The sequence below is a fragment of the Lolium perenne genome, chromosome 3, assembly GCF_019359855.2.
Source record: "Lolium perenne isolate Kyuss_39 chromosome 3, Kyuss_2.0, whole genome shotgun sequence".
Taxonomy (NCBI): domain Eukaryota; kingdom Viridiplantae; phylum Streptophyta; class Magnoliopsida; order Poales; family Poaceae; genus Lolium; species Lolium perenne.
The window spans coordinates 28,044,487-28,110,482 of record NC_067246.2 but is presented as its reverse complement, the minus strand read 5'-3'; the positions used below and the strand labels follow the sequence as shown (position 1 = coordinate 28,110,482).

Genomic DNA, 65,996 nt, shown 5'->3' with positions numbered 1-65,996 from the left:
GGCGGACCTCCGCAACCTGCTGGCGGCCACGGCAGAGGCCAACAAGGCCACTGTGGAGGCGGGACAAATCAACGCTGAGCGCATCTCCGAGATCAACTCCTCTATGGAGAAGTTGATGCTCGCGCAGCAGGAAGGCATGAGGACGACGTCTCGGATGGGGACGTGTTATCACCAGAATTTGACCGAGTTAGAGGTGGGCCGCGATCAAGATGGGCTTGAAGAATATACATGGAAGAAATACGTGAATCGGCCTGTTATGCAAAGTTTGGGCTAGTTTGCCCGTGTATCTGTAATATAGTAGGATACGTGTCGGTTAGTTAGAGTTTGTCTCGTGCACGGTGGGGATTATTCCCACGTTAGAAAGTCTACGGACTATAAATATGTATCTAGGGTTTATGAAATAAACAACAATCACGTTCACCACAAACCAATCTAGGCGCATCGCCAACTCCCTTGTCTCGAGGGTTTCTTCCGGGTAAGCATCATGCTGCCTAGATCGCATCTTGCGATCTAGGCGCACTGGCTTATTCGTCGTTCATGCGTTGCTCGTACTGAAGCCTTTTTGATGACGAGCAACGTAGTTATCTTAGATGTGTTAGGGTTAGCATTGTTCTTCGTATCATATGCTATCGTCGTGCAACTCTTAGACATCTAGCCGCCCTTACGCCTATCTTAGGCGTAGGGGCGGCACCCCGCTTGATCATTATTTAGTAAATCCGATCCGTTATGGTTGCTCCTTGTTCTTCAAGGATTAGTTTAATATCTGCATAGTTAGGCCTTACAAAGGGTTGGAGGATCCAGCGGCGCGTAGGGTGTAGTTTGCTAGCCCTAGACAGGATGTTCCGGGGATCAACCTCGTGTTGGTTTTTAGGCCCTGTCTAGGATCGGCTTACGATCACCGTGCGCGGCCGCGAGGCCCAATCACGAGTAGGACGTTCCGATTATGCGGTGAAAACCCTAAATCGTCGTAGATCGTTTTAGCTTTATCTTGATTAAGCAGGACCACCATATATTCGTACACCTCGTGCGAATCATGGGTGGATCGGCTCTTTGAGCCGATTCACAGGACAACCTGAGAGCCGATCGAGGCTCGTATTTAATGTTTACGTGTATGCCATGCAGGAAACTAAGCGAGGCATCTCCATCACCTTCCTGACCAGGTATAGGTCAGGTGGCACGCCCTTGCACCAGCATCGGACGTGCGTGCCGGAGTCTTTGCGGGCCGTCGCTCGGAGGGACCAGGGCCAGCCGCAGCCCTAAGTTGCTCCCGGCTCTCCTGTGTTGCCCGTTGCTGCTCGCCGGTGGGTTTCTGACCGCAACACATTCTGGCACGCCCGGTGGGACAATCTTCATCAACCGCATCGCCATCTACATCTGAGATGGCGGACGGCACCCCAATCACGTACGAGGATCTGACCGAGGAGCTCAAGAAGAAGTATGACGAGGTCAAAGCGATCCTCGAAGCCGACCTCATCGGCTCCTTTCACAGAACCCGCTCACATGGCATCAGGTGGAAAGGGTTCTCGCCTGAAGGTGCGCTCGATGGAATAGACCTATCCGCCCCGTCAGAAGAACGCACCAGGTCCCTGCGTCAGGAGATTAACTACATGGTGGCTCACTCGCTGCACCGCCATTCTGAGAACCTGCTGAACACTTTGGAGCGTGTTGCTCTTCGGGTGATCCAGGAAATCATGAGGCACCAGTACTCTCCGTCAGGACCAGCTCTCGGGACGTACCAAGGAGAGATGCCACTCCAGTCCTGTCCACCGCTGCCATTCGCGTTGGCAGCACCAGAAGTGCCGAATTCACCGGCATTCGTCGTCTACAAGATCGGTGGTGACCCTAGTGACTACCAGTTCTTGCACGAGGCGCCTAAGGAGATCCCTCACGGGTACACGTGCACATACGTGCCAGACTGCGGTAATCGGGCGCTCACAAACCAAAGCCGCAGCAGCAGGACTTCGGAAAAGCAGGAGGAACTTCAGCAACAGATCTTGAGAAGCAGACGTGGCTAGCTAAGTATGCCACTCCGACAAACCTCCAGAGCTCAGCTCCTGCAGTTGGCTCAGAGCTGGAAAAGCAAGCATGGCTGGCTAAGTATGCCACTCCGGCGAATCTTCAGAATTCGACTCCTGCAGCTAGCACCGCGGATCAAATCAGTACCATACTGAGAGACCAGTTCGGCATGGTGCCGAAAAGGAGGACAATCGTCTATTCCAAGCCGTACCCCAACGAGTACGAGTTGATCCCGCTACCACCCAAATATCGGCTCCCTGATTTCTCCAAGTTCAATGGATCAGATGGTTCCAGCTCCATCGAGCATGTGAGCCGATATTTGGCACAGCTGGGCACGATCTCAAAGAAGAGATGAGCTACGTGTGAGGTTCTTCGCACAGTCCCTCACAGGATCGGCTTTCGGGTGGTACACTTCGTTGCCACCAGACTCGATCCGGACTTGGAAGCGGTTGGAAGAACAGTTCCACATGCAGTATCACTCAGAGGCTTCCGAGTCTGGCCTTGCCGATCTAGCACAAATACGTCAGAAGCGTGGAGAAACTGTGGCAGAATACGTCCAGCGCTTCAGAAATCTTAGGAACCGATGTTATTCGGCTCGTGTGACTGAAAAAGAAGCAGTCGAGTTGGCAGTGGTGGGCCTTGCATCACAAATCAAGGATATGGCCTCCCAAGCAGACTACCCTTCACTGGCGCACATGGTTCAGAAACTGTCGTTATATGAACAGCGCCACCCGGACTTGTACCAGGACAAATTCAAGCGTGCGGTAGTCCTGGTTGAGGCAGATGAAGACGAAGGCTCTGCGGGAGATCAAGAAGTAGCAGTGGCTGAATGGACTCGGGGGGCAACCCCCGTGTCCTGCAAATGGGTTAAGCCACCAGGTCCGCCCAGAGGTTTCGATTTTGACGTGACTAAAACTGAGCAAATCTTCGACCTCCTACTCAAGGAGAAGCAGTTGAAGTTACCCGAAGGTCTCAAAATCCCCACGGTACAGGAGCTGAACGGAAAGCCATACTGCAAATGGCATAACTCGTTCTCCCATGCCACCAACGACTGCAGGGTGTGGCGTCAGCAGATCCAAATGGCGATAGAACAAGGACGTCTGATTTTTAACCAGTACGCCATGAAGGTCGACACCCACCCCTTCCCCGCCGTTAACATGGTGGAGTGCACTTACCCTGAAGGTTGCCAGCCAGGATTCTCGTTCAACATCAACATGGTAGGACCTGGGCACCACTCTGGCAAGGACGGAGACGAGGGCAGCTGCTCTCGTAGCAAGGACACAGAGGAGGCCGCTCCACGCGATCGGCTCCGTCACGATGGCAAGCGCTACATCACAGAGGGAGAAGTAAGGAATGTGAGATATCAGCGACCTCTCTCTGATCACCTCCTCAATAAGTATGTGAGTCAATATAGCCAACGCCGACGATCCAGCGACGATGATGATAGAGATCGTCTGGCTAGGGACGCCAGGAGACATCGTCGGCACGATCGCGATGAGGAGGAGTACGAGCGCCGTGCCAAGGAAAAATCGAGGGAGCAAGACGACGAGGATAGGCACTGGGACTGCCCCTTCTTCAGACACTGCTGGGATTCAGGAATGAGCCGATTGCCCACAATCGGCAACTGCCCAGAATGTAAACGAAAGAGGAAGGATGCAGCTAACGTGTCCGTGTTCAAACGTCTAGGGCCTCTCCCACCTCGGAGCAAGCACGCTGAGTCCCCTCGGGTGGAAGATCTCGAGGATTTGGAAGACGATGATGAAGAAGAAGAAGACAGGTACCACCGGCCAAGGTGGTGCCCTGATGGACTCAGCCGTTCCCAAAAGCGTAGGGTTCAGCCGACCGCGCGGCTTGGAGGAAGCCGAAAGGTTATACCGCACACGCTAAGAAAGGCGCGGCCTGATCTGCCGCGAAGATCCAGCGAACCCTGGATGAAGAGGGTCGACCACAAAAAATGGAGTGGCGCCCAAGCAAAGAAAGCCGATGATGAGACATCGGCCGGCACAAACATGGTGTTCATCCTTCCTACGGAGTTCAAAGTGCTCCAGGATTAGACGAGGCACCCGTGGCACAACTTGATCGTGCCCACGGCCGGTTATCTTTGAGAAGCCACGAGAAAGAAGCTACAGACATCTGAATGCCCTGTACTTGCGAGGTTATATCGATGGGAGGCCTGTCAACAAGATGCTGGTGGACACCGGAGCGGCAGTCAACATTATGCCATACTCTATGCTACGTCGGTTGGGACGCTCTAGCTCGGATCTGATCAAGACCAATGTGACATTGAGCGATTTCAACGGCCAAGCGTCTGACGCACAAGGTGTTCTGAACGTGGATCTGACCGTAGGAAGGAAAACCATCCCTACGACGTTCTTCATCGTCGATAGCAAGAGCACCTATGCTGTTCTGCTAGGAAGAGATTGGATCCACGCCAACTATTGCATTCCCTCCACGATGCACCAATGCGTAATACAGTGGGATGGGGATGAGGTAGAGGTCGTCCAGGCCGATGACTCAGCCGAGATTTCAACGGCTGGCATGAACGCTTGGGAAACAGCAGGCCAAGAGCCACTCTCAGGTATCAATTTGGACGACTGCGAGCGCATCGACGTGACGAAGAACGGGGTTAGGCTGGTCCTATCCACCGGCCTGACCGTGTAGCAAGAACCAACCTACGGACAAACGTGGCGAGGCCGATCCTTGGGATCGGCCCCAAAGATATATGGAGGGACATTGCAAAACCTTCATTGAGCGCTTCGATCAATATGGAGGCCGATTCCAGCAATCGGCCAAAATTATCCTCACCACATTTTCTGCTTGTGTTCAACATCGATCTACTGGACAGCGGTTTTACGTCGGCTGATGAGTTAGGAAAAATCAACACTGGTCCTACCGGAGCCGACGTGCAAATACAGTGCCTTGGCTAACTACAGAGCCGATATCTGCAGTTACCTGACAGATTCGGCTCGGGGGACACCTAATCAGATGAACATGTGTGCAGTGAAATGTTGGGGGCCGATAGTAAAAAATCGGCCAGTAAAAAAAAAATCAGCATCACGATATATAGCCGATGCGCGGACATCGGCTTTAGAACTAAGAAACAAAGCCGATGCACAGCCATCGACTCTAGTACAATTACACAGGATCTTCCTGCGGCGTGTTCAAGACGCGGATTTTCACCAAGTCCGGTTCATCTGTGAGGCCCTCTACTTCCTCGAGGGGGCAAACAATGAGAGCTTCCTCAGCTGCAATGAGCCGATTGCAGCGGTACTGTCAGAAGTCAGTTTTGGCGTGCAAGGTGGCCTTTTGCTCGTTAAGCCGTTGGTGTTTCGTCTACAATATCGGCTTTCAACGGAGGAAGAGGCAATCGATGGGGGCAAGTTCGGCTGGTTCGGCATGGTGGCTGTCTTAGAGTTACCTGAGTTCAAAGCCCGTGGTCTGATCTGTGCATCCTCACCAATATTCTCGCCATGACTGAGGCTCGGGGGGGCAGCTAGCCTGGTAGATGCTCTGCTTTTTAGAAGCCGATTGGAGTGTCATCGGCTGATCCTTCGTCGCAACCTTCTTCACAAAATGATGAGTGCTCGCAGAAGAGGATCGCTGGAGCTGGTGGGAGAAATTTAAGGGCTCTCTTGAAAACTCTACATCATCCACCAGATCTCAAGGACATCAGCTGAAGAATTGAAGGATGGTTTGTGAAGGACCGATGCGTTGCTATCGGCTCATTAAGCATTAGCTAAGTGGACAAATCGGCAAAATCAGTATGAGGGGAAATCGGCTAAATTGGCTCAAGGGAAATCGGCAAAATCAAATTGGGGAAATTCTTCATTGATAAGCAAGATTTCTTACATAAAGAGCTGATTGCTCTCAAAAGGAAGTACTAGGGGATACATTGCCCCGTCTACTACTACTGATCCTATGCTAATGGTCCTATCTATGGGCCGTCGCTGCCCTCGTCGTCGCCGCTGTCGGCGCTACTCCCGGCGGGCTCGTCGTCGCTGCTCCAGCGGCCGCCGATCGGGCCTTCATTGTCCTCATCCTCCTCGTCAGCGTCGTCGTCGTCGCTGTCGAAGTCGCTGAGGTTCCCCGGCCAGGGACAGAAGCGCTTGGCCGGCGGCTCGTCGGAGGAGGTGTCATCCTCCTCCTCCTCCTTCTCCTCCTCCTCCTCCTCGGGGGAGGTGAAGTCATCGCAGGAGAAGCGATCGTCATCGCTCTCCTCCTCCGTTTCCCCGTCGGCGAGGAAGCGGAGGTCACTTTCCCCGTCGGTCGAGGACTTGTCGTCCTCAGACCAGACGGAGAAGTCGTGACTAGACTCCTCCCCGGCTTCGATGGCGCGGCGGATGTTGGCCGCGTGGACCTCCTCCGGGTTCGGCTCCGGCACCGGCTCGCGGGAAGAGGAGGACTGGGTGGAAAGATCCGATGAAGCAGAGGAGGAAGAAGACAAGGTGGCGCAGGAGGGCTTTTGGAGTGCTAATGCGAAGGGGATGCGGAAGCGAACTGTTTGGAGCGGTTAAATAAAAGGGGATATAGTGGAAATTCAATGCCACAGCAGTTTCCGAGGAAGTGATGCTTAACCAAAAAAAAAACTGCCAGGTCACGCGGAGAAGTTGAGAAGGCAAGGCATCATGATGAAGGATACTGCGACGGCTCTGCCACGACATGACCCGACGAAGAAAAGCAGAGTGATTTTGGAATTATCAATTCCAAAACCAGGGGGGCATGTGTTATCACCAGAATTTGACCGAGTCAGAGGTGGGCCGCGATCAAGATGGGCTTGAAGAATATACATGGAAGAAATACGTGAATCGGCCTGTTATGCAAAGTTTGGGCTAGTTTGCCCGTGTATCTGTAATATAGTAGGATACGTGTCGGTTAGTTAGAGTTTGTCTCGTGCACGGTGGGGATTATTCCCACGTTAGAAAGTCTACGGACTATAAATATGTATCTAGGGTTTATGAAATAAACAACAATCACGTTCACCACAAACCAATCTAGGCGCATCGCCAACTCCCTTGTCTCGAGGGTTTCTTCCGGGTAAGCATCATGCTGCCTAGATCGCATCTTGCGATCTAGGCAGTACCAGTTTATTCGTCGTTCATGCGTTGCTCGTACTGAAGCCTTTTTGATGGCGAGCAACGTAGTTATCTTAGATGTGTTAGGGTTAGCATTGTTCTTCGTATCATATGCTATCGTCGTGCAACCCTTAGACATCTAGCCGCCCTTACGCCTATCTTAGGCGTAGGGGCGGCACCCCGCTTGATCATTATTTAGTAGATCCGATCCGTTATGGTTGCTCCTTGTTCTTCAAGGATTAGTTTAATATCTGCATAGTTAGGCCTTACAAAGGGTTGGAGGATCCAGCGGCGCGTAGGGTGTAGTTTGCTAGCCCTAGACAGGATGTTCCGGGGATCAACCTCGTGTTGGTTTTTAGGCCCTGTCTAGGATCGGCTTACGATCACCGTGCGCGGCCGCGAGGCCCAATCACGAGTAGGACGTTCCGATTATGCGGTGAAAACCCTAAATCGTCGTAGATCGTTTTAGCTTTATCTTGATTAAGCAGGACCACCATATATTCGTACACCTCGTGTGAATCATGGGTGGATCGGCTCTTTGAGCCGATTCACAGGACAACCTGAGAGCCGATCGAGGCTCGTATTTAATGTTTACGTGTATGCCATGCAGGAAACTAAGCGAGGCATCTCCATCACCTTCCCGACTGTGTATAGGTCAGGTGGCACGCCCTTGCACCAGCATCGGACGTGCGTGCCGGAGTCTTTGCGGGCCGTCGCTCGGAGGGACCAGGGCCAGCCGCAGCCCTAAGTTGCTCCCGGCTCTCCTGTGTTGCCCGTTTCTGCTCGCTGGTGAGTTTCTGACCGCAACAGGACGACGCTAGATCGAGTGGTCTCCGCCAACACGGCGCTAGATCGTTCGGTGGCCGACCTCCGGCAGTCGATGGAGCGGGTGGCGACGCGGTTGACATCAGTGGAAGCAATCGCGGCCAAGCTCTCGACGAATGAACAGCCCAGCGGGCGCTGCGCTTCACATCGAACCCAGGGTGTTGGTACTGGAGAGGATCAAACCTCCGGTGGCACCCTGGTAAGGGGTGAGCAATCTGCAGCCTATGATCATGAAATTTTTGATACTGATGTTGATGAAGATGACTTGTCTAATCCTGAACATACTAAAGACACCCCATACCATAATCATAACAATTTTGGTTCGCGGTTACCCAAATCAGATTTCCCTAAGTTTGATGGTGAAAATCCCAAGTGGTGGAAGAAAAATTGTGAAAAATACTTCACTCTGTATAGGATAGAGTCTAAGTTGTGGGTAGATTTTGCTACTATGCATTTCAAAGGAAATGCAGCATTATGGCTACAAACATATGAGGCATTGCATAGCATAGACAATTGGGCTGCTCTTTGTGTAGGAGTTTTCACTAAGTTCAATAGGGATAAATATGGCAAAACTATAGACATCTTCTTCGCTCTTAGGCAGACTGGTAGTGTAGATGAATATGCACACAAATTTGAGGAACTCATGCACAAAGTCCTGCTGCACAACCATGCTTATGACGAGACATTTTTTGTAAGAAGATTTGTAGCAGGTTTGAAGCGTGAGATTCGCTCAGCTATCAAACTGCATAATCAAAGTACAGTTGATCTTGCTTTTTCCATGGCTCAAACACAGGAGGCTCTCTTGGTCGAGGACTCTCCAACTCCACCAAACAAATATGTGCAGAGAAATGCATTGCGCTTGAAATATAAGCAACACTCACAATTGCCGGGGTTTTTGGGAGCACCGCCAGAGCAGAAGAAAGCAGATGACAAACCAGTGGCTGTAGTAAGCAAATTTGATTCACTGAGGGCGCAAAGAAGAGCAAAGGGTGAATGTTTTAAGTGTGGAGAAAAGTATAGTCCAACCCACAAATGCCCGGATAAAGTCCAGCTTCATGTCTTAGAAGAAATTCTGGAATCATTACAAATCGAAGAACCACAACCCGAACAGTTCAAGCAATGTCAGGAACAACTAGCAAACGAAGTATGCGCTTACAGGGACAAGTGGGCAAGTTCACAGCACTTATACTGATAGATTCAGGCAGCTCAAGCACTTTCATCAGTAAAGCATTGGCTGATCGTCTGGAACACCCAATTTCTTCATTACCTCTTGCCAAAGTCAAAGTTGCAGGGGGCGGCACTATTGACTGCAGTGAATACTTGCCTGCAGTAACATGGTTTACACAAGGGCACAAATTCACTACTGACCTCAAAGTATTGCCATTGACTTCATATGACGTAATATTGGGCATGGATTGGCTAGAAAGTCAGAACAATGGGAAGATGTGGATCAACTGGAAAAAGAAAACAATGCGTTTCGAACATGAAGGGGGCAGGATTACACTAAGAGGTGTACAAGCCAATCTAGACTCTTGTTCTACCATATCTGCTGCAAAATTCAGAGGCCTAGTGAATAGTGGGGAGGTGTGCCAAGTTATTGAGTTGTTTCCTCTGGAAGAACACAACAGCGACACAACTGATATAGAGACACAAGTGCCTACACCCGTTCAACAGCTCTTGCACCAATATAAAGTGTTGTTTCAAGAACCACAAACCCTACCTCCTCACAGAACATTTGACCACAGCATTCCACTAATACCAGGCACAAAGCCCGTCAATGTGAAGCCATATAGATATGCCCCTCATCAAAAGACAGAAATCGAACGGCAGATAAAAGAAATGCTGGACAAGGGACTGATCCAATTCAGCCATAGTCCTTTCGCTTCTCCAGTCTTACTGGTCAGAAAAAAGGACGGCACCTAGAGGTTTTGTGTTGACTATAGAGGACTGAATAGCATCACAATAAAAAAACAAATACCCAATGCCAGTGGTCGATGAACTACTAGATGAGTTATCTGGTTCTCAATGGTTCACCAAAATTGATTTGCGAGCAGGATACCACCAGATTAGGTTCGTGCCGACAGAGGAGCACAAGACAGCTTTCAAGACACATATGGGACTATATGAGTTCAAGGTCATGCCTTTTGGCCTACCGAATGCCCCAGCTACATTTCAGTCAGCCATGAACTCTATTTTCTCTCATTTGATAAGGAAATGGGTATTGGTTTTCATGGATGATATTCTTGTATACAGCCCTAGCTTAGAGGACCATGTATCTCACTTGAAGCAAGTGTTCAGCCTACTGCAACATCATCAATTGTCCATAAAGCGCAGTAAATGCTCATTTGCTCAGCAAAGCCTTGAGTACCTTGGCCATATAATTAGCAACAAAGGTGTCGCCACTGACCCAGGGAAAATCCAGGCAGTACAAGCATGGCCTACACCGGTGAATGTGAAGCAAGTCAGGGGATTTCTAGGTCTGACAGGGTATTACAAAAAATTTATACGCAATTACAGCCTGATCAGTATAACACTATCTGACCTACTCAAGAAGAATGTGGTATTCCAGTGGACACCCACACATCAGGCCGCTTTTGACCACCTCAAGCAGCTTATGCTGGAAGCACCTGTCCTTGCCATACCCAATTTTCAAATTCCATTTGCAGTTGAAACTGATGCCTGCAAACGTGGAGTGGGAGCAGTGTTATCCCAGAATGGACACCCGGTAGCCTACCTGAGTAAGGCATTGGGTCCAGTGGCACAGACCATGTCGACTTATGAGAAAGAATGTCTTGCAATATTGCTGGCTGTGGAAAAATGGAGATCCTATGTGCAGCATGCCCCCTTCACCATAATAACGGATCACAGAAGCTTAGTGCATTTATCTGATCAAAAATTGACTAGTGACATGTAGCAAAAAGCATTTGTCAAACTAATGGGGCTTCAGTATAAATTGCAGTACCGTAAGGGCATGGATAACTCAGCAGCAGATGCAGTATCTAGACTGCCGATGAACAACAAACTTTATGCAATATCTGTCAGTCACCCACGATGGTTTGAGTCAATTGCTGAAGGCTATGAAAAAGATGAACAAGCTAAGAAACTACCTCAAGAGCTCAGCATACACAGCCCAAATAAACAAGGATACTCACTTCAGCAAGGACTGATCCGCTTCAAGGACAGGGTGTGGTTAGGGAATAACAGTGAAGCACATCAAGCAATTCTCCTATCCGTGCATGACAGCGGTATAGGAGGCCACTCGGGATTTCTGGGCACTTACCAGCGCATCAAAGCCTTGTTCTCATGGCCACATATGAAAGAACATGTCAAGAAATATGTACAACAATGTACTACTTGTCAACAAGCCAAGTCTGAGCACATAAAAATTCCAGGTCTGTTAAGCCCACTACCTATTCCTACAGAGGCATGGAACACTATCAGTATGGATTTTGTCACAGGACTACCAAAATCTGGGAAATTTGACTGCATTTTGGTCGTCATTGACAAATTAACAAAGTTTGGTCATTTCATACCATTGGCACACCCATTCTCCGCATTCACGGTCGCTCAGACATTCATTGACAATGTATATCGACTGCATGTACTTCCTTCAGTGGTCATCTCAGATAGAGACCCGCTTTACCAAGAACTCGGCAAGAGCTATTCAGACTGGCCGATATCAAGATGAACATGAGTTCATCAAACCACCCGCAGACGGATGGTCAAACAGAGAAGCTTAACCAGTGTCTAGAGACATACTTGAGATGTGCAGTTCATGCCTCACCAAAGAAATGGTCCAAATGGCTCCCTCTGGCTGAGTAATGGTATAATACAAATTTTCATTCAACATTGAGCAAGACACCATTTGAAATCTTGTATGGATATAAGCCACGACATTTGGGGGTTAGCAACTTACAGTCTAATACAGCCACTGACATTTCTAGATGGTTGCAGCAGAGACAAGAAACAGCCATTCTTCTCCAACAGCATCTGTTGAGAGCCCAGCAAAGAATGAAGCACCAGGAAGACAAGAAAAGATCTGAGCGAGTCTTTTCAAGTGGGTGACAAGGTGTTCATGAAACTGCAGCCTTACACCCAAACATCTGTTGCTCGAAGGTCTAATCACAAACTATCCTTCAAGTACTTTGGTCCCTATGAGATACTGGAACGCATTGGCAAAGTGGCATACCGGCTGAAGCTACCAGCAGGGAGTCAAATTCACCCAGTTCTTCACGTATCTCAGCTGAAGAAAATGGTTCCCCCAGCTCAGGTCCATGACTCAAACCTCTCCTTCAATTTCATTACTGATGAGTTGTGTGTTGTGCAACCTGAAGAAGTGCACCAACGGCGTTTCATCAAGCATGGGCGTGGTTATGTTCCTCAAGTTCTGGTGTCATGGACGTTGCTGCCTTCATCACTAAAAACTTGGGAATCGGAGGCTGCGCTGCTCCACCGTTTCCCCGACGCACCTGCTTGGGGTCAAGCAGCTTCTCAAGGAGGGGGGAATGCTACGGGCCCAGGCCGTACCCACCACAGGAAGCGCGATGCAAGGCGAGCCCAGGAGAGGAAGATGGCCCAAGTGGCCCAAGAAGAGGTCATGACGGAGACTAAAGGCACCGTTCCATAATAGGGAGGCATGGATGATAATTGTAACGAGCTGCTGCTCTCCTTTCTCCTCTCTCCCTGGATCTCACTCCCTCTATGTAAGCAAATCCGAGACTATGATCCAGCTACCTGTGCATGACGCGAGGGCAGAGATCTAGTACCTAGGTCGATAATGCTTGCCAAGGCAATAACGATGATACAGATCAAGGTCAACATATAACTGTTGTTCAACTCGAATCGCCCCGGAAGGGATTCCAAGTACACTTTTCAAAAGAGGCCTTACTGGAATCGATATGCCACTCTCAAACTCAAGAGACTCCGTGTCACAGTTAAACTGATGAAGCAACCATATGGTAAGATCATAATCTATCTCAAAATCTGCCATGGACAAGAAGCTCCCAAACCCGATTTTTCTGACATAATCTTTCTGCTGAGGACTAAGGCTCTTCAAATATTTCCGAACAAGTCCTGGTGAGCATGTAAACGAGATTTTCTGAGGCTGAGTTGTAATGTCCCAGGTTTAGAGGCGATCGAGGGGTAGATTTTAGAAAGGGATGTGCATTGCATTGTAAATTCCGGGGAAATTTCGCGCTTTTAAAACAAAACTGCATAAAAGGGGGACAGGTTTCTCTCTCGACATCCTACAGGGTTTGGGTTTCGAGAGTGCGATGAACTTGTTCCTACTTGTCTAAATTAGGGTTTTGTGAAGAGAGAAGTGAAATTGCATTGAAATCATAAGTTGCATGATTGAATTCTAAATTAAGTTGTATGATTGAATTCAAACCAAATTTGAATTTGAATTTCAAATTCAAATATCAAATGGATATCACATAATTCAAACTTGAGATAATTTAATAAATAATTATCATTAACCAAGATTATAAATAATACAACAATTATGTAAAGCTCATTAAGGAAAATGGGAGCTTTATTGATAATCACACAAGATACAATGTCAATTACAATATCCAGAAATGAAATATGAATTTACAACACATTACATGAATTGAAGAAATAGAAAAAGAAAGAGGAAAATTACAAATAAATGAAATATCCTAAACTACAAGATAATCTTGAGCTTGATGATCTTCATGTCCATTTGATCATCAATTTTGACCCTGCACACAAACACAAAGAAAATAAAACAAGTGTTATGCCACTTGGCAGGTTAGAAAGAAAGGAAATTGAGCAGATATGATCAACTCTGCCGAAGCTGATCTTCCCACAGCACAAGTCCCAAGCTGGATTCACATACACACAACCAGGCAGCACACAATGCTGGTGTGCATGCTCAACAGCACACCAGGGTTGCTGCATGCTCTCCACACACATAGTGACCATGGGAGGAGTACAAAGATGGTCAGCCGACCATAAAGGAAAGGGAGAGGGCAAGTATAAAGGGTTTTCTGAAGCAAACCCTAACCATTGCATCAACAGCAGCCTCACAGGGTAAGTCACAAGAACACAAGAACACAAGAACAGCTTGAACAGCCACTGATGTTCAACACATCTTCACCACCACAGCAAATAACCAAGAAGCATCAAGCTCACAAGGAGGAGCAGGGCAAGCCAAACAAACCACCAGAAGCAAAACCTCTACATCAACTGAAATTCTTGGAGCTGGAGTGAGGTATACAAATCATCATGAACAAACCCGATGGTTTTGTTCATAAATAAGCATATGCACCAATCACACACAAGCAAAAGGGTGTGATACCCTATTTGTGTCATCATCTGGCTACTAAGCCATATGGTGCAAGCCAAGGTAGTAAGGCCACTAGGAAATCATCTAATGGGAACATCAGCTATGAAAATCAATGCATAACTGAAGAGATCCAGCAAGAGATGAAAGCACAGCTAGCCTAGCTACACACTTAGCACCTACAAACTAGTCAAAGCCATCGTAACATAGACAAATCATTGTCTATTTGATTTCAACATCAAAAGCTACTGGCAATCCAACAAAAGGATCACCCAGAAAGCATCTAGTGAGCCACAGCAAGCCAACAAGAGGGGAGCTACCCTAGGGCAGCATATGATTATTGCCAGGGTCACCTCAACCACTAAAATAGCCAAACCACCAGGCCAAGCAATTGTATCATTACCCAGATTGGGTTCAAAGAGGAGCTAGGGTTCCCAACCACTGTTGGCATCCCTCTAGCTCAATCAAGCTAATTACAAGAATCATCACTTCAAGCAGTTCATCTCATTTATCTAATAAACAAGGACAAGTTATACAGATAAATGAAGTTCACAAATCACCAGTAACTTGAACACTTACACATGATCCAAGGGATCACTGCAAGCAACAGCAATTGCTTGAGCCAACCACTACACACACCAGTACTAGTCTGTAATCACACACAGCTCAAATTGAGCATTGGTAAGGCACAAGATGGAGCACCATGCCTTTTACTAGCAGCTGATGATCATATGATCATCAGAGCCTGCTATAGCATGCCAGTGCATGTTAGAGCATCACTGAGCAACAGAGCATGGACCAGATAATTAAATGGCCACAGTTAATCAACAATTGCTTCACAGATAAACAAATGTATGAACTGTAATTGTATCCAGAAGCACATCAAATACATGATGTACCACTGGATCAAGCTAGACATGGATGGCACACACATATAATTAAGCCATCACCACAACCAGAGCCACTAAGCAATCAAATTGTTTTAATTGTAGCATGACAGTAGCCATTAAGCAGTCCCTGAGCATTACAAGATGCTCATGAGCAAGCCTATAGGAACACACTTGAGTATCTGGCGAGCTTAGTAACAAGAACAGAGCCACAGAGGGGAAATTAAGCAAGGAATAGATAGCATATCAGGGCTGCACACAGCAGTAACGCAAGCTCTGGCATGGTCATGGCGACCATGGCCAAAGCCAGAAAGCAGAGAGCCAGCAATATGCACACAGCAAGCAAGCAAGCGCAGCAACCATGGCCAGCAGAGCAGCAGCAACGGCACGGCAGGCCTCTCCACGAGGAGGGAAGCCATGGCCAGAGCTAGTGGAGGAGGAAGAAGATCAAGCACAGGAGAAAGAGGAAGGTGGCGCGCGTACCTGGGGCGAGCAGACGTCTGGCGCAGCCATGGCGGCCACGGCGGCACACGCCGAGAGCACGGCAGCACCTGGCCAGGCCAGGCCAGGCTCCGACTAGCGCCACAGCGCCCCGCACCACGGCGGCGAAGGCCACGGCGGCGCCATCACACCAGAAGCGCCGGTGAGCACCGCATCACCGAGCGGGCGGACGCGATGGGGGCCAACGAAGGGGGCGACGAGGACCAGATCGACGCTGTTGATCTGGTGCGCCGTCACGTGGCGGTGCAGATGCGCCCCATCTCACCGCCTGCGATGGCCGGAAGCGGCCGGAAAATATCGACGAAGACGGCGGCGACCACGGCGTCGCCAGAGCTCGTTAGGGTTAGGGTTCGGACACGCGCGAGAGAGAGAGGGAGAGAGTGAGTGGGTTGGGCCGGACCAGGTGGGTCGGCCAAACCTAAACCGTTGGGCCACCCTGACAGGTGGGCCCAAGGGGCAAAACAGTCTTTTCATAAATCCATTAAAAACCAGAAACTTTGAAATTAAATAGAAAATTGATAAGAGCTCTAAAAAAATAATTAAAAATATGGAAATTGATCAGCATAAAATTCTCTATTTAAATAAAATATCAAACAGAATTTTTGAAGACAAATAAGAATAAGTCTTAATTTGATGATTTAAATAAGGATTTAAATCACACATATTATTTTCAATAAAGAAAATAAGTCCATTAATGCATTTGGACTTTAAAAACACCTTGACAATATTTCAAGGTTGTATTTACCCTAAATCAAGTATCTACAAGTTGTTCTTAGTATTAACCTCTCACATGAAATAACAACGACATCGGAAGGGGGGAACAAACCCTAAAACTCGAATCATGCATAATTGCTTCTTTAACCATTGCCCTTATCGGACAATGATGCTATTTTTTAGAGACAGAGGACAAGGGTCAGTCCACACCTTCCAACTGCAAAACTTTGCAGTGTTCAGGCAAGTTCATCACTTGCTCATGTCATTTGAGTATTTCTATCAAATTACTTGCAAAGTACTATGGTTATCACTATTGCATAAAAACCAAAACCACTACTTTCATAACTATGAATATGACTATGTGGTGGGCAATGGAACCATGGATTGTGTTGATATGGTGGAGGTTCCATTGCAAGGGTTTATATCCATCTAGGATTAAACAAAAAATGTCGCCAGTGATTCTTGTGCCGTAATACCCGTGTTAACCATAAGATCTGGAGTGGGACGGAATAGTCAATTGTATTTCCACCTCTTGTGCATCAACGGATGCGCTTACCGTAGCAGTTGTATCTGGCGGAACAACCGGAGGTTGGGGATCCCATTCTAATTCCCCACGGTAATGCAATGCTTACCGCAGCAGTTGTGTCTTGCGGAACAACCGGAGGGTGGGGAGCCCATTCTAATTCCCCACGGTAATGCGGTCTATGATGGGTTGCAGCTGCCGGCGAAGGAGTTTATGGTAGAGCCCAGAACTGTTGTCGTGGTCGGGGTCCACCCTGAAATTACGAGAATAATGGGACCGGCGAGGACCCAGGGTCGGGGTTTGCAACAAAGGGTGGTTGTGCGAGGTAGCGGAGGAATATGATTGACTATGACCTTATACCGGGCCTCACACCGAAGGAAGTGTGGACGGGAAAGCTGCCCGGTTGGCACCAAGGTTAAGATCTCTTATGGGTAAAGCAACACACCTCTGCAGAGTGTAAAGAACCGTGACCTGTCACTCCCTGTTCCGGGATATGGAACTGCGAACGCGGCCGGAAAGGAGCTCCATGAAGTTCTAGTAAACCGGTGAAGGCTGACGGACATAGCTCTTGGAAATAAAAGCAATCTCTTGAAGAAATGTTTATCAAAACTTGCATTGGTATTAGACTTTTTGGTCTAATATCGTAGCTAGTGCATTAAACACCTCTTATCTATAATGAACTTGTTGAGTACGCTCGTACTCATCCCAATCTTAAATCCCTTGCTTAGATTGTCTGAATTGTCTGGAGGAGGATTACGACCACACTGAAGGAGCCGAGATCATCGGCTATGAAGAACCAGACCTCTCTGGAGGTGTTGAAGGCGTAGACTATCTCATAGTCTACGGAACCGGGGAGGCTTCCGGAGGAGATCAAGCCTAGAAACATCAAGTAGTAGTAGTAGCCGAGCAGCCCGAACTCTTAGTATTCAGCTGCTCGAGAGAATAAATGTACAACTTAATGAGACATCTATATTGTAAGCTAAGTTGGGTTCGCCTCGAACCTAGGAGGATTCCTCTTAGGACCCAAGAGGAGCTCCAAGACGATATGTGTATGATATTTGTAATATTAAATGAATGAGTTATGGACCTGCTATGTTCTGTTGTACTACTCTGAGGGATGTAATATTTGCGGAATGGTACTTCGTGAATGTTATATCAACGACTGGCATACTACAACATGCAGTGGTATGCAGGGTCACCACAGTTGGTATCAGAGCAAAAGCTTTGACCTTAGGTTGGAACCTAGTAAATGGGACCAAACGTTAGGAGTCAAATAGAACTAGTAAAGAATTCTCTAAAAATATGGTGTATATTTAATTGAGAATACAACAATCATATCTTTTAGTGCGATAATTCTTTATTATCTCTATTATGATGCATTATTACTAATCTTATAATCTTTCTATTTCTACAGCCAACATGGCAAGTTCACGTCCGGGACGAAACGTGAAAATGATGGATTCCACACTGAGTGAATATGAAGGAGGACTTGCAGATATTCTACGTGCCATGTTACTTGAATTTGGGTGTGATCCCCAGATCCAAGTAAAGAAATACATGTACTACGATGGTACTGTATTGGCAAAGTGTAGGGTAGGACTGCGACTTCCCGAATCTTTGGGAATGAGCGTAGTAATGCCAGCAGGTGAAGCCAGAACTATCAACATAGCCTACCATATAGCCGTTATGAGAGCCATCACCGATATTCGGGAGCATAAGACGAAAGAGCTTATGGGTTCCGAATTCACCCACATTCCTCATATGCAGGAGGAAGAGGATCCCATGCTTAACCACTTCAAATATGCAAAACGCAAACCAATAGCAGCTGCAAAATACATGGATAATAGCCGCAACTTACTATCATTGCTCTTTCAGTTGAACCATCATTTGACGGGAGCAATTGATACGATGCTAGAGGAGTTTACTGAACCCAAGGAGGAGACTAGGGGAAAAGAACCCATGGAGAATGTGGTGCACACACCAGTTTACTCAGCTGGTGACTACATTAGTATTGATCCTCTTGAGCGTGAAACTACACCCGTTACACCTAGGAACTATCTGGGTAGTTCCTATGGGGGATATGAGGGTGGAGAGGAATCCGAAAACAATCAGCATTCCGTGACTCCTATAGAAAACTCCACGGGTTGGCGTTGGGGATCTGATACGGGAACTCATAGTACTTCAGTGTATTATGACGGAGAGATGAGTGAGGACGCCACGACCCAGAACCAGAGTTATCCTAGTAATGGAGGAGTTGATGGAGGGTATTCGACGCAGGTTGAGTCGGATACGAATGTTGGAAACACCTATGGTGGAGCTACAGGGGAGTACACCCGATGGGTGGACTATGATGCACTCAACGACCAGTTTGTGAACACTGATTTCTCCCTAGGATCATCATCTGATTCTGACTACCAGCCGACGGGGAGACCTTATGTTCCAGGGTCTATCAGGAGGACGACACGTTCGACCGGATGGAAGCCTGGGATGTACCGGAAGTGAAGATCGACTAGAGTCCACCAAGGAAGGCGGGACTACAATACACAAGTACCACGTGTATTGTAGTGTGTAATATTTGTAGAAATTTGTACATATACTTTAATAAGTGAGTTTGCATACTCACATCGACTTGAGTATTGTAATAAGACCACTTAAGTATGTATATACATGGTATATGTTTTGTATGATTTGGATTTGCTTCTTGATTTCCATTGCGTGACTAGTTCTGTGCACAAAGTTGAGCTCAGAAAACTTGCGCATGGAGTAATTATGAGTATCATCTTGTGTTGCAGAACTAGGGGGTTATGTCGGGAGCGATAGGTGAGGAGACCGAAGCGTAGCACATGGAGCGCGAAGCGAAGCAAAAGGAAGAGGCTGATGAAGCAGCCAGGAATCAGTTTCCACCACCACCACCACCCATGACGCAGCAAAATTTCATCCAGTACATGCAAATGGTGGAGGAAAGGCAACGTATCACGTTGGAGCAGCAGAATAAATTCTTCCAGGAGCTGCTGCAACAGAATAGGGTAGAGAGACCCGAGAATCAGGGAGTCACTTTATCAGACTTCCAGAACACCAAGCCTATATCTTTCGCATACGCGTCCGAGCCAATGGACGCGGAGGATTGGCTTATGGATACCGAGCGAAAGCTCAATACTGTTGGTTGTAACGACCAGGAGAAGGTCCGTTATGCTACACACCTGTTGTGTGGACCTGCCGCATCATGGTGGGACAACATCGTAGCCGTTTATCCGGCTGGAAAAGTATTCACCTGGGAGGAGTTTGCGAGGAAGTTCAGGGAATCCAATGTCCCTGAAAGTATTGTGGAACTGAAGCGTCGAGAATTTGAAAGTCTCGAGCAGAAGGACAAGGCCATCCTGACTTATGTCAGGGAATTCTCAAAGCTGTCCCGGTATGCTGTTGAAGAAGTCAACACCGAGGACAAGAAAAAGAAGAGGTTTTTGAGGGGGTTAAGTCCCCAGTTCAAGGTACAGCTCCGGATGATGAGAGCGACGGAGTTCCAAGAGTTGGTGGATGCAGCCATCACTCTTGAGGATGACTTTAAACAGCTGCAAGAAGAGAAGAGAAAGAAGGCCAAGTTTGAGCCTAAGAGGTTTGTTAGTAACAAGCCCAATACCAGCTTGAGTTTCAAGCCAAGATACAACAACAACAGCAACTACTACGGTAGTAGGAAGAACCAAGCATTTCAGACTGCAAATCAAATAGTTTGCAGAAGCTGTGGATTCACCGGACATTTCGCCAAGGATTGCAAGAAGCCAAGGATATTATGCTTTGGTTGTCGCCAGGAGGGGCACATGCTGAAGGACTGCCCCAAGAGAAATACGGGAGGAGGTCAGTCAGGAGGAGGGGGAAGCCGAGGAGGAAATAATGGAGGGAACTGGAAGAATAAGAAGCCCTTCGGCAAGCTGAACTGCACTAGTCTGGAGGAGGTGGTCAACTCCGATCAGGCGGTGATAGGTACGCTCCAGATACTCACTCATCCTGGCAAAGTACTTTTTGACACTGGTGCAACTACATCATTCATTTCTCAGCAATTCATCATCAAACATGAGATTAGTTGCACTAAGTTAGATACACCCATAACCATACTTTCTGCGGGGGGAACGATAGTAGTAACCCATACCAAACAAAAACAAGTCATCATGATCAATAAGTGCGCGTTTGACGCAGACCTGTTCATTTTACCGATGAAGGACATTGATGTCATTCTTGGTATGAACTGGTTAGAAGCTAACGGAGCATTGATCGACTGTGTGAACAAGACGGTGTCTTTGAAAAGCCCCGATGGAAGTAGAATGATTTATCAAGGAGACAAGCATACCCAGATCGAAGTCGAGCTACAGCTGAACAGCATGAAGGAGGTGAAGTTAGAGGATATACCTGTAGTGAATGAATTCCAGGATGTGTTTCCTACGAAATTACCTGGTATGTCACCAGATAGGGAGATAGAATTCACTATCGACCTAATTCCAGGAACAACACCGATTGCTAAAGCACCATATAAGATGGGGCCTAAGGAATTGAAAGAACTTAAGGAGCAATTGGATGATTTGGAACAGAAAGGATTTATACAAGAAAGTGTTTCACCATGGGGATCACCTGTGATCTTCGTGGATAAAAGAGATGGAGGAAGAAGGATGTGCGGAGACTACATGAATTTGAACAATGTGACAATCAAGAACAAGTATCCACTTCCAAGAATACAAGATCTATTCGATCAAGTTAGAGGCGCGGGAGTCTTTTCCAAAATTGATCTAAGATCCGGTTATCATCAGATAAAGATCAAGAAGGAAGACGTTCCGATAACTGCCTTTGTCTCAAGGTATGGACATCATGAATACCTTGTAGTGCCTTTTGGATTAACCAATGCCCCAGCAATTTTCATGAATCTCATGAATAAGATTTTCATGCCATATCTAGACAAGTTTGTCATCGTATTCATTGATGATATCTTGATCTATTCCAAAGACAAGGCCGATCATGCCGAACATCTGAGGTTAGTGTTGCAAACACTAAGAGAACATCAACTCTATGCCAAATTCAGCAAGTGTGAATTTTGGCTGGATCAAGTGGAATTTCTTGGTCATGTCATCAGCAAAGACGGAATAGCTGTTAACCCGAGCAAGGTAGCAGCAGTTCTAGAATGGGAAGCACCCAAGACTGTCAAGGAAATCCGAGGATTCCTAGGAATGGCAGGATATTATCGGAGATTCATTGAAGGATTCTCCAAGATAGCAGGACCCATGATGAAGCTGTTAAGAAAGAACGCACCATTCGTGTGGTCAGAGGAGTGTGAGAAGAGTTTTCAAACTCTGAAAGAGAAACTCACCACAGCCCCGGTGTTAGCAGTTCCTGAAGTTGGCAAGGATTACACCGTATACTGTGACGCATCCAAGCATGGATTGGGTTGCGTACTTATGCAAGATCGGAAGGTAATATCCTATGGATCGAGGCAACTCAGACCTCATGAAGTAAACTATCCAACACATGATTTGGAATTAGCAGCAGTTGTATTTGCACTTAAAACATGGAGACATTTTCTCTATGGAGCCAAGTGAGCTCTATACAGATCATAAGAGTCTCAAATACTTCTTCACTCAGAAGGAACTCAACATGAGGCAGAAAAGATGGCTTGAACTAATCAAGGATTATGATTTGACCATCAATTATACTCCAGGAAAGGCCAATGTTGTAGCAGATGCCTTGAGTAGGAAGAGCACTGGCGGAGTAGAACAAGAGTTATCACCGGAGTTGAGGAAGGAAATAAGTCAAGCCCAGATACAACTTTGGGAGAAAGAAGCTCGTGAAGGACTATCGGCTTTACAAGTAGCCGATGAGCTAAATGTCAACCTAAAGAATGAGATAATGATGGGTCAGTTGGACGATCCATTCATCGTGGAGGAGATGAGAAGGATAGATGAAGGAAGACCATCAGAATTTCATCGAGGAGAATCGGGATCATTATGGTTGCAGAAGAGAATTTGTGTTCCGGATATTGCTGAAATCAAGGAAGTAATACTCCGGGAAGCCCATCAAACACCATACTCCATTCATCCGGGAAGTACAAAGATGTACATGGATCTAAAGGAGCTATTCTGGTGGAACAACATGAAGAGAGAGATAGCACAATATGTGGCGGAATGCCATACCTGCCAAAGGGTGAAGGCTGAACACCAGAGTCCGGCAGGAAAGTTACAACCTTTACCTATTCCAGAATGGAAATGGGAGGAGATAGGAATGGATTTCATCACCGGACTACCCATGACTAACAAAAAGAAGGACATGATATGGGTAATTGTGGACCGGTTGATGAAAAGTGCACACTTCTTAGCGGTAAACCAGCAGGATAAAGGAGACAAACTCATCGATCTTTACATCAAAGAGATCGTGAGTAAACATGGAGTGCCCAAGAAGATCGTGTCGGATCGAGGATCCGTGTTCACGTCATCATTTTGGAAGCAACTACACGAAGCTTTAGGATCCAAGTTGGACTATAGTACCGCCTATCATCCCCAGACAGGTGGACAAACTGAGAGAACTAACCAGATCCTAGAGGATATGCTCAGGGCTTGTGCCTTAGACTTCGGAGGATCATGGGAAGAACATTTACCACTTGCAGAGTTTTCATACAACAACAGCTATCAAAGTAGCATCAAGATGGCACCGTTCGAAGCTCTGTATGGAAGGAAGTGTAGATCACCGATATGTTGGTATGAAGCCGGAGCAAGCAAAGAGTTCAACCCTGATTATGTCAAGGAAAAGCAACAAATAATTGACATTATCAGAGATAGGTTGAAGATAGCCCAAAGTCGGCAAAAGAGTTATGCCGATCAGAAGAGAAGAACATGGGAGCCACAAGTTGGAGACCTGGTATATCTCAAGGTGAGCCCGATGAAAGGACTTCAGAGATTTGGAGTAAAAGGAAAGCTAAGCCCTAGGTACATCGGACCTTTTAAGATTCTGAGTCAAAACCGAGGGTTAGCCTTTGAATTGGAACTACCGGGAAGGTTATCTCAGGTTCACAACGTATTCCATGTGTCGCAACTCAGAAAATGCTTGAAGACCCCAGATGAACCAGTATCACATGAAAAGCTGGAGTTACAACCAGATTTGACATACATCGAGAAGCCAACGAAGATTCTCGAGGAGAACTGGAAACAACTCAGGAATCGAGCTATAAAGTATTGCAAGATACAATGGAAGCACCATCCCGAGAGGGAAGCCACCTGGGAAAAGGAGGAAGACCTGAGGAAAACATACCCCGAACTCTTCAGGTATTACAACCACAACTTCGGGACGAAGTTTTCTTTAAGGGGGAAAGGCTGTAATGTCCCAGGTTTAGAGGCGATCGAGGGGTAGATTTTAGAAAGGGATGTGCATTGCATTGTAAATTCCGGGGAAATTTCGCGCTTTTAAAACAAAACTGCATAAAAGGGGGACAGGTTTCTCTCTCGACATCCTACAGGGTTAGGGTTTCGAGAGTGCGATGAACTTGTTCCTACTTGTCTAAACTAGGGTTTTGTGAAGAGAGAAGTGAAATTACATTGAAATCATAACTTGCATGATTGAATTCTAAATTAAGTTGTATGATTGAATTCAAACCAAATTTGAATTTGAATTTCAAATTCAAATATCAAATGGATATCACATAATTCAAACTTGAGATAATTTAATAAACAATTATCATTAACCAAGATTATAAATAATACAACAATTATGTAAAGCTCATTAAGGAAAATGGGAGCTTTATTGATAATCACACAAGATACAATGTCAATTACAATATCCAGAAATGAAATATGAATTTACAACACATTACATGAATTGAAGAAATAGAAAAAGAAAGAGGAAAATTACAAATAAATGAAATATCCTAAACTACAAGATAATCTTGAGCTTGATGATCTTCATGTCCATTTGATCATCATTTTGACCCTGCACACAAACACAAAGAAAATAAAACAAGTGTTATGCCAAGTGGCATAGCCACTTGGCAGGTTAGAAAGAAAGGAAATTGAGCAGATATGATCAACTCTGCCGAAGCTGATCTTCCCACAGCACAAGTCCCAAGCTGGATTCACATACACACAACCAGGCATCACACAATGCTGGTGTGCATGCTCAACAGCACACCAGGGTTGCTGCATGCTCTCCACAAACATAGTGACCAGGGGAGGAGTACAAAGATGGTCAAGCGACCATAAAGGAAAGGGAGAGGGCAAGTATAAAGGGTTTTCTGAAGCAAACCCTAACCATTGCATCAACAGCAGCCTCACAGGGTAAGTCACAAGAACACAAGAACACAAGAACAGCTTGAACAACCACTGCTGTTCAACACATCTTCACCACCACAGCAAATAACCAAGAAGCATCAAGCTCACAAGGAGGAGTAGGGCAAGCCAAACAAACCACCAGAAGCAAAACCTCTACATCAACTGAAATTCTTGGAGCTGGAGTGAGATATACAAATCATCATGAACAAACCCGATGGTTTTGTTCATAAATAAGCATATGCACCAATCACACACAAGCAAAAGGTGTGATACCCTATTTGTGTCATCATCTGGCTACTAAGCCATATGGTGCAAGCCAAGGTAGTAAGGCCACTAGGAAATCATCTAATGGGAACAACAGCTATGAAAATCAATGCATAACTGAAGAAATCCAGCAAGAGATGAAAGCACAGCTAGCCTAGCTACACACTTAGCACCTACAGCTAGTCAGGCCATCAGACATAGACAAATCATTGTCTATTTGATTTCAACATCAAAAGCTACTGGCAATCCAACAAAAGGATCACCCAGAAAGCATCTAGTGAGCCACAGCAAGCCAACAAGAGGGGAGCTACCCTAGGGCAGCATATGATTATTGCCAGGGTCACCTCAACCACTAAAACAGCCAAACCACCAGGCCAAGCAATTGTATCATTACCCAGATTGGGTTCAAAGAGGAGCTAGGGTTCCCAACCACTGTTGGCATACCTCTAGCTCAATCAAGCTAATTACAAGAATCATCACTTCAAGCAGTTCATCTCATTTATCTAATAAACAAGGACAAGTTATACAGATAAATGAAGTTCACAAATCACCAGTAACTTGAACACTTACACATGATCCAAGGGATCACTGCAAGCAACAGCAATTGCTTGAGCCAACCACTACACACACCAGTACTAGTCTGTAATCACACATAGCTCAAATTGAGCATTGGTAAGGCACAAGATGGAGCACCACGCCTTTTACTAGCAGCTGATGATCATATGATCATCAGAGCCTGCTATAGCATGCCAGTGCATGTTAGAGCATCACTGAGCAACAGCGCCTGGCCCCGATCATTAAATGGCCACAGTTAATCAACAATTGCTTCACAGATAAACAAATGTATGAACTGTAATTGTATCCAGAAGCACATCAAATACATGATGTACCACTGGATCAAGCTAGACATGGATGGCACACACATATAATTAAGCCATCACCACAACCAGAGCCACTAAGCAATCAAATTGTTTTAATTGTAGCATGACAAAGAGCTATTAAGCGGGCCCCCGAGCATTACAAGATGCTCATGAGCAAGCCTATAGGAACACACTTGAGTATCTGGCGAGCTTAGTAACAAGAACAGAGCCACAGAGGGGAAATTAAGCAAGGAATAGATAGCATATCAGGGCTGCACACAGCAGTAACGCAAGCTCTGGCATGGCCATGGCGACCATGGCCAAAGCCAGAAAGCAGAGAGCCAGCAATATGCACACAGCAAGCAAGCAAGCGCAGCAACCATGGCCAGCAGAGCAGCAGCAACGGCACGGCAGGCCTCTCCACGAGGAGGGAAGCCATGGCCAGAGCTAGTGGAGGAGGAAGAAGATCAAGCACAGGAGAAAGAGGAAGGTGGCGCGCGTACCTGGGGCGAGCAGACGTCTGGCGCAGCCATGGCGGCCACGGCGGCACACGCCGAGAGCACGGCAGCACCTGGCCAGGCCAGGCCAGGCTCCGACTAGCGCCACAGCGCCCCGCACCACGGCGGCGAAGGCCACGGCGGCGCCATCACACCAGAAGCGCCGGTGAGCACCGCATCACCGAGCGGGCGGACGCGATGGGGGCCGACGAAGGGGGCGACGAGGACCAGATCGACGCCGTTGATCTGGTGCGCCGTCACGTGGTGGTGCAGATGCGCCCCATCTCACCGCCTGCGATGGCCGGAAGCGGCCGGAAAATATCGACGAAGACGGCGGCGACCACGGCGTCGCCAGAGCTCGTTAGGGTTAGGGTTCGGACACGCGCGAGAGAGAGAGGGAGAGAGTGAGTGGGTTGGGCCAGACCAGGTGGGTCGGCCAAACCTAAACCGTTGGGCCACCCTGACAGGTGGGCCCAAGGGGCAAAACAGTCTTTTCATAAATCCATTAAAAACCAGAAACTTTGAAATTAAATAGAAAATTGATAAGAGCTCTAAAAAATAATTAAAAATATGGAAATTGATCAGCATAAAATTATCTATTTAAATAAAATATCAAACAGAATTTTTGAAGACAAATAAGAACAAGTCTTAATTTGATGATTTAAATAAGGATTTAAATCACACATATTATTTTCAATAAAGAAAATAAGTCCATTAATGCATTTGGACTTTAAAAACACCTTGACAATATTTCAAGGTTGTATTTACCCTAAATCAAGTATCTACAAGTTGTTCTTAGTATTAACCTCTCACATGAAATAACAACGACATCGGAAGGGGGGAACAAACCCTAAAACTGGAATCATGCATAATTGCTTCTTTAACCATTGCCCTTATCGGACAATGATGCTATTTTTCAGAGACAGAGGACAAGGGTCAGTCCACACCTTCCAACTGCAAAACTTTGCAGTGTTCAGGCAAGTTCATCACTTGCTCATGTCATTTGAGTATTTCTATCAAATTACTTGCAAAGTACTATGGTTATCACTATTGCATAAAAACCAAAACCACTGCTTTCATAACTATGAATATGACTATGTGGTGGGCAATGGAACCATGGATTGTGTTATGGTGGAGGTTCCATTGCAAGGGTTTATATCCATCTAGGATTAAACAACAAATGTCGCCAGTGATTCTTGTGTCGTAATACCCGTGTTAACCATAAGATCTGGAGTGGGACGGAATAGTCAATTGTATTTCCACCTCTTGTACATCAACGGATGCGCTTACCGTAGCAGTTGTATCTGGCGGAACAACCGGAGGGTGGGGATCCCATTCTAATTCCCCACGGTAATGCAATGCTTACCGTAGCAGTTGTGTCTTGCGGAACAACCGGAGGGTGGGGAGCCCATTCTAATTCCCCACGGTAATGCGGTCTATGATGGGTTGCAGCTGCCGGCGAAGGAGTTTATGGTAGAGCCCAGAACTGTTGTCGTGGTCGGGGTCCACCCTGAAATTACGGGAATAATGGGACCGGCAAGGACCCAGGGTCGGGGTTTGCAACAAAGGGTGGGTGTGCGAGGTAGCGGAGGAATATGATTGACTATGACCTTATACCGGGCCTCACACCGAAGGAAGTGTGGACGGGAAAGCTGCCCGGTTGGCACCAAGGTTAAGATCTCTTATGGGTAAAGCAACACACCTCTGCAGAGTGTAAAGAACCGTGACCTGTCACTCCCTGTTCCGGGATATGGAACTGCGAACGCGGCCAGAAAGGAGCTCCATGAAGTTCTAGTAAACCGGTGAAGGCTGACGGACATAGCTCTTGGAAATAAAAGCAATCTCTTGAAGAAATGTTTATCAAAACTTGCATTGGTATTAGACTTTTTGGTCTAATATCGTAGCTAGTGCATTAAACACCTCTTATCTATAATGAACTTGTTGAGTACGCTCGTACTCATCCCAATCTTAAATCCCTTGCTTAGATTGCCTGAATCGTCTGGAGGAGGATTACGACCACACTGAAGGAGCCGAGATCATCGGCTATGAAGAACCAGACCTTTCTGGAGGTGTTGAAGGCGTAGACTATCTCATAGTCTACGGAACCGGGGAGGCTTCCGGAGGAGATCAAGCCTAGAAACATCAAGTAGTAGTAGTAGCCGAGCAGCCCGAACTCTTAGTATTCAGCTGCTCGAGAGAATAAATGTACAACTTAATGAGACATCTATATTGTAAGCTAAGTTGGGTTCGCCTCGAACCCAGGAGGATTCCTCTTAGGACCCAAGAGGAGCTCCAAGACGATATGTGTATGATATTTGTAATATTAAATGAATGAGTTATGGACCTGCTATGTTCTGTTGTACTACTCTGAGGGATGTAATATTTGCGGAATGGTACTTCGTGAATGTTATATCAACGACTGGCATACTACAACATGCAGTGGTATGCAGGGTCACCACATGAGTGCAGTATGAACTGAATCAATAAAATCCCTAATGATGGTGAGATTCCAACATTTTACCTGGTCTTGCGCCCCATGGACGGTAGAAGATACACTGAATAAGGACGAGGATTTGAGACCGAGTGGAGCAGCTGCTGGGGGAAAGCGGACAGAAAACGAACCGATTCTCGCTACCAATCGAAGCAAGAAAGGGGAGTTGTGTAGTATGGTGGATTCGCTGCACCCGGGCGCGGCGCTGCCGCCTGAGCTTCTCAGCGGAGTCCCCCCCGAGCCAGACGCCGGACTCGGCCTCCCAAGCGTTGGTCGCCGGTCTCCACCAGCGATCACCTCGGAGGAATCCGGGGCATCGGCGGCGGCCGGGAGCTGATTGCGATTTGGGGCACAGGCGCGGGTTTGCCTCCCAGGGAGTGACAAAGTAGACCATAACCGCTCTTTCGCCACTGTGAGTCTGTGACTCAGGCATGGTTAATGGGCTCCCCTGCGTCAGTCTCCCAGTGAGATAACCTAATAGCATGTCTAACAGACCCCTTAAAAGGGCCAAACCCGTATAATAACCGTTGGAATACGGGTTTCGGCTCTACCCGGCAGTCTAGCAGACCCCGTAAAAATGGTTGCTGTTTTTGATTACGGGGCGGGTCTTCACCCCCTACTTGTGCGGGGTGGGAGCGGCGATAGAGGGCCAAACACGTATCCCATCTCCGAAACCGCGCGCGGACCTTTCAGTTCCCCCCACCCGTTTTCCCCCGCGCGCCGTCGCAACCACCCGCGCGCCGCCTCCAGAATCCATCAGATCCGCGCCCCTCCGCCGCCCGCCGAGCCGCGCCGAGCTGCGTCGACGCCCGCCGCACCTCCGCCACACCCCCACCGAAGATCCGCGTCCCTCCGCGCGCGCCGCCGCACCCCCGCCGCGGTCTTCTCCGCCGTTTTCGCCGGTGAGTATTCTGCCGCGTTCTTGTTCGTTCTCGCCGGTAAAATGGAGGTGTTTGGGGCTGATGCATGCTTCACCGTGGTAGATGGCTTCGGAGGATGTGCACATGGCGGATTTGGACGTGATGTCGACCGATTGGTCCTCGTCGGATTCCGATGATTCGGACCTCCACGAGCTGCTCAACGACGACGAGACGGAGATGATGCTGCTCATGTTCGGCATGAAGCACATTGAGGACCGCGCCAAGCTGCTGGATCAGCGGAAAGGATCCGTGATGGGGCGTATGTGCATTCCGCGGAACCGCGCACTCGGCCACGAACAGCTGATGCAAGATTATTTTGTCGAGGTACCGACCTATCCTCCCCGCCTCTTCCGTAGAAGGTACCGAATGCGTAGGACTTTGTTTGAGAGAATAGTCAGAGATTGCGAGGCTAATTACGATTATTTCAAGAAAAGAAGAAATGCTGCCAAAGTCATGGGATTTAGCCCATATCAAAAAATATTTGCCGCAATGAGGGTGATTGCATACGGTATGCCGGCAGATTATACCGATGAGTACCTTTGCATTGGTGTACAAACAACCACGGATTGCGTGCGTTTGTTTGCCAAGATGGTGATCAAGTTGTATGGAGAGACGTATCTCCGAGCTCCAAATGAGGAAGATACAAAAAGGCTCATGGAGATCAATGAAAAGATGGGGTGGCCGGGGATGCTTGGTAGTTTTGGATTGCATGCATTGGACATGAAAAAATTGTCCAAAAGCATGGCATGGAATGTATTGTGGCAAAAGCCGTGATGCTACCATTGTTCTTGAAGCCGTGGCCTCTCAAGACTTATGGATTTGGCATGCTTTTTTTGGAATGCCGGGGACACTCAACGACATCAACATCTTGAATAGATCCCCTTTGTTTGCAAGACTAGTTAAGGGTGAAGCACCAACTTGTAACTACACAGTTATGAATAATGAGTACACCATGGGGTACTATCTCATAGATGGTATTTACCCTAACTATGCAACCCTTGTCAAGTCCATAAAAGAGAAAAAGGACAAGGCTTTGACAAGAAAGGAAGCTTGCTTCACCAAAAATCAAGAGGCATGCCGCAAGGATATTGAGAGAGCTTTTGGTGTCTTGCAAGCAAAGTTGGCAATTGTCCAGGGTCCTGCAAGGTTTTGGGACAAGGAAACTTTTGTTGATATCATGACATGTTGTGTGATTCTTCACAACATGATCATTGAAGATGAAAGAGGTTTGAACTTGCCATGTTTCTATGACAATATTGGCACCCGAGTGCAGCCCGAGAGGAACCCTGATCGGATTGAAGCTTTTCTTGGAGCTCATCGAGGCATTGAAAATGCCGAGACTCATCACCAGCTCACCCAAGATCTGGTTGATCACCATTGGCAGTTGCATGGCCAATGAGTTATTACATTCATTTCCTATTGTTGTATGTGTGAAACATTCATTTCCTATTGGTGTATGTGTGAAACATTTGTTATTTGTTTAATTATTCCATTAGAACATTTGTTGACATTTCCAAAAAACATTATTGTAATAATTATGACGATTATTGTGTGATGTAAAATATTTATTTTATGTGAATGTTGTGTTGGTTCTAATATCCAATTTGTCAAAAAAACCCTGTTTTGAGGGGTTGAAAACTCGTCCAAGCTAGCAGACCCCGTATCCCCTTCTGTTTTACGGGGTGGGGATACGAGGTCTGCTAGCTCGGACGAGTTTTCGGCTGGCGAAAAGTGAATACAGGACCCTCTACTCGCGTTTTAAGGGGCGAAAAAATACAGGGCCTGTTAGACATGCTCTAAAAAACGAGGGATTTTGGTATCACCAACAGTCGTTGTTTTATGAAAAAAAAGCAAAAAATAGAGGATTTCTGAAATCCACCTTGAATCAAAAGTTTGACTGACACCGTTTAGAAAGTCTACGGAAATTTTAGAATAGTGGTAATAATGGCTTTGCACATTCATTCTTCTAGAAATTACATAGTGCTTGTTTAAATAGAGGTTTTCTTAGCGCTCTTCTTCCCTCATTTGACGACCGGTTCAAAGGGCGCCCAAAGAAGAATCATCCAACTCCAAGGACCTACTGGCCGGTGAAGCTCGGCACCAACCTTGTGTATGGCCACCTTGGCCAGTGTTGCTTCGGAGGTGTCCAATACGTGGTCATTCTCTCCTTCATCATCATCGAGGTAGCTGCTTGGGTCCCCCAAGGCTCCTAGGCAACGACATCGCCTTTATAAAGCTTCATTCCTATGAGAATTTGTGCGCCCATGGCCCCAACATCGCCCCCTTTGGTGGACCAACCACATTCCTCTTCATTCATCGAACGAGTGGATCTTGACCCATGCCCACGCCAGTAATCCTTCACTAGCAGAGCTGCCACCGTGACAACGAGGTGCGGAAGTGTGGTGTCTTCGCCAATTGAGCCCATAACTCAGCCACCAAACTACGTCGAAGCCACGACCCAAGGATGAAGAAAACTTTATCGAAATCATGATCACAATCATCTGCACATAGATGACATGTTTTGATCCTTATCTGCCACAGAGTCCCTACCATCCTCAAGGATATAGGCCTCATCGGCGAAGGACAAAAAAATCTGAGGTAGGGCGAATTTTTAAGAATGCAAATGCCAAAATAGTCCTAAAACAATAATGATGCATATGGTTCAAACACAATCACTAAATACAATAAAAATAAAAACATATTTTATTATAAATAGAACCTAAAAAACATACCAATAATGCCTACTCAATGGCTAAGCTTTACCTCTTTTTAAAAAATCTAATGTAATTCAAACACTTAAGACGTTTGATTATCTCTCATTTGATGCATAATTCAGTCTTGATTATTTTTGTTGCGGAAAATTCCTTTCAATTGTTAATGCCGTCATGTGTAAAACCAATGTCATCTTAATGGAGTGATAATGCGGTCGAAGAAAATATGCCATGCCTTTTAAATATCTAGAAATCTTGAAAGTCTCCAATTTCGCGAGTATAAATAATGAATAAATAGAAGTTATCTTGTATATACTAAGGTCCAATCAATAATAAATCTATGTTATCAAGCAATGTTATTCATATAGAACATAGAATATGAGCCTATGTTTGGAGATAATAGTCTATGTTTTTGATTTGCAGTCGATTTTGCGAAGTGTTCACTGAAACAAGCATAACTTTCTCATATGGAGTCTATTTCCGACGTATGACCACTCAAAATTTTCAGAAAAAACACAAGCATCTAAATGTATTCACCAAAAATCAAGGTAGGGCGGCTGCCCTACCTTGCCCTATTGGGAGCTTCGCCCCTGGGCCTCATCGATGGTAAGGATGTTCCATCTTCGATACAACAACGGCCTACATAAGTTCCATTTGGAGCTCGAGATGCAAGTAGCTCTTTAAAAAACAAACATAGTTGAAAAAAAATTACTAGATGTACTCAAGGGTGTATGATACAAGGGTGGAAAATCTCAATGTAAAGTACTTTATACTTTCGGCTACACAAAAATAACAATATGTAACTCATTCCTGACTCTTTTTTTTTTTTGCAAATAACTCGGCTCTTCCGTGCTACAATGTAGTCAAGAATTAGTTCCATCAGATCTTTAAGGCCATGTATAGTGGGAGGCATACCTGGCCATAGACAGCCCGACCCGAAACCTGGCCCGAAAAACTTGGGCCTAGGCCTGGAATTGTTGGCCCGACAGTCGGGCCGGGCCGAGCCTGGGTAGCCTGAAAAAGCAATTTTGCACTATGGCCTGGCCCGCGGCCCGACGGTCCGATGGGCTTGGTGGGTATTTGGTCGGGCCAGACCGGGATTGGGCCTGTTTTTCAGCATCGGTCTTTCCCCAACCCAGCCCGAGGCCCGGCCCGGCCTGACACATGCACAGGTATAGTGGGAGGTGCTTGCAAAATTGAACACGCGCTTGTCTTTTAACACTTGTGTTTATTCTACGATGGAGGTGCTAATTTAAGCATTTGTCTAGAAAGATAGGAACGGTTCTGGAAATTGGTATATTTTTTAAAACACCTCTATTAAGCACCTTGCATGATTGCTTTCCTCTTTCTCTCCGCTCCCCTTCCTCCAGAGCCTTGAGAGTCGCCAGCTTTTGACCGGGCCATCCGACGGCCTCTCCGCCAGATTAGCTGGCTGGAGCTGGTTCTGGAGCGGCGCCGGAGTAGCTAGGTAGTAGATCTTGTAGGTTTTTCTCTGTTTTGGCGTTCTGCCGTGTTTGGGCGTCTGCCCTGTAGCTTGGAGCGGTGCCATGGATTTCTCCTGCCGAATCCATGGTGTAGGGTCTCTCCTCTCTCTGCTGCTGCTCCTCTGCTCGGAGAGTAGCTGGGATTGGAGCGACATGGTCTCCCTCAATAAATCGGTGGATGCAGGTCTTCTTCCTGTGCAAGATAGCAGCAAGGTTGTGGTACTCCTGTCCGGCCATGGAGGTGAGGGGGATTACCATGGCGGCGCTGTGAGAAGTGCTTCGTTTCGGCTCCTGGCCGGCCTTGGTGGCGAGGGGGAGCATAGGCGCAGCACGGCGCATCTGGCGCTGGATTGGAGTTCCTGTTTTGTTTGCCGATGTCGACTACAGCGGAGGAGCAAAGTGCTGCGGTCAGCTCTGGCCTGCCGTGGTGGCGCGGGGAGGGGCTGCGGTGGTGATGCTGCTTTCTGCGGCTGTCTTTATCGGATCTTGCCGAAGTGGTGCTATGAAGCTGCGTTGTTCAGATTTCCTCGTGCGGAACACATGGCGTCCAAGTTTGACGTTGTGACCTTTGGCCGAGACGGCGGCCCGAATTCTACCTCCATGGCGGAGGCCCTATCTGAATCCAGTCGCTGGAGCTCGACGCTGCATCGCTTCCAAGTGGTTCGTCCCCGGTGGCGCTGTGGTAGCTGGCGGCTTCGATTCTTCGTCGGCAATGAGATCCATTCGAGCTTCTTCTTCTCTGACCTCGGCGGTGGCTACGCCTTGAGGTCGCCGACGAGCGGCGGTGGAGTTGGTTCCCAGGCACCTGATTGCTTTATTATTTTTAGTGTCAGGGTCCTTTATGTAAAATTGGAGGCCTTTTCTTCAAATTCTAGGTTTTGCTGTGCAATAGACGCCAAAGGGCCTCCTTGTAAAATTCTGTACCCACCGTTTGTATAAGCAGCTTCTAGGCCTCTCAAGGCCGTTCTTTGTTCAAAAAATTAAGCACCTTGCATTGACCATGGTCTAATTGGAGGACATGCACTCGTCTCTCTAGAGTGGTTTATTAACACATAACGTGCGGGGTCAACTAGTTCGTATAAAATCAATGACGGGTTATACTATTTCGCCGTTGTCTTGTTTTCATGCGGTCCGTCCTATAACTGAATCTTGAGAAATGACAGTAGTGGTACTAAAAAACACAGCGACCGGTACCAGCATCATATATTGAGCACCGCGTCTGCACCATGGCTACCGTCGTTTGTGTAATGCTGAGAAGCAAAGAATAACTGCGTCCAACATATTACCATCACCAACTGAAGAATTAAGTGTTTACATCTACAACAAGTTAAAAACTCTAGGATCATATACTAGTACAATGATATTCATCTTACTAACTGTTCATACTTGACAAATAGTACAGTTCTAAGTTGCAAGAGCTTCAATTGGTACTCCGGTTATTAAGCCAAGCATGACACTCATGAATTTGGGTAGATAACTTCTACCATGACACTCATGAGTTTCGAGTTTGGACAGATAACTTCTACCATTACAGACAACAAGCTAGATAACTAAACATTTTCTTCCAAACTCAACCTACTTACTTCAGTCCGTGGTGATTAAAGAGCATACAACTACTTGCTGAGATTAGTTGCAAGGAACCCATATGTGTGACCCAGATTTCCCTGTCCACCATTACTTGCTGAGAGATCTCTATGGCGCCAGTCTGTCAACACGGATGTGTAAGGTGAGTTCACCTGATGAGCTATCAGCGAGTTCAGGGGGAACCAGCAGGAAGAACTTGCCCAACTGAACTCCACCCACCAGCGAGCTGCTTGACACAAGAGGATCCTTCTGGAACACAAGCCTCCCTTCGGCTTTTCCACCAGCAACAACCTGAGCGGCCGATATGTTGCATGAATAGCTCGGTTCAGATTCATGAGGCCGGACACAGACCATGGTGATAGCGCTGCCGATTTCCGTCAGAGTATTGGTCAGGAGGAAAATGGTTTGGTCTTCCCCGACGAGGAGCGTGAACCGGTGGTCACGAGCAACGGATATCTTCAGTGGTTTGTTGTAGCTGAAGTTGGTCGGCGACCAGCCGTGCGCTGTGACGAAGTGGTCCAGAAGACAACATGTTCCCCCTCTGAAATCACAGTCATTCTCTGGGCAGTAGCATGGAGCATGTGTACATTCAGTTTCATGCTTCTCTTTCTCGTGGTAGATGATGGACTCATTGCAGCCATATGTCTGGTTTGAGCATGGCACTTTGATGGCGTCGATGACTTGCTCGAGTTCGACGCAACGGCAGTAGCTAGTATTTTTGCGACACACATCACAAAAAATGCCCAATCCTAAAACAGACCCAACCTCGCGGAGCTTTTCCATGCACACAGAACACAAAACATGTCCAGCCTCGCACTGAAGAAATACAAGAATATTAGTATAATGTTTGGCAGCAACAAAGAACCAATAATAAACTCGAGAAACACACAGTAATGAATAGAGTGTGACGCAAGCAGAAACATAAGGATATCGATCATATATTGCATCGTAAGAGATCAGCCAACCTAGACTTTCATTTGTACACACTAGATTGAAAATAGAATGTTACACTGCTGTGTATTGGAAAACTATATTCATATTTTGAGACACCAACAGTTAAGATTCTACATAATAAAACAGCAGGTAAACTGGCATTGAAACACTACACACTAGATTGAAAACTCAGTGCTATCTGCATTCAGCTTTGGGATACCAAGAAGTAAGATCCTAGAAGCTGCCGATTTAGTAATGTAGGAAGAACACCAGGAGTTGAGCAAGCATAATTAAGTTTCAGAGAAAATGCAGGCAACTTTACCTCCTGAATGCTATCATATGTGCAAAACTAACATTTCAGTACTACCCGCAACAGTGTGGAATGCCTGCCCTCAGTCCTTTCATCAGTTCATAATAGAAGGATGTCAATCATCTAGTGCTTTATAAGAGATTAAATTACCTAATTTTAAAAAAAACTGACCAACCTAAAATTTCACTAACTACTAGACTGAAAACAGGCTGCTAGCAGTTGAGTAATGCAAAATTACTTTAGGTTTGGAGACATAAACAGTTAAGATCCTAATTGCATTTGACTACTACCCACTAAATTGGAAACTGAGTCCTAATTGCATTCAGATTTGACACAGCAACAGGTAAGATCCTACAAGGTGCCAATTTAGTAATCCTAGCAAGAACAACAGCAGCCGAGCAAGTATAATCAAATTTCAGAGAAACTGGCAGGCAACTTTACCTCCTGACTTCTGTCTATATGCAATATGTGTTAAATTAGCGTTTCAGTCCTACCCACCAGATTGGAAATCAGGTACTAACCGCTACATTCAGTTTTCACACACACACACAGTAAAGATTCTACAAAAGGGGCATTTGGTCATCCTAGCAACAAGAGCAGCAGCCAAACAGGTAAGTTTCAGAGAACTGTTAAATTGTTGATCCACTGAAATATCATATAAATTTCAGAGGAAACGGCAGGAAATTTTCACCTTGCCGAAGTGCATTATGTGCTACAGAGCTAAAACCACTATCAGGGAGAAAGGTTGCTCATTTTATCCTAACATCAATCAGAAAAAATTTCTAGGGAGTACATCGATCTACTCTCGGTAGGAAGAAGCAACAGAGGCATTCATCCACGAACAGAGAAAAAAACATTAATCGCACTGACAGTGACCAAATGCGGTGGGTGACTGGCAAGTGGCAACCGATGATTACCTTGAAGACGGGTGGCTTGAGGGGCTCGAGGCAGATCCTGCAGCGGAGGAGCTCGGACTGTATCTTGACGAATATCTCGCCATCCGACCTGCCCCCTTCCGCCGCCACCCCGTCCGGCTCCGGCCCCGCTCCATGGTCCTTCTCCGTCTTGATCCTCTTGCTCGCTACTTCTTCCGCCATGGGAGAGCTGCTCTTGGTGCCGGTGGCACGCGGTACTGACGGACGCCTCGGAGCAGACGAAGAAGGGAAGGGAGGTGGTTCTGCGGGAAGGAGGGAAGAGAAGGAGTGTCCAAGGTGACAGGCGGTAAATGCACATGTGCCTGCCTGTCTAAATGTCAGCTGTGACTGTGAGAAAGATAGACGAACGAGGCTCGTGAAGAAACGCATTTCGTGTGCACGAACTCCTCTTATCATTTTGTTCAGAAGTCGCTCGTGCATGTACAGTACAAAATAAAACATTTATGATCTGCAGCATATTGAAAGAAATAACCTAGCAATGTTTGAAAGAAATTGGTAACCTTCCACATTCATCATTTTGGGCCACCTACCTACCTCGTTGGCTTGGCTAGTTGACAGATAAATCTACTCCCTCCGTTCTCAAATTAGTAAACGTTTAGCTTGAAACTTCGTTTACGTACTATCTTTCCAATGCATTTTAAAGTAGTAAAAATTATTTCACACATCGCACAGAAATCAAACCCAAATATTCAGAACATGTTCTCTTTGTTTTCTACATACACTTCCTCAAAATAGGCTTTCGTCCCGCTTTATAAATAAAGCAACAACTATACAAGAGTTCACACACAAGAAAAGTGTTGGGGCAGCAGCAAAAACATACCCAACAGAAAAGAGAAAGAGATACAACTCAAAGATTGCACAGACGACGGCGACTAGTGACTAAGCGAGACACCAGCCCTCCATCGTGCCACCTCTAAACTTGCCGATGCAGGGGAGGTGATATCTGGTCGCGCCACCGCTGTCCGTGCGTGGAGGAGAGTGAGAAGGAGAGGGAACCGCCGCTGTCTACCGCCGCCCTATGTAGGTACTGCTGGCGGGCCGAGGAGTAGGAGAGAGACAATGTTTTTTTTGTTTTTTTAAATTTTTTGTTAAAAAATATGAGGAATCAAATAGGTTTATTTAGAAATATCAAAATATAAAAATAGAAAATAGGTTTATTTAGAAACATCAAAGATTCATATCAAAGATTATTTAGAAAATAGAAATATGATTATTTAGAAAATAGAAAGTTGGATACTTAAAAATATTATTTTGTACTTTATCATTTCTGTACTTTAATTTCTTATTTGTACTTAGAGAAATAGAGAAATATAAATAGAGAAAGAAATATGATTTGTGCCACCAAAGAGAAATAGAAATAGAGAAATAGACCCCTCTTTTATATATTGCACCTTTACTTCACTTCATGCACCCAGGATTTACCCAACCCCTTTAATATGGAAATGCTAGTTGTTTTAGATGTACATGATGTACTTGTTAATTGGCAATAATATATCTTTTATATTAGTTAAGCTATGGACTACGGCGGCAGAGACGATGAAGAAGAAATGTTCAAGATTATACAAGAGAGTGAAGCACATGACGATAGCGGAGATGACTGTGGAGCTGAAGACGGCTCACAATTTCTAAACGATGCCGGTGAGGGAATGGAGCTAGAAGCAAGAGACGAAGGGCAAACACGCAATGTTGGAGCCTTAACAAAATCCAGTGAGATATATTAAGCATCTAGTGATTACTAGATATATGCATTAATTGATTTGAATATATATTAACAATTTTTTGTTCTTTTAACCCTCCGCATCGAGTCAATCTTCTAAAAAGAAATGAGGCCCGGCCAAAGGGATGGCCAAGGATGCACATCTAACCACATGTTGTCGATTAAAGAGGGAATTAAAGGGCATGTACATCACAAATCTCACAGACGCTTAAGGAGTTGAAGTCGCGAGCATAGATTCTATCATTTTGTATGCCTTTGGAAGCGTCGGGCTCCTCTTCATCGTCGCCGCGAAGAAAGAAGCTGGGATCGACTTGCAAACTGCCAAAGGAATTTATTCCTAGCCCCACTAAGTTAACACCTGCACTGTACATGCACTAAATGGCAAAGGTTTGCATTAATCTTTATACTATTTAAAAGAAATATGGTGTTCGGATCCTCATATCTTTAAAGATACTTTTCTAAGGAAAGAGGACAACAATCTCAAATTCTTGAAGAGCCTGAGGACTTCTATGGTACCAAAATATTAGGTTACAGAAATGTGCAATGCGGAGAAGGCAAAGGAAACGTGTATCCAACATGGCCAAGTGAAGATTATAGTGGTAAATCATATCTACAACAACTCCTGGATCAAATACTAGTTCCAATAATATTCATCTTACTAACTGATCATACCTGACAAACAGTATAATATTCAGTTGCAAGATATAGATCATCAATTGATACATTAAACAACCGGTAGATCTGAAGCTATTCTTCATTACCAAGAGCAGCCAGTCATTCATGACACTCATGAGTTTGGGGCTTGCAACAAAGCTACATAACTAAACAATTTTCTTCTGCAGTCATTCCTGGTGATGTTAGTTGCAAAGATGCCGACCCAGAATTCGCTGGGAACTTCTAGCTGAGATCCTTAAGCCGCAAGTCTGTCGACACGGATGTGTACGGTCAATTCGCCAGATGGGTTATCGGCGAGTTCTGGGGGAACCAGCAGGAAGAACTTGCCCAACTGAACTCCACCTGACAGCGAGCTGCTCGACACAAGTGGGTCCTTCTGGAACACAAGCCCCCCCTCAGCTTTTCCACCAACAACACTGTTAGCAGCAGAGATGTTGCATGAATAGTTTGGTCCAGATTCACAAGGCCTGACACAGACCATGGAGAGAGCATTGCCGATTCCCGCCAGAGTGTTGGTCAGGAGGAAAATGGACTGGTCTTCCCCGACAAGGAGGGTGAAACGGTGGTCATGAGGAATGGATACCTTCAGTGGCTTGTTGTAGCTGAAGTTGGTTGGCGACCATCCGTGCGCGGTGATGAAGTGCTCCAGAAGGCAACATACTGCCCCTCTGAAAGTGCAGTCAGTCTCTGGGCAGTGGCATGGAGCATGTGTGCATTGGCTTTCATGCTTCTCTTTCTCATGGTATCTGACGGACTCATTGCAGCCATATGTTTGGTTTGAGCATGGAACTTTGATGGCGTTGATGAATAGCTCTAGTTCGACACAACGGCGGTAACTCGTGGTTTTGCAACACAGATCACAAAAGATCTCTAACTTCAAAGCGTGCCCGTCCAGACGGAGCTTTTCTAGGCACGGAGAACACAAAACATGCCCAGCCTCACACTGAAGAAATATAAGAAAATTAGCATAACCTTCAGCAGCAATATATAATGGATAATAAAGTGGAGAAATAAAAGATTAGGAGAAACGCACAACAGTGTGCAATGCCTCTGCCTCTCCTCGGTCATTTTATCAGTTCATAACAACAGTATACAGGGTGCAATGCGAGCAGAAACAAAAGGATATCGATAACCTAGTACATTGTAAGAGATCAGCCGCCCTAGAATTTACTCCCCACTAGATTGAAAACAGGCTGCTGGTCAGTTGTGACATGGCAAATTGTATTCTTTTTTTTTTGCGAGAAAAATTGTATTCAGTTTGGAAACAAACAGTTTAAGATCCGGGGTACATAGTAAGACAGCAGCTAAACTATTATTTGACTACTACCCACAAGATTCGAAACTGAGTCCTAATTGCTTTCAGCTTTGACCTTTGAGACACCAACAAGATCCTACACGATGCCAATTTAGTAATCCTCGGAAGAACTCCAGCAGCCAAGCTATTGATCAGACAACCCAAACTGCTGGGGCTGGATGTTTAATGAAGTATAATATGAGGGATTTGCCAATTCAGGTTCCCCAAAATTCAGTGGAATAATTGATCTCTCAGTGAATTGCTGGGATGTAGGGAAGGTATAGAGAGTGCAGTTAGGCTTGGACTTCGTAATGTCATACTCCAAACAGACTGCATGTCAGACAACGGGAATAATAGAAGGATTGTATTCATATTTTGAAAGAACTGAAGATGTTACGCAGCTCATTCCAGAGATTTAAGCTTCAATATATTAATGTTGATGCCAATCGTGGTGTTCATTAGTGTGCAAAACAAGATCTTAGCATAGACTAGTGTTTGCGCTTATGCAACTCCTGGCTTTTCTGATAGAAAATGTTCAATTATAATGGAATTTTTTGAATCGTAATAAAGAGTAAATTACTTCAAAAAGAAAACCACAACATGCGGTGAGCAGTCATAATTGAATTTCAGAGAAAATGGCAGGCAACTTACGCCATGATTGATGTCTATATGAAATACTCCCTCCGGTCGTAATAAATCGACGCGAGCTATGAATGACCTACGTATGTAGGTTTGTCACGTCGATTAAAGGTGACCAGAGGGAGTATCTGCTAACGTAGCATTTCATTACAACCCACCAGATTGGAAACTGAGTCTTAACAATAAAGATCCTACAAAGGTCACTTAGTCATCGACTCATCGTAGCAAGAACAGCACAAGTAAATGGAACATTTCTTTGCTTCCTTGAAAAGCAAAAAAAATGAGCAACTGAAATTTATACCATCTAAATGATGATCCACTGGCATTCTTAAATTTCAATGAGAACAGCAGGAAGTTAAAACTTTGCATGCAGAAACTATGTGTTCTGCTGCTACTACCCAAGGAGAAAAGGTTCTTGTTTTTACTCCTAAAAAGTGTTTAAATGGATTTACTCTTGGGAAGAAGAAAGAACAAAGGCATCCATACATCCACAGAGAGTAAAGAGTAAGCGGGACAAGATTCAAGTGCCATAGGCACCAATAGACTGATCAGTGGTAAACTAGCATCTATGTACATAGTAAGATAGCTAAGATATAATTCCACTACCACCCACTGGACAGAAATTGGACACCATCAATTAAGATCCTACACAGCAAGAGACTGGCTTTTTTTTTCGAAATGGGGGAGCAAGAGACTAGCTAAACTAGCATTTCACCACTACCCAGTAGATTGCAAACTGAGTCCAAACTGCTACATTCAGCTTTCAACAGAGATCAGCCATTTGGTCATCCTAGCAATTAGGCTGCCAAAATGTTAATCCACAGACATACACATTTATAGTATGTATCAGCGTATCACAGCCTTACAGCTACTTTCAGGAAGAAAAGGTTATTATTTTTACTGCCAAGACGATCAGAAAAAAATCTACTCCCTCCGTCCCTAAAGGATGTCTTAGATTTAGCGTCTAGATAAATCTAAGTTTAGACAAATCTAAGACATCCTTCGTGGGACGAAGGGAGTAAATTATATTCAGTCTTGAGACAGATCCTACATAGTACGAACGTAGCTAAACTAGCATTTGCGTACTACTCACTATATTGGAACTGAGTCCTAATTGCTTTAAGCTTTGAGACATTAACAAGTAAGACCTTACATGGTGCCAATATACAAAACCTAACAAGAACTCCAGCAGCCGAGAAATTGTTTTTAAATTTCAGAAGAAATGGCAGGCAAATTTTACTGCTGTCTATTTTCAATATGTGCTAAATTAGCATTTCATTTCTACCCACTAGATTGGAAACAGAGCCCTAACTGTTGCATTCAGTTTACACCAACCAACAATAGAGATCTTACATGGGGAACATTTGGTCATCTAGCAAGAACAGCAGTAGTCGAAAGTAAATGGAACCAAAAAAAAAACCTTCTTTGAAAATCAAAACTGGAATAACTGCAATTTATGCCACCAAAATGTCAATCCACCGACATATCAGAGAAAACGGCAGTACATATTCAGTTTGCTGGCTCACGTACATTATGTTCTACAGCCTACAGCTCTAACAGAGAGAAAAGTTTTAGCTTTTACTCCCAACAACAATCAGAAAAAACAATTTGAATCCATCTAATCTTAGGAAGATGAACCGGCAGAGGCATTCAAGCACAGATACTAAAAGAGCAAATGCAGAAACAGGAATCGAATGCAGGCAGGCGGCTATGGACCGACGATTACCTTGAAGATGGGTGGCTTGAGGGGCTCGAGGCAGATCCTGCAGAGGAGGGCCTCGGAGCTTATCTTGATTGCTATCTCGCCATCCGGCCTCCCCTCTTCCGCCGCCGCCCCGTCTGGCCTCGCTCCAACCTCCGTCCCCGTCTTGATCCTCCTGCACACTGCTACTTCCGCCATGGTGAGCTGCTCTTGCTGCGGCGCGGGACTGGCGCCGGATGCCTCGAAGCAGACGAGGAGAGGGAGGGTGTGCCCTTGTGGGTGGGGAGGGAATGTGCAACCTGAGATTTTGCTGAGGGTGGTGCGCGTAAATGACCAGCAGTTCACCATGTGCCTATCTAACAGAGGGGCTAGTGTGAACCAAATCCCAGTTTATCGGTTGAATCCTAACTTTAAGTCACAGTTCCGCGTACTTCAGCGCAACCGAAAATCCCAAAATGCAACCTTTCTTTCATGGGGGAAATATCGTCCCAGATTCTGCATCCATAGGATGCAGACGGCGGTTTTATTAGATTATTCACAACACCTTACAAGAGCAATATAAAAGATTAAACTCGAAGCCACCTCGCTAAACCTACAGAGGGATGAAGGGGTGACAATTTACCAACTCATATCATCCAAAAATCAAATGCCTTCCCAAGCCGCCCACTCCATCTTCAAGAGAGATCATCGCATTGATCATGCCAGACCTGCCATCGATGCCGCCACGGCGCCAGACGACTATACCATCCTACGTGTGTCCATCACACTGCATCCGTCCCGAGACACCATTGCACCATATCGTGGTGACTCAACGACGCCGACACAACAAAAGCACACCGCTCCACCTCAGCACCACCGCCATTCGTTGTCTTCTCCAAAAAAACGATGCCCCCAACAGGGAGAACGGCCTTGTGCGCCGCCATCGTCCGATCCGAGAGACCCGGGTCTAGAGTTTCCCCTCGAGCAGCCCAGGCGAAGAACGCAGACTGCAGAGACAATGCCTTCAACAAGGTAACGACGAAACGCGTCGCCATCATCCGCCATGATCGAAGTCCGGGCCGGCTTTCACCGGCAGCTGCTCCTCGCCATCGGGAGCTAGGCGCTGGATCGCAAGATCCGCCACTGCTAGCCACATAACTAGCCAATCTCCCCCGGCGAGAGAGAAGACCACCACCGCGGTGCCACGGTCAGCGGCACCTGACGCCTGCCACCTGTCACCAGGTCGACGCCGTCACCTCCATCGCCATCCAGGGCCATCGCCCTTGGTGCCGTGGTCCCAAACCTTGAGGAGGAGAGCACGAGATCCGCCCCCATCCGAGGCGAGGAAGGTGGAGAGGACCGCACCGCCCCCATCATCGCCAGGATCCGGGGCCACGCCGCCGCCTCCAACATCACCCCCCCCCCCCCCCCCGAGGAACGGAGGAGAGGCCGCGCCGCCATGTCCAGAGCCACGCCGCCATGTCCAGGGCTGGCACGTGTTCCTCAGCCGGGGTACCGTAGGAGCTTCCGCCGCCTCGCGCCGACACACTGAAGGGGATACATCTAAAAGTGCATGGAGCCCCCATGTGTGGTTTTGGTAATTAATGACAATCCCTATGGACTAATGTTTGCATTAAGTTATATTTGTAGGTGTTGTCCATAGGCAATGCTTGAACCATATGTTGGCTTCAAGGTTGCAATAAGAAGAAATTGATGAAGGATATCAAGTGTCAAGTATGTCTTGAAGATGAAGATGAAGTGAGCCCTCAAGTTACTTCAAGACATCAACATGATGAATAATGAAGAAATGGAGTGCAAGTTCAAGATGAGCCAACTCGGAGAGATCATATGCTTGAATCTTGCCATCCATATGGTGATCATGGATATGTGAAGATGCGTCGAAAAAAAGCTCTCCCGTAGTGGAGTATTGGGGAGAGCTCTCCCATAGTGGAGTATGGGGGAGCATTTTGCATGTCTTCATCTAGCAAGCACAATCAAGAAAGGCGTTCCATCTTGTTGCGGTCAAGACAGTCATCATCAAGCTCAAGTGGAATGCGCAAGGTTAAGGTTTGCTCTTGATAGGGTTTCTTTCTCATCGGTCTCATGGTGTAGTTGGAGATTGGTTTATAGTTTAGTTGCCGTACTATCAAGAGGGCTCTCGAGTGAGTAACTCGATCGTATCCTTCAGAGAGCTCAAACCTTTGCATTCTTGCATCATCTTTCTTGGTTGTTATTTGGATCTTATCCATGAGGTGATTTATAGCTTGTGGTTATTTCCATATCAAGCTCTAGTTCATCGAAAACGGATTCCGCATGAATCACTTGTTGCGTTTTCGATATTGGAGTTTTTCTCGGTTTCTCCTATTGAGAGGTTTCACTCTAAAATACATAGAAAAACCTACCCCACTTGTTCTTAAGCTTTTCACTCTTTGTGGGGTATCTCTAGTCATATTCTTTACAACAAAACTGGTTTCACCTAAATCCGAGTTTTCTAACTCAAGTTGTTGCATTTTCCATATTGGAGGTTTTACCGGTTTGCCTTTTATAGATAGGTAAAACCTTTATTAATTTGTTTCTATCCTACTTTGCTGGACTATGATGTTTCTATGCATATTGTTGTAGAGCTCGTTGTTGTGATTTCAACGAGCCCAAGATCATCGAAATCGGAGTCCGGATGCAAAAGTTCTTAAGGTTTTCGTATGGGTGTTTAAGTAAAAACGTTTGGTGAGGATGGGCCCTGGCCGGAGCCTCCACCCAGCCCACGGCTGGAGCCTCCAGGCGAGGTACCGCCCGTGGTACCGGATTATCGCCAAGTGAGGCAGTTTTGTTCCAGGGCTTTGGGGCGGCTCGGCGGTACCTCGGCCGGTACCGCGGACGGAGGCTCCGGCCTCCTCCTCCCGGCCCGCAGCTGCTTGGCCGGCCTGGACACGTGTCCACCTCCCAGTCGCCGCGCCGGATCGACCTCCATCTCCAACGGGCAGATTTTTTTAGCCCCTTTTTAAGTCTTGTTTCCTCTCTCTCTCTTAGCACTTCTTCTTCAACCTTTGGCTCTCCACCATTGTTGCATCTTGAGAGCTCCTCCTCTCCCCCAATCCCTCAATGATTCTTGCTCAAATTCGAGGAAAAGAGAGAGGTGGTCTAGATCTATATTTGCACCAATCAAATTCCCCTCTTTGTGAGGGAATCTCTAGATCTAGATCTTGGAGAGAAATTTTGTGTTCCTCTTCTTATATTGTTCTTCCTCTCTTATTCCCCCAATAGCTTTAGTAGCTTTGTTGGAATTTGAGAGTGGAGGATTTGGACATCTTTGTGGTGTTCTTGCCATTGCATTTGGTGCATCGGTTTGAGTTCTCCACGGTGATTCGTGGAAGTGAAAGCAAGAAGATTGTTACTCTTGGGTCTTTGGACCCTAGACGGCTTAGTGGCCTTTGTGGAATCTTTGTGGTGTTCTTGGGGACTCCAATTAAGTTGTGGAGATTCTTCAAGGGCAAGTCCTTAGTGGCATCTTAGTGGTGTTCTTGGGGACTCCAATTTAGTTGTGGAGATTCTTCAAGGGCAAGGCCTTTGTGGCAATTTGTTGGGAGCCTCCAATTAAGTTGTGGAGATAGCCCCAAGCTTTGTGCGGGTTCGGTAACCTCCCTAAGGTTACATAGTGGATCGAGGACATCCCTCTTGGTGGGAATTCTCGAGGAGAATACGGTGGCCCTCGTGCATTTGGAGTGACTTGTCCTCCACACCGCTCCAACGGAGAGTAGCACTCGCAAGAGTGTGAACTTCGGGCTACATCGTCGTCTCCCGCGTGCCTCGGCTATCTCTATACCCGAGCTCCTTACTTATGCACTTTAATTTGTGATAGCCATCGTGCTTGAAGTTATATATCTTGCTATCACATAGTTGCTTGTATTGCTTAGCATAAGGTGTTGGTGCACATAGGTGAACCATAGTATATAGGCTTTGGGCTTGACAAAGTAAACGCTAGTTTTATTCCGCATTTGTTAAGCCCATATCGTAAAAGTTTTATATCGCCTATTCACCCCCCCTCTAGGCGACATCCGTGTCCTTTCAATTGGTATCAGAGCAAGGTCTCTCATTCTTAGGCTTCACCGCCTTGAGAGTAAAGATGTCGGTTAGGGGATTAGTGCACAATAACTTGTTTATATTTGATGGCACAAATTATGATCTATGGAAAATTTATGTGCTTAATATTTTACAGGGTATGTCCCCGGACATGGAGCGATTTCTTGACATGGGTTTTTCTTCTCCTAAGGATCCTCAAAATTTATCTCTCGAGGAGGAGAAAAACTCTTGCCTCGATGCTCTTGCTTCTCATGTGTTTTCCATTGTTGTGAGCAATGTAGTTACTTCTTCAATCATGCCTTTTGGGAGCTCTCATGAATTATGGACAAAGCTTCAAGACAAATATGATGTGTCCAATATTATTGAGGATGATTGTATTGCTTCCACTTCCGGCCGTGATGAGTTCTCATCTTCATCCACTTCACCAAAGTGTGGTAAGACACAAGGTAATGATATGGTGAGTGGTGATGAAAATTGCAATATTGATATTGAGCTTACTATTGATGATTCTTCATCTCTATCTCATTACAAAGTTTCATCTTCGGACTTAAACACATCTAGCACTAGAAATGATTTACATGCTTGTGTTGATAGTCCTTGCATATCATGTGTAAGTTGCTTGAATAAATCTTATGAGTATATGCTTGATTTGTCTTGTGGCCATGATAAAAATGCTTCTATTTCCTCTAGTTGTTGTGTGGCTAACAATGTAGAGGAAACCAAAGATTCTATTGGTCAAGACAAGATCTTGAAAGGAGCCTCAAGTAACTCCTCATCTTTATCTCACGGTTCTCATATATGTCTTATGGCCAAGGGTTCCACGGTATCTCCTACCATGGAACCTAATATTTCTCGTGGGGATAAGGATGAGGATGATTATGAAGAAGATGATTGGGTTGTCTCTCTACGCGATAAGGGTAAGAGTGTTTTCAAGGTTATTTGCAAAGATAAAATTGCTTGCTCTCACTTCTTTGAAATCTTGACTACCGCTATTGAGAGCCAAAAGCTTATTTGGATGCATGAGAACTCCATTGATAAAAAGGGTGCTCTTGAACGTGAGTATGCCAATGATGTGGCATCCCTAAAGGATGAACTTGAAGAAGAACAAAGGGATTTCTATTTTCGTGCCCTCGGTTCCTTAGTTATGCTCAGTTTTCCCCAGCTCCTTAGTTTTTCCTCAGTTTTCCCCAAGACCTTGTCCGAAACCATCACAGATGCTGTAACGGCCGGTTGCCCGACGGTTGACCGTTATCTTCTGACTAGTGGGGCCACGTAGAGCCCGCAAAGACACGTCAGACCATCCATCTTTGTTTGACCGTAAGCATCGTTGTATCCCTGACCAAAACACGCATGAGTGGGGCTTCGGTATATCGAATGACAAGTGGGCCATGGCGCTGATACAAGGGGCAATACACGGGTAGGAATAGATTTTTAAACGAAGCTCTACAGCGATGGCACGGAGGAGGTGGCCTGCGGGGTGCCGAGATGAGATCGACGTCCACAAAGAACTGCATGAGGCGAGACCAGACGCATTAGATAGATATGAACTAGACGCGTTTAACCATGCAAAGAAGAGAAGAAATGGTTGACGACATCGACGACTACCTCAAAACTTTGACTGACCGTGTCCGACACGAACGCGAGCAATGTAGAGAAAACTAGTGTCTCTCCTTTCTGGCGTGTATAGATGGGTGCTAGAAGAGTGTGGTGGCGAAGGGAAGACCTCGCGGTGGTCTGTGGCGTCCAGCATAGCGGGGCGGCGTGGCCGTGCCCACATCGGCGTGGATGCATGTTCGGCATTGGCATCAGCATGTACATTCGGCATTGGCCTCGGCGGTATCTCTGGTGTGTCAGTGATCGAATGAGGGGACGGGATTGAGGGTGCATCCCGACGGTGACCTAGCAGTGGCGTCGAGCATAGCCGTGCTGACCATGCCGATATCGGCATCGGCAAAGTTTGGAGGCTGTGGTGCTCGAATCAAGGAGGGATTTGTTTCTTGTACGCCAAAAGTGATTTGAAACAAGTTTCGTGTTGAAGGTTAGGTAACGAAAGTTTGTAACTAAGCCCAAAATTATACTAGCGCCATGGTGAGGTTCTTTTTGATAGAGCTATACGGTTGGGCAAACTTTTTTGACACTTTTTAGATAGGGTTCCTTGTTGTTACACGTATGGCATCATGTATGGCAAATTTGGGATCATTTGGAGATGTTCAAAAAAATCACTTTGGTTAAACGCATGCCGTTTCGTCTTACTGAAACCAGCTTTTCTAACAAGGTGATTTATTCTACCTTCTCTAAATGACCTCAAATTTCATACAGCTGATCTTCTATACATAGATAGATAGATTGTTTCGTTTTTATATTTTTCGAACTTTTTATTTCCCTTTATAATATCCAATTGATTTTCAGGTCAAAACCTCGAAAAACAGCATCATGTATGGCATCATTTTCGCCATAAATTTCAAATTTTGTGAAACTTTCCCTTTTAGATATTCCTTGTTGTTATAGATATAGCATAATGTATGCCAAATTTGGTTAGGTCTCACTGGAAACCAGCTTTTGTAACAAGTTAGGTTTTTTCGACCTTCTCAAAAGGGATTTTTTTCTACCTTCTCTAAATGACCTCAAAAATCATACAGACGATCTTCTATACAAAGATAGGTAGATTGTTTCGTTTTTACATTTTTTGAACTTTTATTTCCCTTTATAATACCCATTTGTTTTCAGGTCAAAACCTCGAAAGTTAACATAACTAGATGGTGAACCCTTCCAAACTTCAAATACAGAGATAGATAGATTGGTTTGTTTATTATGTTTACCGTGAATAGTAATGGCTACAAGAAATCGGTGATGGTCTATCATTTTTTGCGTGAGAAGTAATGGATACAACAAATCGGTGATGGTTTATCATTTTTTGCGTGAAAATTAATGGCTACAACAAATCGGTGATGGTTTATCATTTGGGATTTTCGTGAAAATTAATGGCTACAACAAATCGGTGACGGTTTATCATTTTTTGCGTGAAAATTTATGGCTACAACAAATCGGTGATGGTTTATCATTTTTTGCGTGAAAAGTAATGCCTAAAAGAGTTTATAATTTTTAGCGCGTGAAAATAAATACAGAAAACCGCCCTTTAGCATACTTAGAGAGTGGAAGGTAACCGCCGACAGTGAGAGAGAGGGGTTATCCTGCCCGTTAGACCATACGATCAACGGTCGGCGGGCACGATCCGCGTGACATGGGCTAGACCAATCAGGGCAATGTTGCACGTGTGAAAGAATTTGTGGAGGGAGAGGGCAAAACTGAGTAGTATCAAGAAACCAAGGGCACCTATGTAATAAACAGACTAAGGGATTCAAATATGAGATTTAAAAATGGAAAATGCGTGTTTTGTACAATAAAACCCATCTTGGCCTATCTCAAACTATTTGCAATACAAATATACATGAGTGTGAGAATTGTGGCCTCATTTAGACAAAGTATGTTTTGGGGAAAGCTGTTTTGGGAAGGGCTTATTGTGGAAAACCATGCACCTTCATAGCTACTAGGTGATTTGAGAAGGCCTTTGAGAAGTGGCAATTTATGGTAAAACTTGATTTATCTATGACTTATCTATGTTTTGAGAATTGGCAATTTGTGGTAAAGACTCCATGAGTATGTGCCACTATTTTTCAGAATTTTTTGCACATTAAATGACTCATTTAACTAGTTAATCCCATTTGTTGACTATCTGTTGACCAGCTACTTGAGGGTAAAACTGAGCATATTGCACTAGCCAGTATTAGCACTCAAGGGGAAAACTAAGCACACAAAAATGCTAGTATAATGCTCGAGGTTATACCTGAGTATATCTAAATTTCCAGGGTTAGACTCGAGGACGCGTGTTGCGGTGCAGAAATGAAAGACGTGCAATTATTGACGCGTAGACGCCGGTCGCGGTGCAGAAGTCGAAGACGTGCAATCGTGGACGAGTGGCGTATTGCAGAAGTCCAAGACGTGCAGATGTGCAGCGGTGGACGCGTAGGACGCGGGTCGCATTAACCACCCCTTGCCTTTATAGACGCCTCCTCCCACTATCTCTGTCACTCTCACTCGCCTACGCAACGCCGCATCTCTCACATCCCATCATCTTCTCCAAAGCAAAAAAACCCTCTCCCTCTTCCTCTCCTCTGCCGGCGAGATGGACAAGGAGAATGCCAATCCCATCGTCCACGGCGCCGTCGGCTCCAAGCGCGACGCCTCCCTCTTCGACGTCGTCCCCTCAACGGACGTCGCCGCCGCCTCCGCCTGTGCATCGGAGGCTGCTGCCGCCGGTCGCGGTCAGATCCCGCCGGGATATGACCCCTACGAACCGGTGCCGTACATCCCGCCCCCGAACCCCTACGACACCTCCATAGAGGACCCATGGAACGAGGTAACTACGGTTTGCTTCCTTTTTTGTTCCCCATTCCTTTTTGAACCCTATTTGTGCTGGTGTAGATGGATCTGTGGATGGATGAGTATTGGGCTAATATTTGCGCCGATTTTATTCCAATTTTGCTTTGATCCCTCCTTGATTTCGTTTAAGATTTGGGGTTCGGCCATTCGGTTAATTTATGCAAGTAATAATGGGACTCAATCAGTTAATTTATGCAAGTAATCATAGGATCTCAATCAGTTATTTTATGCACGAATCAAAAGATATCAACCGTTTAATTTTGCAAATAATCTGGAATGTGTTCAAGTTCAGATCTGGAATCTGTTTCTTTGCCTATGATGAATCGGTGGGCACTGATTTTTACAGGGAGGGTTCAGCGAACCATTTCTGTGTACAAATCTATTGTGCATGAGCTTTGGTTCGCTTACACCGTCCCTGTAGACATATAATCGTGTCCACTCTAACTGAGGCTGCCTCTGTTTTTCCTAACTTTGTTATCATGCACGTTAGTCATCGTTGCAACTCATTCACTAATAAATTCCCGTTTGATATGGATCAGCTGTCTGGCAGCGATGTCGGCAGCGACGACGAGCACCATGACGTCAAGACTCGCCAAAGTCTTTGCGGAGGCTGCAGGTCGGCCAGTACGTCTCCTACCTCGCCGTCGCCAAGGGTGTCTACAGGTGCCCCTTCTGCACTAGGAGGCTCGGCGGCACTGACTTCAACTGCCTCCTCACGCATGCCGAGAACATCGGCCACACCAACCCCAAGGTCGGCGCGTCGGTGAACCCCAACTCCTTCCGCGCCAAGCACTTGGCGCTCGGCATGCACCTCCGCAGCATCCAGCGGGTGGAGATCTCCGGTGGGTGCATGCCTCCGCTCAAGCCCAAGGCTCCCAAGGGGAGCAACAAGTGGAGGCAGAGGCAGATGGGGTAGGCGGAGTCCTGGACGTGTGCTGCTGCTGCCTCCTCCATTTTGTTGTTGGGATCCCTTTGTTGTTAGCTAGGGATCCCTCGTTGTTATGTTGTTAGTATGATGGTGCTGTACTGCTGTGAAGAACCTCGAACCCTACTATGTTTGGCTGCTGAATGCAGCTTATTATCTATATTATCTATCCCTATTCTACTATATGACCTTTGTGAATTTATCGTACATTCCCTGTAGATTTGCTTCTAGATTTAACTACATACATATGGACCAGATGGAGTACTAGATTGGGCTCCCTACTAGATTTACTGCCATATTGGGCAAACAACGAGGGCCAAAAGGCACAAATAATAATTGAAGAAAGACAGAAATGCAAGCTTCTCTAGATTTGATACTAATTAGGTGAAAAAAGGCAGAGAGAAGGAGGCAGAAAAGGTACTCTTAAAAGGGAAATGCCAATGGCCGAGAGAGACAAAACCTAGCTCCTGCTCATGTGCAACCAAACGCTATCTCGTCCTGTCCCACGCGGTCCCTTTCTACCAGCCCCACGCGACGCGGGCCCACACGACGCGGCCCCACACGTCAGCACGGAGCGGTCAACTTAACGGGAATCCTGCCGTCTGAGCTGCTTCTGCGGGTTTCAAACAAGCACTTGGGGAAAACTGAGGAAAAACTAAGGAGCTGGGGAAAACTGAGCACAACTAAGGAACTGAGGGCACGAAAATAGAAATCCCAAGAACAAACCACCAAGGAAGATCTTGAGGAGACCTTTGCTCTAGAATTGTCTAGAGAAAAGGAAAACCATGATAGAGCTCTTGAGATGGCAAATGAACTAAAGCTAAAAAATGATAAGCTTGTGTTTGTTAATGCTAAACTCCTTGAGGATCTTGAGCAACTCAAAAAGGGCTCAAGGGTCATTGAGAGTGCACTCACTAAACTCACCGAATCGCATGAGAAACTTAAAGATTCGTATCTAAAAGAGCATGCAAACTTGCCTTCTCCTATTGCTATTAATAATGATGCTTGTGCTACTAACTCTACTTCTTGTGAAGCATCTATCTTGAAGGAGAATGTTGAGCTAAGGGCTCAACTTGATTTGCTAACTAGCAATTATGGGAAATTGGAAGAAAATCATGGAAAGCTTGCTAGCTCCCATGAGGATCTTCTAGCCTCTCATGATATGCTAAAGTTAGCTCATGAGGCTATCATATCTAAGGCAACACCTTGTGAGCCTCATGTGGGTACTAGCACTACTACTCAAAATGTTATATTGCCATGTGCTAGTCCTAGTAATTCATCCACTCATAGTATTGCTAAATCTTGTGATGATTATCTTCCTTGCCTTGTTGCTCTAACAATGAAGGTTCTACTTCCTCTAGTACTTGTGTTGTTACTAACCATGTAGAGGAAATCAAAGAGCTCAAGGCCCAAGTCTCTTCTTTGAAGAACGACTTGGTAAATAGTCATGAAGGGAAATGCAAACTTGACAAGATGTTGAGTGTGCAACAATCCCCCAATGACAAGAGTGGACTTGGATTCAACTCCAACGACAAGAACAAGTCCAAGAACAACAAGATTAAGAAGGGCCAATTACAAGTCAAAGACCCGGCCAAGATTGTTTGCTTCAAGTGCAAAATTGAAGGGCATCATGTTAGATCTTGCCCTTTGAAGAAGAAGCAAAAAGGGAAGCGGCCTCAAGCTCAAACTCATATTCAACCTCAAGTTGAAGAAATGCCACTTCCCAAGAAGAATCAAGCCAATGCTCCCATTATGGAGAAATCTAGTGAGAAGAAGGAGAAGAAAATAACTTGCTACATATGCCGTGAGAAGGGCCACATCTCCTCCTTTTGCACTATTGGTACCTCATCCAACTCTATCACCATTGATGATGTTTATTCTCTTCGCAAGGATGAGGGTGGCAATGTGTTTGCCAAATATGTTGGTGCTCAAAGTGGTGTCAAGAAAAGAACCATTTGGGTTGCCAAGCCTATTGTGACTAACCTCTTAGGACCCAACTTAGTTGGGGACCAAAAATCCAAAACTTGATCAATAGGTGCTTGTTGGAGGGCATTGGAGACTTGGCTAAATCATGAGGAATTAAGTGATCTTCATCATTTATATTATCTCAAGCCAAGTCTCTTGGTTATCTTGCTTCTATCATATACTCAATGTTCCTCTTTGCGGTAACATGTGCTTAACTCATTTATATTGAAAGTTACTCGCCCCTTTGCATGTGTTAGTTTTGTTCCTAATATGTGTTTGTATATGTTGTGCTTCCTACTTGCTTCTCTTGAGAAATCAAGTCTATGAATATTGGGTTGCACACCATGTATTTGTGTTTGTGTTGGAGCCACTTTGCATCTTGTTGTATCTTATATGGCTCTTATGAGCGATTAATGGACTATCCCATTTTGGGGGAGTGATATTCCTTTTGGAATTTCATGATCCTAAACAATGTGTGTACATGAGGAATATCACTTAGAATTGATATTGCAATATTATCTAGTCTCTATGTGGTATGTCATCTTCATGAGAAATTCTAATTCTAATGTCCATTAATATCTCTAGTTTGATCTTATTTGCCTCTTGTGAAAATAAATTCCTTATCACATTATGGGGGAGTAATAAGCTTTGTGCATATTACAAGCCTATAAACTATGAACATTGGAGGTTGTGTCACATAGAATTGATACCGTAAATTATCTCTCTCCTATGTGGCATGTTTGCTCAAACAAGTTCCAATTTGCTTAAATGGTTTCATTGATAATATCTTTGTGGATCTTTTTTTGTGAAAGCTTTTCTTGGCATGGTTTTTCACAACATGTACCTCAATACACTTTTGGGAAACCATGTGCTTCAAGTCATTCTATTGATTGCTTTGCATGTTGGCATGAATGCTATTAATTTCTTTGCATGTTGGTATGACTAATTGAAGCTATCAAGAAACTCTCTTTGCATGATGGTTAACTCTTATCTTTTACCATATGCTTTATTTGTTGTAAATATGATCTTTTGTGTACCTACAAACTACCACCCGGAAATATTTCCTAATACCTCTTGTCCAAGGACAATTGGTAATCTATTATGAGGTAGATTTTTATTGATCATATTTACATTGGCTCTTGTATTCAAATTGCCTTATTTATTGCCATGAATTTGTTTTGCTTTGACTCCCATGTGTCTTCCTTGCATCTTATGGATCTAATTTGTCTATTCAAACTTTCTTAGCATTTTAGTAGATATAGGTAGTGTGATGATCCTAGTTTTGTGCATTTTGTATTCATATGAAAAATCCTAGATAATGCACTAATCTTGGGGGAGCTCTTCTATATTTGTTAGAATGCTTAACATCTCTTGATCATTATAAAAAATTGGTTTTGGGAGACATAAAATTTTCTTGTTGGTACTTTGTGCCATCATAAAAAAGTCTCGAGGGTTTGGTTTATTTGTTGGAACCTTGCTCTCTTGGGAGTTGGTTATCTCATTCCTTTGTGTTTAGGCTTAATTAGCTTCTTATAATGAGATAAGTCTTTGGAGTTAATCTTGTGTTGATTTGATTCTTTGATATAATTTGGGCAACCATTGTCTCTTGATTTATTTGGTGTTTTGTCCAAATTGTATCTCCATTTGGTTCTTGAAAGTATTGTGCATGCATATTTAATATATGTATATCTTATGGCATGTGTTACTTTCTTTGATCCAATATATAGGGTAAACTCCATCAAATCCTAATTTGGTTAAGATGTGCATGAAATTCAATTTCATATCTATATGCACATAGTATTGTGGAGTTTCTCCTATATGTTGTAGTGTGTCTAACTACTTCGGACCCAATTAGTTTGGGGACCATTTTGTTCTTACCTTTGTGTTAGGTACAATGGATATGCATTGGATGCTTATCTCACTCTTGGAAAGAAGTGGTGACTCAATGGCAACTTGAGGCAACCTAGGATGGTCAACGAACACATATCTACTACATCCACACCAATGCTATCTTGGTAACAAGTATCTTCTCATGCATAATTTTCTTGTATCCAACCTTATGGTTGCATCTTGGCATGAATCTCTTGATTTGCAAATATTGTGCTTCTTGCAAAAGTCTTAATGAAACCTCTTTATTGTGAATGTGAGTAATTTGAGATGAGTGCATTTGTTGGGAAGTATACTAAATCATGCTCATGATTCATCCATCCCAACTATGCCTATCTAGCAATTTTATCACATATCAATTCCTCAAGGCTCTCACGTGTGCAATATAGATGAAAGTTCAAATTTAGTTCTTCTTTTGGTATCCTCGTTTGTGATACTTTTTGCCTTTCTCAATGCATCCCAACTATCTTCTATCCCTTGTTGATATTTGTGATGTATTTTAGTTTTTTGTGGTTGAAGTTCATGAATGTACAATAAGATAATATTGAGCCTTTGGCCATGCTATTAAGCAAAAATCTTATTGGTATATTGCATGACTTCGTCTTGGATATCATGCTATTTTTCTTGTGTATCTATTTGGTGTGTGCATGTTTCTTTGTGGATAAATATCTTTGTGATATTGCCCACTTAGAGAAACTTATACACATAAGAGATGATACGTCTCCATTTGATATCTTGTTTCTTTGTTGCGTGTTCATTGGTCATGCTAAGCAATATAATTCATGTAATACTATGATGATGCTTTTTGCTCATCCTTGTAATAGTCTTATAATATGCTTTATAATATCTTTCACATATTGTCTTGGTTGAGCCTGTTATTATGGTGCCTCTTACTTGTTGCTCAACTATTTTATCGTTGCAACTGTTAAGCTTTATTTTCAATCTATGATCTATTTGCAAATGTTTGTGTTTTAAATGATATTATGGGAGTGAGGATTCCATGTTATGCATATTGTATTCAAATACAACATTTTAATTTATGCATGTACCATGGGGAGCTTCCTCATTTTATTTAAGGCACTATTTTGTGGTGATCATTAGAGTTTCATTCACTTGGTATTTTTTTTTGTTTTGAATGATATTATGGGAGTGATGATTCCATGTTTTTGCACTTTATACACCAACGCAAATTGTCTAGTTTTGTGCACAAACCTTGGGGAGCTTCCTCATATTATTTAGAGCAATCTTCTTGATCTTATCATAATATATATCTTTCTTTTGGTATCTTCTTTGTGGTTCATTTGGTTGCTTGCTTCATTTGTTGAAGCTTCTTGACTTTGTTATATTTTTGCGATCTTTGATCCTATCTATAGTGTGATTCCTTCCGAATATTCGTCATTGATACGTGCATTTGATTCCACTCAAATTATGAGAAATGCACACGCTATGGAAGAACTCTCACTATATTGGCCTTCTAATTTTTTCACCCATTTCGGCAATTGGTGCCAATGGGGGAGAAGTTTGGAGGGTTTAAGGGAATTTGGTTACGTATTTTCTTTGTGCTTAAGCATGTGCCTTTATTGCATTGCATCTTGTTGCTTTGCATAGTTGAATATTTAGAGGAAACTCCACTTGGCTTTGAATGCCAATATATGCAATGAAAGTCAAGATCATTCACACATGCATATATTTTGGGGGAGTTTGCTCTATATATTCAACTTATTTGTTACTTAAATTCCTTATATAAACCCTCTCAAAGAGATTGTCATCAATTACCAAAATGGAGGAGATTGAAAGTGCATGGAGCCCCCATGTGTGGTTTTGGTAATTAATGACAATCCCTATGGACTAATGTTTGCATTGAGTTATATTTGTAGGTGTTGTCCATAGGCAATGCTTGAACCATATGTTGGCTTCAAGGTTGCAATAAGAAGAAATTGATGAAGGATATCAAGTGTCAAGTATGTCTTGAAGATGAAGATGAAGTGAGCCCTCAAGTTACTTCAAGACATCAACATGATGAAGAATGAAGAAATGGAGTGCAAGTTCAAGATGAGCCAACTCGGAGAGATCATATGCTTGAATCTTGCCATCCATATGGTGATCATGGATATGTGAAGATGCGTCGAAGAAAAAGCTCTCCCGTAGTGGAGTATGGGGGAGAGCTCTCCCATAGTGGAGTATGGGGGAGCATTTTGCATGTCTTCATCTAGCAAGCACAATCAAGAAAGGCGTTCCATCTTGTTGCGGTCAAGACAGTCATCATCAAGCTCAAGTGGAATGCGCAAGGTTAAGGTTTGCTCTTGATAGGGTTTCTTTCTCATCGGTCTCATGGTGTAGTTGGAGACCGGTTTATAGTTTAGTTGCCGTACTATCAAGAGGGCTCTCGAGTGAGTAACTCGATCGTATCCTTCGGAGAGCTCAAACCTTTGCATCCTTGAATCATCTTTCTTGGTTGTTATTTGGATCTTATCCATGAGGTGATTTAGAGCTTGTGGTTATTTCCATAGCAAGCTCTAGTTCATCGAAAACGGATTTCGCATGAATCACTTGTTGCGTTTTCGATATTGGAGTTTTTCTCGGTTTCTCCTATTGAGAGGTTTCACTCTAAAATACATAGAAAAACCTACCCCACTTTTTCTTAAGCTTTTCACTCTTTGTGGGGCAGCTCTTGTCATCTTCTTTACAACAAAATTGGTTTCACCTAAATCCGAGTTTTCTAACTCAAGTTGTTGCATTTTCCATATTGGAGGTTTTACCGGTTTGCCTTTTATAGATAGGTAAAACCTTTATTAATTTGTTTCTATCCTACTTTGCTGTACTATGATGTTTCTATGCATATTGTTGTAGAGCTCGTTGTTGTGATTTCAACGAGCCCAAGATCATCGAAATCGGAGTCCGGATGCAAAAGTTCTTAAGGTTTTCGTATGGGTGTTTAAGTAAAAACGTTTGGTGAGGAGGGGCCCTGGACGGAGCCTCCACCCAGCCCACGGCTGGAGCCTCCAGGCAAGGTACCGCTCGCGGTACCCAGCCCACGGCTGGAGCCTCCAGGCGAGGTACCGCCCGTGGTACCGGATTATCGCCAAGTGAGGCAGTTTTGTTCCAGGGCTTTGGGGCGGCTCGGCGGTACCTCGGCCGGTACCGTGGACGGAGGCTCCGGCTGACAAGGTATTAACTTGTCAATGCCTATGAATTGTAGGCTAGGGTTTAGTTAGAAGTAGAGGGCAAGTAGATCTCGAAGGTTTCAGCCGAAAAGTACTCGACGATTATGAAAACTAGGGTTTGTAAACAATGATTCGATGATTTCTGCGTCCCTCGATTCCCCCTTATATAGGAGGCGGAGCCGAGGGATTCGTGCCGTACAAGTTACAGAGTCCGGGAAGGTTTCTAACTCATCCCGCAAGATTACAAATAAGACTTTCTATTACAACTCTAACTCTCCTTAATAATATCTTGGGCTTCTGAATCTTCTTATTCTTCGGGTAGTGGGCCTTCAGTAAACCCCGGGTACTATCTTCGGCAGGCCCATTTGGGATGCCTATGTCAGTAGCCCCCGAGATTTTGCTTGAATCGCAGAGTTAAGGAAAATCTCCACTGTTTATTTTTATTCGACAACCTCAACTTCTCTATATTTCTTCTCATAAACTTCTATATTGTACAGGGATAATGGTAGTTGGGGCTAGTTCATCTGACGGATCAGGTACTAGTTAACTGCTCTCGTGGCAATCCGCAAAAACCTACTTCAAGATCACGTCCCTGGACATGACCTCGGGATACTGGTGTAAACTTCGACAGGTGCCGCTTAAGGTCTTACCATTCTGTCAAGTCCCAGTAAAATTTATCGGGTAACTAACGCGTCCGTTAGGATTTTTCTTCGTATCTGTTGATACGGATAAAAGTAGCAGAGCGCAGTCTTCGGCAATGCCACGCCCAGCAGAACGGATCTGGGGTCTTACCTTCGCAAATTTGCGGCATTCAGAAATTGATCGCAACTTTGGCGTTCTGAGAATATATTGTCGAGTGCTCTTTCGGCTGTTGGAATGGCACATTTTATCGAGTCAAAGATGACTTATATTGCTCTCCCGATGGGAGTGTATGCAGAGTTATTTATAACTCGAAATATACTCTTTTGCTCTGCTATCTTTCTTTTTTGCTCTTTCATTCTTTTCTCATCTTCTCTCTTTTTTTTTTATGATTTCATCAGGCACGCGAGCAGCGTTCCCGATGGGAGTAGCCCCCGAGGCTACAGCCAAGGACTTGTACTTGGTTGTAGGCTCCACGCCTTATGCCACCATACTTTCTTTTTATCTCCCGAAGTTTTATAACTCCTCGGGTGCGCGAACAGCGCTCCCGATGGGAGTAGCCCCCGAGGCTATGAGCAAATATTTTGTATTTGATCATAGACTCACGCCATTTCTATTTTGTCTTTCCGGATCTTTTTTCTTTTTTCCAAAGTAGCCCCCGAGCATTTGATCAAAAACTTGTATTGGATCAAAGGCTCAACATTATTTTTCCATGTCGCCTTTTATGAAGCTGTGTAGTCGAATTTTTCCTTCTGCCAAAGTGATGTTATTGCTGACGATAGCCACGATTGCTAATCAGAATTTTGCGACAAGTCTGTTCTCGCTGCCATGCGGGCCCAATTGGTCCACTTTCTTGACACGTCGTGCAGGTGGGGGACACACGTCCTCCGCTTTTTCTGGCGCACGCACCGTAACTTCCCCAACGTTAAGTTACTTTTTTACCCTTGTTGCCACATGGCTATCATCTGTCACACATATTCCTTATCCAATGGTTCGTCGTTTCGCCGCACCCTTATATAAGATCATCGTCTTCCTCCTTGAGCACCTCCGCTTGCGCCGTTCCCCTTTTCTCATCTGCAAATTTCCTCCTGCGATCCACAACCTCCTAAGCTCCTCGCTTCTAAGCTGCAAACCCTGCGCCATTGTTGATGCCACCGCGTCGATTGACAAGGCACAGCACGCCGGAATCCTCCATGGCCGCCGTGGATCTCGGGGCGGCGGAGTGGGAAAGATCAAAAATTTCCACTCAAGACGTCAACATGCTGAAGAAGCTGGGGATCAGCAAGAAACCTAAGGCATTGTGCTTCCCCAGTGAGGAGAGCTACCCAACCCCTCCAATGGGGTACCGGGTAAGTTTCGTCGACCACCTCATCCGCGGTCTTTCCGCCCCTATTCATCCTTTTCTCCGCGGACTGCTCTTTGTCTATGGTTTGCAACTCCACCACCTCACGCCAAATTCAATCCTCCACATCTCCATTTTCATCACTTTGTGCGAGGCCTTCCTTGGCGTCCAGCCTAACTGGGCGCTATGGAAACGCATTTTCTTCTGCCGCCGTAATGGCTCGCCCAATGTCGCCTATAATATAGGCGGCGTTGTAATTTCTGTTCGGCCCACTGTTGACTACTTCGACGTCAAGCTTCCTGACTCAGTTCAAGGATGGCGCAAGAAGTGGTTGTACATTCAGGAGGAGAACCATGGATGTGCGGAGGACAACATCCCTCCTTTTGATGGCGCCGAGAAAATCTTTCGCCGCCGCTCATGGGACGCGGAGGCCACCGAAGAAGAAAGGGCGTCGACAGAAACCTTGATGGCTCGTATCCACGAGTTGCAAAATACTCGCGGCAAAGAGTTATCGGGTATCCAAATCACTGCATACTTTCTTAGGACTAGGGTGCAGCCGCTTCAGGCTCGCAAACATCCTCTCTGGAAATATGCCGGCGACAAGGACGTAGATCGGCTGTCGGTGAATTTGGAGGTCAAGGATTTAGAAAGACTTGTCCAAAAAATTTCATCTCTCAGCAAAAAAGATGCTGTCCCTTCTTCTTGCCGTGTGACGCCATTCAGCGCCGCCAATCCACTTCCCGAGGTAATCTTTATCTATTGTCTTGTTGTTGCTTTGCTATCTTTTTTGTAACTTTATTTCTGATATCTCTCCCTGTTTTATTTTGCACAGAATCATCCAGACCTTGTCTCGCTTCCTCCTCTTCCTGAAGGTGGAGAAGTCGAAGAAAGGGCCATTGTCACTGATGACAATCAAGAAACTCCGTCTTTTGTGAATGAACCTGTGGATTCTCGAAAATCTGCGGGATCTTCCGAAGGCACTGCTTCGGCACTATCTCCTCCTCCCGCTGTTTCTCCAAAAGGCAGAAGGAAAAGGAATGACGTCGAAGATTTCGGCACTTCCAAAGCCGAAGAAGTTGATCCTTCACGTCAGAAGGCAGCTTATGATCCTTATCTTGAATCCCTCGTCAGTTCGTAAGTCATTTTTATTTCTCCTTATTTCTGTACTCGAAATTTTTGTCTTGTCTTGCTTTTTATGCTGTCGATTTTTAATCGTAGTGATGATGAGGAAGAAGTACCAACTCGTGACGTGGCTCCTCGAACGAGCGCGTCACGTACTTTACTTGTTTCGGAGACACTAGTTGAAGGAGAAGAATCCTCGCCTCCTCAACAAAACGTCGTCACCACTACTCCACCATCAAGGCCCCTTGCTCCTTCACCAAAAAGGACAAGGATTGAAACGATCATTGAGCCTGCCCCTCAATTGGGTAGCTCTTCTACTCTGCTCTTGGATGATGTAAGTTTTTTTAATTTTCTTGCCAATATCTATATTTCCTCTATTTGCTTTTTTGCGCCTTCATTCTTTTTCCATACCGATGTTTCTCTCTCTTTGTTCTTGTTTGACAGCCCATGATCAAAGAGCTTATTCGCATCGGGTCCCAATTCGTTGGGTACCGTGAGTATGCCAGCAGAACTGAAGGTAATAACTTTTTTGCCGTCGTTGTTTCTGACTTTTTGCTCCTGTTGTTTGTTGCAATTTTGACCTTTCTTTTTTATTTCGACAGAGAAACTTGCAGAGGCCAACAAGCTTGCCGACGCACTTGCTCAAAAACTGGAGCAAAGTGAAGCGGCCCGCAAGAAAGCCGAACTCGTTGCTAGCGAAGCCAGAGCAGAGGCTGATGAAGCCAAAGCAAAAACTGCTAGTGTCGAGGAGCTGCAGAAGAGACTTGAGGATGCTGAAGCTGCACTAAATGAGCACAAAGCCTCACAGGCTGCTCGTGAAAAGGGAATCCTCAAGCGCCTGAGTTCGCAAAGTCGGCGCTTCAAAGGTAATTTTATCGATCCCTTCTATTTTTTATAGGACCTGCTTTTTCTTGCTTTTGACCAACATTTATTTCCTGTGGCAGGCCAAACAAACCAAGAGTTTGATCTGGAGAATCCCGACAATGATCCTCTCCTTGACGCACTTTCTTATCTGGAGTTTCATGGATCCGAAATTCGTGAAGGCGTGGTGAATGCTGACGCAGGACTGTCGAAGCTGTTCCCCTACTTCTTCCCGAAGAAAGAGGAGCCCAAGACTTTCCTTGCCCTTGCCCAGAGCTTCAATTCATTAGAAGACCTTGGACTGAAAATGCGCCAGGAGAACATGAAGATTGCTGTCGAGAGCACTGTTGCCTTGGCTGCTGACAGCCAACAAACTGTTGATTGGATGAAGGTTGGCGAATCCAATCAGATAGAGCAATCAAGATGGAGATCGTTGATTAAGGCAGCCAAGCCCAACACGAAGAAAATCCTGGCCTATCTCGGGATCAAACCATCTTCAACTCCTAGCTCATCAAGGCCGGAGGTCTAGTTGCATGCCTCTTTGTTTTTTGCTTTCTCTGTCTCTTTTTCCCTTGTCGCCAATTTAGCTGTGGCGACAATTATCCTGGTAGTCCTTTTGGAGAAACTTCTTTTGTAATGTCTATGTAAATATTTCTAGAAATTAATGAAATTCCCTCTGGCACTATCATTGATCCTGGCGCTTTCTTTTCCAGTTAATATTTGACAACTATTCGACCAATCCTTGCTCTGCCGATGCTTCACCTGCTTCTTCCTTCTCGAAGAAAATGCTAATCGATGATAACCCTCTCGAAGGTTCTTCAAGCAAACATTTGTCGGAAGATTTGCAAGAACTTCGACAACAACTTCAATCCATGAAGAAACAAACTCTTGCGATGATGGAAAAATCTCGACAAGCGTCCGAGAGAGAGAAAATTGCTCTTCAACAGGCAAAAGAAGCCATCGCTGCGAAGGATGCTTTATTCTTTGAAAATTTCTTTGAAACTTCTTCTCGCGAGAATTATATGCTTCAGCTAATGACTGATGCCAGTTTGGACATGACAGGTATGTTTCCTGCTCGTAATCTTGTTGGATGTTGTTCTTCGCTATTCGTTCCTTGATTTTTGTTTGATGTGCCAGGCTCGTTTCTGGATACTGCTGCCGAAGACCAACGTGTTGAAGCTCGAACCACTGTTTTGCTGAGACTGGCTGCGCAACATGGGTCTAACTTTTGGGTTACTCCTGAGCGCACCCGCCAAATCGTCAGATTTCAAGATCGCGCGGCTCAGGTCCGCGACTTCCTTGACTTCTGTACGAAGACTTTATTCTTAGTTAATGGAACCATGTTCCCTCGGAACAAAATGCCAGAGACCCTTCCAGCTTTAATGGAAAAATTTCGAGATGCTCCTCGAATCCATGGCTTTGTGCGGGCTCAACTTTCTG

General features: G+C 45.3%; 2 protein-coding genes across 2 annotated transcripts; both read right to left on the bottom strand.

Moving 5' to 3' along the window:
- Window positions 1–35,631: 35,631 nt before the first annotated feature.
- On the bottom strand, window positions 35,632–38,413 carry LOC127341034 (E3 ubiquitin-protein ligase SINA-like 8). The gene is made up of 2 exons (XM_051366802.1): window positions 38,111–38,413; window positions 35,632–36,766 (listed from the first exon to the last, which is right to left on the bottom strand). The coding sequence occupies exons 1-2, from the start codon at window positions 38,288–38,290 to the stop codon at window positions 36,059–36,061; spliced, it is 888 nt and encodes a 295-aa protein (XP_051222762.1). The 5' UTR covers window positions 38,291–38,413; the 3' UTR covers window positions 35,632–36,058.
- A 1,998-nt stretch (window positions 38,414–40,411) lies between these two features.
- Window positions 40,412–44,515, bottom strand: LOC127341033 (E3 ubiquitin-protein ligase SINA-like 10). The gene is made up of 2 exons (XM_051366800.2): window positions 44,180–44,515; window positions 40,412–41,463 (listed from the first exon to the last, which is right to left on the bottom strand). The coding sequence occupies exons 1-2, from the start codon at window positions 44,501–44,503 to the stop codon at window positions 40,756–40,758; spliced, it is 1,032 nt and encodes a 343-aa protein (XP_051222760.1). The 5' UTR covers window positions 44,504–44,515; the 3' UTR covers window positions 40,412–40,755.
- Between the last annotated feature and the right edge of the window lie 21,481 nt (window positions 44,516–65,996).

Coding starts and splice junctions, on each gene's coding strand:
- LOC127341034 (XM_051366802.1), bottom strand. CDS start 38,290: ATGGCGGAAGAAGTAGCGAGCAAGAGGATCAAGACGGAGAAGGACCAT. Junction 36,767..38,110: donor TCAAGCCACCCGTCTTCAAG/GTAATCATCGGT, acceptor GTATTTCTTCAG/TGCGAGGCTGGACATGTTTT.
- LOC127341033 (XM_051366800.2), bottom strand. CDS start 44,503: ATGGTGAACTGCTGGTCATTTACGCGCACCACCCTCAGCAAAATCTCA. Junction 41,464..44,179: donor TCAAGCCACCCATCTTCAAG/GTAATCGTCGGT, acceptor ATATTTCTTCAG/TGTGAGGCTGGGCATGTTTT.